Raw genomic sequence first — 72,089 nt, forward strand, 5'->3', positions numbered from 1 at the left:
GGACAAAAGTACAAAGTTTCACAAAATGTTTAGGGATATGCATACCCATGCGTACCCCCAGGGGGGAAAAACACATTCCCCCAGCCTTGTCCATCTTCTCTGCCTGTATTTTCCTAACTTTTGTGCCCCAGGTAGCTTTATTTTCTTTCTTTCTACTTCTTCCCATCAGTTGTCCTCTTTGAACTGGACCTGACATCTTCATCAACAGCTCCAACCTGTCTACTCTTTCCTTGGGCTTTTTGCTGGTTCAGTTCCCATATCCACACCCTAGACTATACAACCATACTTGGGAGGGGAGCACATGGCTAGAATTCTGCAACACCAACAAGTCAAGAAGTCAACAGGGTTTCTCTCATGGACTGAAGCTCCAATAATGCAGAAAGCAAGAAGCTTAAAGAGCCGAGATTCTCAGGATTCAGGCAGAAGTCATTCAGGTAAAACTGCCCAAGGCAACCACTAGACTGGATCGTTCGCACATTTGGCTTGGGTCCCACCAACCTCATCTTCAAGGTTCTCACCTTAATGTTCAGTTCATGATGAAACAGAAACAGAAATTAAGGGTCAGAGTCAGTTCAGTATATTTTATGATGCTGGCAACGCACAAAGACATTTGGCACACAGAACACCTGCTAGCTGGTCTAGAGACACTTATAAAAAGCACATTTTGATATCCTGCCAAAATTCGACTCCACTGACCTTCTAGCGATGTAATAATAACAATAACACTAAAATGTCTGGGTAAATGGAAGTGAAGCGAAGCAACCGTGAGTTCAGCTACAGCTGAAGGCTGGACTGGTGGATATCCTCAAGATCTGGATTCTCTGACTGCTAGCTCACATGACTGATGGCAACGGAGAGAATTGTCTATGTCTGGCTCCCACTGACAAAGCACTACACTCCCAGAAAGCTACAAGAATACAAACCTGGCACACTGCTGAAGGTGCCTCTGGAGTCCTTCCTGTGGCTGCTTCCATGAAAGCCGCTTTTCAGTTCAGCTTCAGCTTGTCTGTTGAACCATGCAAGGAGCGCAAGACTCAGCCAAATGCATTACTGAAAAATGAATCACTTTGCTGAATATTCAGTGTTTCATTGCTGTTCAGTATCCGCTCTCTCCCTCTCATTCCCACCCCACAGGCTGCTGCCTTCTTACAGCCCCTTTGGTCTCAATGACATCACAGTGGTATACCTGTGATGGCGCCATGGACACTCATAAACATCATCACATGGGTCACCACAGCTAATCAGACTGTCCTTGGTGCCGTCACAAGTTTGCCACTGTGAAGTCATTGAGAGACATCATACGCGTCACCTAGTTGCCCCCTGAGGCCCTCAAGCCCTTCCCCTGAAAATAACTTCACACTGACACGTAATTTTAGTTTAAGTTATTGGGCAAAATTTAGGCCACAACTTTATTGATTACAGCAAAGTGGGTGGTGTTGGCTTAGGCATTGGCAACAGACTATAACTGACTCCTGCCTCTCTGTCTGGAAGTCTGAAAGGGTGAACACCAAATGAGGGCACAACATTTATGAAGACCAATGAAGCTCACCCCGGGGTTCTTGTGGTCCTGGCATGGCCTTAGCTCCTCAAGCGGACTTTGGACGAGAACGAGGACCCCCAGATTCCTTTACTGGAATACCCTTATTCATGGAGGGGTAGGTGATGGCCGCACCTCCCCTCCCACACACTTCAATAAGCCAATGCCTAACCGCCAAACCTTACAAAGTTGTGACGATTGCTAAAGGGGTAGGCGAAAACCAAGTGGCTACATCCAATTTGCCAAATGGAAAAATTCCTACCCAGCCCCTGCTCCAAAGCAGGCGACCCAATCCAAAGCCAGACCAAAGCAGCAGCACCTAAAATTAGGGAGGGAGGGCGGGTGTTCGGCAGTGCGATGCAAGTTCCCCCAGTTATGCCGCACAGCCGCTTTTATAGGCCCCAGGAATCGCGCCAACTGGCCCGATTGGCCCAAACAGCCTGGCGCGATCCCAGGGCCCAACGGTTAAGGCTTGGGCCATGCCTGGCAACAACCCTCCCAGTGGGGGTGGCTTAGGGGCCCGCGCGCAACCAGGACTCTCATTAAGGAGAATCCCATCTCACAGGATCAAATGACAAGGAAGTCAAATGTGGTGAAGAACAGTGGGGACACTGGAGAAAGAAAATGCCACAAGGAGCAGCACTGAAACAACAGGGCTGCACTTGTAATGAAAGCACTGAGAATTTTTGAAAAGGAAACATACTTTTTCTCACTAAAAGCAGCAGCGCACATATTAACCCTCGTGATTCCCAGTGAGACTTCATCTTGTGCTGTAGCAGAAGAGTGGATGATAGAAACTTCCTTGATGTTTTATTTGTATTTGCACTTACTCCTGAAAAAAGAACATTGTCTTTGTGCTGGGGATGATGGGAATTGCAGTCCAAAACATTTGGAGGCCACCAGGTTAGCAAAGGTTGTTTTAGCTTCTCATCCATACGCGAAAGCGTAAGCATGGGTCTGCCACATATTCCACCTGCCGATGGTCTTAGGAACTACAAGGGCCTAGAATTCAGCCATTGGATCCTCTCCACAGAAGTGGGATGTAAACCCCATTCTCTCAGAACACTTCCATGTGTATTATTCAGAAGTGCCTATCAGCAGTTGCTAAGAACATCCCTTTGAGGAATAAAACTTTCTTCAAACTTAAAAACCCCGGTGTAGAAAGGTGCCAGTATTAAACAACTTGTCAGTTGAAAATGAGAGACTGTGTGTGTAAAACGAGCACTTGCATGTTGGCATGACAAGGTCAAAGTGAGCTGCTAATTAATTAATTAATTAATTAATTAATTAATGTATGCATTTAGAGCCCACCTTACCAACAAGCACGTGAGCAGGAGTGCCAACTCCTGGGGGACCGAGCCTTTCTGCTCCCCACCAATATTTTTTGAGAGGGGGCCAGGCCCTCCAATGTCCAAGAAAATTAGGGAGCGGAGGAGACTGGACTATGTCCTCTGAGTATAATCTACGAAATGCAATGAGTAGCAGGAGTTTGTGCTACTCCTGAACAGCGGAGGTAGGCTTACTCTCCTGCCTGCTCTCTCACCACTGCATTCTTGTCTGTTCCCTTGGCTTAGTAAGGAGAGTTTGAACAAAAATCTGTGTTTTCGGCAGGGTCCCTGCACTAGAATGGCAGCATCGCTTGGTCTGGATTTGACCTGAGGCACACACAGCTTTAATCTAAGCCCCTGCAGTATGGAACATCTCCAGCTGCAAGCACAGACACTCAAGCACACATTGTGGTGTACAGGAGAAGAGAAGGAAAATGTATTTCATGGGCGTTCAGAAAATCACATCCTACGCAAGAAACACATAAAGCTTCTGAGGTTAGACGTGAAACCACTCTGTTGCCTCATTCATTTAGATTTATTTCACTGTTGCCTCTTTCTTGTGTGTTCCAGTTTAATACTATAAAACTCGGAACATTATCTCACTGGAAGAATAGCTGTCCTCCAACAAAATATCAGGAAAGAAGTCGTTTTTCAAATGTTTCCCCTTCTGTGAGCAAAAATAGAAAATGGATATGCTTTTTTTTAAAGGAAGAAGGGAAGAGAAGAACTTACATTTTCCAGGCAGTTCCACTTGTTGTTTTTATAACATCCTGTGTGAGTAGTAAATTTTATAACAACAGATGTCTGTTATTCCACATTAAATCTGTTTAAGGGAGGAAAACAAGATTGCACATTCTGAGGGCTCAGAGGATAACAAATACTTCAACAAAGTAAGTATTCTCCCTCTTTAAGATCATATAATGGGGAAAACACCAGCAGAAATTCCATGAAGAGCTGTGTTCCTTGTGAAGTCTGAGTCATCTAAAGTATGCTTTTAAACAGTCTGGCTCTGGGGTTCTTTGTTGTATGGATAGAGTTGTAAGCATTGGCCATGCCCTTCACAATGCACTGCTGCCTGCAAATCCCAGAACTGCAGCCTTGGAGCCAAATTGGTATTTCTAGAATGATGGAGAGGAAGCAACTAGGCCTAGTCTACACAAGGAACAGGTGAGGTGGTACAGTCCCTGTGACAGTACTCACCGGTATGGACTACTATTGCTTCTTGTTTTGCTGACCATGGCAGCCATTTTGTGCTGGCATCCATGGCATTTTTATCAATACAGTGGTGCCTCGCAAGACGAAAAGAATCCGTTCCGCGAGTCTTTTCGTCTTGCGGTTTTTTCGTCTTGCGAAGCAAGGCCATTAGCGGATTAGCGCTATTAGCGCTATTGGCAGTTTAAGGGCTATTAACGGCTATTAAAGGCTTAAGGGATTAGCGGTTTAGCTGCTAAAAGGCTATTAGCAGCTTAGCGCTTTAGAAAAAGGGGTTGGGGAGCGGAAAAAAAACCTCAAAAATTTTCGTCATTTTCGTCTTGCGAAGCAAGCCCATAGGGAAATTCGTCTTGCGAAGCGCCTCTGAAAACGGAAAACCCTTTCGTCTTGCGGTTTTTTCGTCTTGCGAAGCAAGGCCATTAGCGGATTAGCGCTATTAGCGCTATTGGCAGTTTAAGGGCTATTAACGGCTATTAAAGGCTTAAGGGATTAGCGGTTTAGCTGCTAAAAGGCTATTAGCAGCTTAGCGCTTTAGAAAAAGGGGTTGGGGAGCGGAAAAAAAACCTCAAAAATTTTCGTCATTTTCGTCTTGCGAAGCAAGCCCATAGGGAAATTCGTCTTGCGAAGCGCCTCTGAAAACGGAAAACCCTTTCGTCTTGCGGGTTTTCCGTCTTGCGAGGCATTCGTCTTGCGGGGCACCACTGTATGTGAGTATGGGAACCTCATGGTTTTTTGTTTTTTTTTACAAAACAAAACAAATTAAAAGGACCAGGTACAGCTATTCTTGGAGTGCACCATTTCACAGTGCAGATGAGAGTTGTGAGAGTTGCAGGTTCCAACAATCCTCCATGACAAAAACATAAACAAATCTTGATATGTAGAAAGCCAGAAAGTCAGGGAGAGGACTGTACCAGAACTGTATTCTCTGTCAGTAACCAATCTCCTACATACACAGACATTTTGATAAAGGAAAGCATAAGAGCAGTTTTCAAGTAGCCCTTAATATAATTTTCAGATGAGAAGAATGGGTTTAGGTTTCAGCAATACCATTTTAGGCTGAATACCGGCAAATGTTTCTCAAGGGGTCATTTCAACGCAGGTTTGGAGCTGGATGTGCATACAATGTACATCAGATAACCACTGTCCATTCAGGTCATGTGTTTTAGACCTGTTTGCTCCATATCTACCTGCATATATGGAGACTTGGAGAACATAAGTGGCTTCATGACATCACTGTGAGGACAACACACGAGAAAGGCTACACCGGGGATTCTTTGTAGACTTGGGGTTTAAATTCAAAAACATTCAGCTATGAAGCAAATCTTGGAAGAGGGGATAAACTGAGGAGTGGCTTGATGTCCTAAGTGGATTAGACGACTTCATGCAGGTCAGTGGATGCTGGCTCTGATTGAAAAATTCAGCCTCCACATTCAAAGGCGCTCTATCTCTGATTGCTGGTTACTGGGTAGGTAAACATGGCTATCTCGTGCTTTGCTTGTGAGCTTCCTAGGAGTACCTAGTTGGTCTGTTCTAGCAGAGGCAGTGCCTAAGTTGTTATGTTCTTAAGAGGGAGAAAATTCAAGGGGAAAGATTTTGAATATTCATATAGTACATCCACTTTACTTCCTAAATGAAGAATCCAAGAAAAGTCTGTGAAATGATAGGGGGATTATATAAAATGGAATGAGCATACTGTTTTTCTGTGATACATTATCATGGAACCTACTGAGAAAAATGTTTCCACCTCGCAAGCAGAACTGCAAACTATAATTGCAAACAGATTCTTCTGAAAGAACAAGGGAACATGGAGGGAACATATGAAAGTACCTGCTCATCACAGCAGGATCACACTTCACCATCTTCCAACCACCATATTCTGGGAATGTCAAATCAATTCATGTCTCCTCTAATACAAACAATGCACATCATCAAGCTGTACTTATCTCGTTCTACCACTCTAATTAATTATCTTAAAACTATGCTTCCTGTGCCAGGCATCTGCTCCTCAAATAAAATAGGGTGATCAAAGCCTGAGTCATGTTTTTGCAGCGCTACAGGCTTTGTAAGCTGGTGCCCACGTGGTGACTTTGAATTGGGCGGTGGGCAGGCATGCTTTAGGGAACATCAGTTCACTCTCTTGAGGCAGGGTCTGCCAACAACGCCATCCATTGCCAGTCCCTTACATCCATCCCTATCCATCTGCACAATGTGGGGCGGGGGGGGGGGGAGCAGTGTGGACAGCATCAGAAGTGTTCCCCCATGCCAAAAACCGCAGTGTCGTCAGAGAAAAAGAAAACCCTGCTTTTGGAAGGCATCTGATTTGATTATTTCTGGTACTGCTGACTCCAGAAGGGAGGATGCATTTGAAATGATCTTCAACCCTCTTACACATAGGAGGCCATTACTGATGGATGGGATGTGGGTGGCGCTGTGGTCTAAACCACTGAGCCTCTTGGGCTTGCCAGTCAGAAGGTTGGCAGTTCGAATCTCCGAGACAGGGTGAGCTCCCGTTGCTCTGTCCCAGCTCCTGCCAACCTAGCAATTTGAAAGCACACCATTGCAAGTAGATACAGTCATACCTCGGGATAAATATGCCTCAGATTGTGCGCTTTCGGGTTGCGCTCCATGGCGACCCATAAGTAACTGAGCGCGTTACTTCCGGGTTTCGCTGCTCGCGCATGCGCAGTCAAAATGATCCCGTTCGCATCCCGAGGTACCACTGTAAACAGGTACTGCTGCAGCGGGAAGGTAAGCAGCATTTCCGTGTGCTCTGGTCTCCATCACAGTGTGCTGTTGCACCAGAAGCAGTTTAGTCATGCTGACCACATTACTGTCTGTGGACAAACGCCGACTCCCTTGGCCTGTAAAGCAAGATGAGCGTCGCATGCCTTTGACTGGACCATTTACCATTGACTGGACCTTTACCATTACTGATGCTGAAAGTATTTTAAAATGTAAACTTTCCCATTTCCTTAAATGAATCATTTCCTGAGGTGTTTCGAACCTAGAGCTCCTCTGTGCATGTGTCCATATTTTAGAATTTGAGGTTGCCCCCCCCCCAATTCTTTGAGGTTGGTTAGGCCTCACTGAAGGTGGCGGCATGAACTGTTGCATGCCCATGGCATTGGTGCTCTGAATGATTCCAGCATAGCAAAAACATATTTAAGAATAGAGAAGGCAACAGCTAATTTGAAGAAGTACCCTCTGTTGAGGAGGTACTAACGGGTCAGCATTTTTCTACACATCTTCAGGAAAGGAAAAAGGGTATAAATCTGAGTGGTCTGTGAAAACCAATAGGAAAGAGCACTGAGGGTCACTGCATTTCCTAGATACCTTCCACATGCTGTTGTACATCTCTGCTATAAGCTATTACCCCAATACAATTTCAAATAGCCTCCAACGTTTCTCCGATGAAAATAGGGATGCCCTGTTCCATCACCATCACCATCATTCCCCATTCGACTGGGCTGCCCCACTCTGGGTGGCTTCCAACATATATAAAAACATAATCAAACATTAACCGTTAAAAAACTTCCCTATACATGGCTCCCCTCAGATGTCTTCTCAAGGTTATATAATTACTTATCTCCTTGGCTTGGGAGTTGCATAACTCCACACCCTCCAAAATTTCTCTGTTGAAAATAGGGACGTCCTAAGGAAATGTTTTTAATAATTTTTATATAATATTTTAATATTTAATGCTGTATTATTTTTAACACTTGATTGGAAGCCGCCGAGAGTGGCTGGGGAAACTCAGCCAGATGGGCGGGGTATAAATAATAAATTATTATTAAATTATTATTATTATAAGAGGGACATTCCAGGATCAAATCAGAAACACACCTAATTGTGAAACACACCTAATCTGTAGACTATTATTTAACTGGGATCAATCTGACACTGTTGTCAGATAAGTAACTTGTTTATTGTTTTTGCTGTTTACAGATGTATGAGAATTGAAAATATATATGCTGAGCGGCTGCTCTTATTACACCCCCCCCCACCAGCTTATTCTGCGTTTCCTCTCACTCATCCAGAGGGATCACCAGAGTGGGCCATGATATGAAGGTAGGTGGTATATTTAGCTAACTGTTTCCAGCTAAACCTTTTATTAACACATGGATGTTTTGGCCTTCCCAGGCCTTTTAGCACATCTCAGCTGGATCGATGATCCATGCTGCAATTTTTGCTTGTGGTGAAGATGTACAGCGAGTGCCTCGCCATGACATCAGCTAATAGGCAAATTCCCGTTGAGCTGAGTGCCAAAACCCACTGAAGTCCATGTTGGCACATGAAAAGGACTGTGCGAATTAAGGATCCGTCTTGCTCTGGGTTTGCATCCAGCATGATGCAATGTTCTTCCAGTGCCTGTGAGGTCATGTGCATAGCTTACTAATTTGAAGAGAAGGCAGGATACCCCACAAGCAAACCAGCAATCAAGGAAGGGAAGCCATGAAACTAGATCTAACCACTCCGTTCAAGATAATTATTGGATTTTAACTCTGCTCAGAGAACTCGCAGAGGAATCATATGCCCACTTGACTGGTAAGAGCTCTGCCCCACCTGGGCCTCTAGCATTAACTACAGCCTTGTGGATTGGTTTACAGAGAGAATATAAAGGAATTCGGCTTCACTTTATCCTAGTTGAGGAGCTTCGCTTAAGCTGCACAGCTCTCTTGTTCCCAAGACCTGGGTGCTTTCCTGAGCTATGCCGTGTGCCAGTAATAAAAGAACTCCACCATTCTCCAAAGCCTTAAAATTCACCTTTTGGAAGGGTTTACACAGCTCTGCCTAAACTGCAATCAGTGATCAGAACTTGGATTAACAAGTAAATGAAATTCAGAGTGGCTATTGAAAACTAACTGATCATGCATGCACAGGAACTTGTTCTATATTCTGAGCCAGAAAACAAACTGTTGGTGACATGATGCCTGATTAGTGATACATCCAGACATGACACGTTGAACAAGGTCATAGTTTGAACCGAGCAATTATGCATTTAAGTGATTTCACAGCTTAGAAGTCCTGCATTTGCAGTGGTGATAAGATGCTCTGAAGCATGGACATACTATTTTTATTAATTAAGTGAGAGCAGTAAATAAATGAACATTCTCCATGTTGGGACGAAACAAAGAAGCATCTTCCAGCTTTAAAGTGTTGGGTCTGCTCTGGCTAGAAATCTGAATGCTGTAATGTTATTACTGAGAAGTAAAGAACTTCTCTCAGTCAGGTATGAGAAAAACAACAATATTGCCTATCCGGAAACTTTAATGCACCTCTTTCAAGCATTGCTTGGCCCCAGGCTCTCATCCAAGGATGGAAGAGAATTTGGTCCACATCTTAAGTAAAGGAAACCCATCCTAATTTGCAGTGCCCAGACTACTATGATGATTGGAGCACAGTTAACAGGTTGTGCCCTTCTCCAAATTTTGCATGTAAACACATATAAAAAATGCATATGTTGTGGGGAAAATGCATCTCTCTTTTTTTGGAGGGGGTGTTTTTTAGAGGGAAATGTATGCAACTCTATTTTCTGGAAAATGCGTACAAAAATGCATAAAATTTAAATGAAATCTTAAAGAAAAACACCCCAATCTTCAGAAAACAGGGCAGAATGGACTCACAACTGAATGCATGCAAAATTAACAGCGAATGAAAGCAGGGGGTCCATCTCTAACCTCAGCAATCAGAAAAGCCTGCACTTCATTTATCCGTATCTCTTAAATATGACTCCTAAATCAGTAACTTTGGTGTGAAGGTTCAGAATTTCTTAAAAGAAATCCCACCCTTTCTTCACTTCCTACAAACCACAGTAGAGACGGGCTACCTGTACGTGAACCCGATCTGTCCCAAGGGTACTCATTTATTTGTGTATTAGGCTCATAGAGCTCTGGGTCTCATAGGCTCAGAGCTGATTACAGGAACTTTCTGGATGTGCACATTTCTGTCCCACAAGGGCTCACGGTGTAAGCAATGTAATAATTAGAGGGCTTGGGGGATAAAGAGGCCAGCAGAATTAAAATTACGCTTTATTCACATATCATTTTTTAAAAGTGATTAAGGAGGTTAGGCCCAATCCCCTGATCAGGTGTGCTCTGTGCATTGGGTCTTCGTGTGTTTGTTTTGTAAAGGAATAATATCACCTGTGAGGAATAGGGTGCATTGAGGCTCTTCTGAGTGGGCTGCCACATTGTGAGATACACTGTCTAGCTATGCAGCGAAGGGCCTTATCTGTGTGGCCCCCTGTCTCTGGAACTCACTCTCTTCAGAGCTCCACACGGCGTCAACACTCCGTTCTTTTCTGGCGCCAACTGAAAACCCGTTCGTTTGTTCATGTGGCTTTTGCTGGTTTGGTTTAGTAACTCTAGTCAGCTTTATGTAGATCATTTTAGATTTTGGTGTAAAAAGTTATGTTGTCATTATTTTATTGCTTTTGTGGGATCATTCATGCATTTCTATGCTGTTTTGTTTTGGGGGCTGCAGCCAACCCTGAGATCATTTGATGGAGGACGTGCTGAAAGCGTTTTCAGTAAAACAAATTAATACAAACATAAAACAAACTATTTATGTTTGTTTTTGCAATTGATATTTTTTTTAAAAAAATAATCCAATGGTTTTTGGGTTTTTTGGTTTTATTGTTGAATTGTTGGGTTATAACTATTCTGTTTTTATGTTAACCCCTTTGAGCCTGACAAAGGCAGGATAAAAATGTTTGAAATGAGTAAAAAACAATAACAAAGACGGATAAGAAAATTAAACCCACACCCATATTCTTGCAGACAATCCTCCAGAACATCCCCACACTCTTGCTTAGTCTTATAAATGCTGACACACAACCTCACTTGACTTTGTCTCCTCCACTCCCTGCTGCATACCTCATACAACCTTTCAAAATATAGAAACATCCCATCCCTCACCTTTCACAGCCTTCCAAATAAGCTACCCAATGGACTTTGCTTTCTACAGCTAGACGGGGCCCAATGACTGCCTGTTAAAAATATATTACAGAGAAGGCTGGCCAGGAACCAGTCTTGAATGTGGCAAGGGCAATGCAACTGGAGCTCTGTCCAGATGGACTATGATATTCTCCATCAAATCCTGGTGGGATGCTCCTCTTTTCCATGAGCAGCAGCACTCAGTGGCATCTCTTGAAAAGCTCCCAGATGGTTTTCCTTTTCTTGGACAATTAATAAAATTGTAGGTGTTCAGGAATCATTTTTAATCAGCCTTATCCTAGAGATGGTGCCACACCATGAACCCAGTCTTTAACCACAGAGAGACCCAAACGTACACACACCTCGTTTTCCTTTGAAATGTGTGATCTTCCTCTTCAGAACTGGGGTGTATATACCCTATAGGCTTCTTTAATATATATGTGTGTGTGAATGTGGTTTCCCATGCAGCAGTGTCCTGACATTGAATGTCATTTGTACAGTTCTAGGAAAACACAAGCACCATAGGGCAGGTTTGAGGAACCTACGGCTCATCAGATGTTGTTGTATCCAGTTTCCTATCATCCCCAGCTAGCATGGCTGGTGGTTGGGAATGATGAGAGTTCAGCGACATTTGGAAGGCCGCAGTTTGCATATCCCAGCTCTAGGAGACAATGTTCTCCAGCAAAAGGATTCTCTGACTACAGTAGATTAACAGGGATGTACCCTATGCAAAAAGAAATACCTACCTAGAACCATCACACTGCAGTCATCTTTTTTTAAAAAAAGAAGAAGCAGAAGAAGCAGAAAGCCTCTTTATACTATGGCAATAAATCCCAGCCTTTGGAAGATTTAGTCTCCTTCCTGCATTGGCACAATTTTAGATGAAAACATCTAAAAGCTCTCAGACATTTCAGCTGTCCATATCCCCACCTAAGAAATAAATCTCCATGTAGCGATTCCGGGCCAAATTTCCAAGGAATGTGGATTTTAAAAAGAACCAGCCATTTCAGAAGATGTGGTTAAAGTGAAGTGCATATCTACAAGGAAATGTCTGGGCGTTTTTATTTGGAAACACAGTGGTTTATAATCTTCCTTTGCACCATCCACAACAGAACTTGTGTGTCTTACAGAAGATTCTGGTGAGCACCCTAAGGTGCCCTCACCGTTCACAACGAGGACCCCAAATAACTGTAAAAAAAACAAGTCTACTGAATTTGCTGCAGCTATGAAGGTTTTTATTTTTCAAGGTTCTTGCCGCATCTAAGGAATAAATGATAAATATTTGGAGAAGAGAGGGTAATATTTCTCCTCCCCCCGAAAAAATATTATTTATTGAAATGCCTTCAGAATAAAAGAGCAATCCATTTAGTTGTTTGGAGGGTTCTAAACTGTACGATGAGGCTTCATGAATGAAGCAGGCTGTCTCCTGCAGACCTTCTCCTCCAAAGAGCGGAAGGCAATGGGACTTGGTGGTGGGGATGTGATGGAGGCGCAGGAGCCAGGAAGGATGTTCCCACTCTTTCCATCACGTGACAGTAATCACGAGAAGGCAAACCACCTGCGTCTGAAATAAGCCATAGATCTTGAGGTTCAATGCAAGATCGTCTGCATGATCATCAGCGTTGTCATCATTGGCTATAGATCAGCCATCTCTTAGGAGCAGAGTCCTCTTTTTTCCTTCTAGATAACGAGCTTCTGCAGACCCCTAGGGTTCAATAGAAGCCAGTCTGAAAGCCATCACCCTAGCAAAGTAGCAATACTGTTTTATTTTGTAGTATTAGCGTTTGCATGACTGACGTACACCTGAGCTAGCTGCACTCCCCCACCAAATCACACATTATTACAAGAGTAGCGTCATATTTTCTAGCGAATGTACACCTGAAGGTAAGCTTGACTCGTTCGTACTGTGAGCAGGGAGATTTATTTGCTCAAATTGTATGGATATTACAAGTGAGTGAATTAAATGTTTTATTGTATCCCCCACATCTCCAAAGATTCAAAATTAGCACATGAGGGAGCAGGTTCTAATATATGAGCTTTCTAAATGTAGTGAGGTGTTTTGGGGGAGGAGGCGGGGGAGGGTAACATAAAGGTGCATTCAAATATAGTCTCCCACTTGGAGCCCACATTGGAGTCCAGTATATCTGAAGGAGCGTCTCCACCTCCATTGTTCTGCCCGGACACTGAGGTCCAGCTCCGAGGGCCTTCTGGCAGTTCCCTCACTGCGAGAGGCCAAGTTACAGGGAACCAGGCAGAGGGCCTTCTCGGTAGTGGCGCCCGCCCTGTGGAACGCCCTCCCATCAGATGTCAAAGCGATAAACAAGTACCTGACATTCAGAAGACATCTGAAGGCAGCCCTGTTCAGGGAAGTTTTTAATATGTGACATTTTAGTGTATTTTTCATCTTTGTTGGAAGCCGCCCAGAGTGGCTGGGGAAACCCAGCCAGATGGGCGGGGTACAAATAATAAATTATTATTGTTATTATTATTATTATTATTATTATTGGTTTAATACAGCAGGAGAGGGGGGGTGGGAATGAAAATGAGATGGCTAAATGTCCACCTTTAAAAAGTGAGATGGTTATAAGTCTGTCTGGTTGCATCCCATCTCATGCCGTCCTAGTCTGAGCAGTCTGCAATGTGAGTGATGTGCAGATTTTAATTCCAGGGTTAAATTTGTGAGGATCCATTCTTACACGCAAGTCACCAAACGATGAGCATGCATGTGTGAATCAGCTCAACCTCAAGGCTAATACTTACAATTGCAACCCCTCTGGAGCTCACTTCTAACCCCTGTAATTCTCTGTAATGTGAAAGTCTCAAAAAAGGCATATAGTTTAAGGGAGTTCAAGTAAAAGATCTCAGAGAATAGCCCTCCTTTTTGGGGGAAGAGTTAAGTAAATTTATACTAATATTATCTGGCACAAAAGACAGGAAAAAATATTTGGTGTTGGAATTTACCTCCCAGCATTCCCTTTTCCTTCCCATTTTGTACAGATAAAGGTATTTTTGAGGCAGATTAAGTATGCTGTGCAAGTATCTGGGTTTTCCCCAAGGCTCTTTTATTATCAGACATTCTATAACTACGTAAGTAATCGTGTGATGAATATTGTGCATAATTTTGCCTAACCAAAATACAGGTTTTCATGTACCGGTGAAAGAGGATGTGTTCTGTAGTAAACAAGCTGTTGGGAAGAACACGTTTGGTGCACAATAATTACATTCTGATGGCTGACCTCAGGAAAATCATATTATCTTTAAAGAGAAATGTAATAATGGGAGAGGGGGAATTGGGCTAGCTCTGTAGTCCTGTCTCCTTCGAGACTGTACACATGCCAGTTTAAACATTCTTCCTGGTGTAATTAATGGATCTATATAATTTCTCTCCTAAGAAAGGCAATTTTGTCCTCCTGTTATACATACATACCTACATATAAAATTATTTGAACTCTTTCTTTGTAGATAGTTACAGAAGATGGGAAGGGGGGGGATTCAGGAGTATCTTGGAAACCTATGAAATGTATTTTTGCATTTTGGACTCACAGCTGTCCATGAAAGTCCTCGGAGCCAGTGTCCGGGCTGAATGCTGGGGGTGGAGAAGCTCCTTCAGGTATACATGGCTGAGTCCATTTAGGGCCTTAAAAATCAGCACCAACACTTTAAATTGTGATCAGAAACATACTGGGAGTCAATGTAGGTCTTTCAGGACTGGTGTTATATGGTCTCGGTCTCCAGAACTACAGGCATAGATTTTTACAATCCGGTTTGTGTCAACTGCAGACAGTTCTATATTTCACAGAGTTCAAACCAATACTGAGGTGAGGTTCATAAAACTTTGACATTTAACTAATTCAAGTGACCCAAATCTGTAGTTTTATCTGATTGTGGCAAGAGTCATACCTGTGATTTCAAAAATCTGGAAGCTGCACGTAAGAAGTAACCCTTCTTCTGCCCATCATTTCTGGCACTATTGCACTTGTGATATGAGACACATCTCCTTAGACAAAGCATATCAAGGAGAATTTCTCAAAGGAGCAAATTACAGCTTGTTTTAATACAGGAAAACAATATGCATAATTTGTGAGAACTGAAAAGACACATACGCCTTTATGCTCCGATTGAAGTTGATTCACAACCTTTTTGTACAATCAAATGATGTTCTTATGTTCATCTTTGGGGGGAAAGAAAGATCAGCAGTCATTCATGTCTCCTCTTGAAGGGGCCATCAAAGAAACTGGAAACCCTTATTCTAAATTGCTAATATAAAACATCACAAAAGTAGACCTGTGGGAAGTGCGGTCATATGAGGAAGATACATTTGGGCATGTAAGTTTGGTGAGCGTTGTCATAAATATTAATTCCTTTGTTAGCAAAAAGTTAAACACCGTCATGAGTTTTATGCTGCATGAGGACAGCTTTGTCAATGTAGGCTTGAAAAAAATGAGTGAGTAAAGGGATTCAAGATCCATTGTGGATATATCGAGGCAGAATTGCTAAATATAATTCTACAGGTACTAATGAGCATGCCTTTCAATAAATCACCTCATACACGAGGGAGAAGGAATATGCATTTCAATCTGCACCTGCAAAGTTCAAATGCTAGGCTGGAATTAGTTCTAAAGTTTGAGATGACGCTATGCTGAAAAGAGGAGGCCTAGCTTTCAATAAGAACTCACATCTATGCAGCCCACAGAGAGAGAAGCGGTAGAAATAGCTCAAGATTTTTATGCAATATGGAGAAGTAAGTCACAGTCCTTGCAAATGAACCATCAGAATCAACACACCAGTTGTTCAAGACTGTTTGCTCTCATGTAGACCCTCCACTGAGACCACAGAAGGTCAACTCAAGGCCTTTCATTGATGCTCCAATGTAAGACTCAAAACAAAAATGTGATGCATTCAAATACCTGCATTAGCAAGTAACTGCTTGGATAAGATTTTCCCACGATTGGAACAACGTCTGTGTTACTTGTGGAGCTGTCCAAAGTACTGCAGATCCTACTGCTTAAAGCCACAGTGAGCTTTGTCTCAGTTTGACCAAGTCAGCAGCTTCACACACAATTGGTTGCTTCCAATCTCTGGAGAAAGTGAGGCATTGTCAAGAACTGGCAGGACTCTGAAGAGTGTGGGGTGGAGTCAGAGGCCAGGAGAGTGACCCAGGAGGGGAGGGCCAGCGACCTATGGGTTTTGAGCCACCAACAAGGCAGGAACCAGGGCAGTCCAAGACAGAGGGAGACATGCAGGCTGTGGTGGAGGAAGAAGAGACTGTTCAGGCAAGGGAAGGAAACAGTAGACACCTCAACATCCTCTGCACTGCTGTCTCCTAGAACAAGGAGGGGCTTGAAGAGGAACAAACAGTGATGACTTTCATGTAGGTGGAGCTTAAACTGGTGGGGGAATGTGGTCCCCCATTGCTGCAACTGACCTGCAGGGCACAAATCTGGGGACAGCTGCTTAGAGGCTAGACGTGTGTTTGGGGTGTGTGTGTGCGTGTGCGTGTAGAGCACTATGGGAGCTACTGTAAGTGCTTCGTTGTCAGTAACTATCAGAGATGTGTCTTCCTTGGCTGGGGGTGGGATGGAGAGAACAGGTGCTCTTATTTCTCCTTGGGGCACACCTCTTTTTGGTGTGGGAACCGAGATTTGTGCAACCATTTCCCTGATCCCAGAGACCAGAAAGGCCAAGCAGAGGTTGAATTGCCCTGCAAGATCAGAAATGGTGGGAGCCAACAGTGCTGAGCATTGCAAATAGGGCAGGAGGGAGGGAAGTACCCTTTTGTCCCAAAGGCTGAATCTGAGGAATCTGACAGACAGGGAATGACTTAAAATTTCAATCGTTGTTGCTGTTTAGTCGTTTAGTCGGGTCTGACTCTTCGTGACCCCATGGACCAGAGCACGCCAGGCACTTCTGTCTTCCACTGCCTCCCGCAGTTTGTTCAAACTCATGCTGGTAGCTTTGAGAACACTGTCCAACCATCTCGTCCTCTGTCGTCCCCTTCTCCTTGTGCCCTCCATCTTTCCCAAGATCAGGGTCTTTTCCAGGGAGTCTTCTCTTCTCATGAGGTGGCCAAAGTATTGGAGCCTCAGCTTCACAATCTGTCATGGCCTGGGAATCTGATTCAGAGGCTGAATCGGAGGAATCCCAGCCTACACAGGAGTCCCTGCCTCCAGGGCCGGCTGAGCCGGGGCAGGGGCTTGAATCTGAAGGGCCCCCACCTGTGCTGGATCCTCAGGAGCAGACACCAAATGAATCCACTTTGGCTCCAGAGGTGATCGAGGACCCATTGCCTGCAGGTGCTCCTCTCCCAGCCCTGTCAGGGGAAGGTGAGGTTGCCTCTGGGTCCAGTAACCCTCCAGCCTCTCCTGAGCTGCAGAGGCTCAGGGCAGAGAGACGGAGGGAACTAAGTTTTCTCAGGAGGAGTGCTTGCCTTAAGGACAGGGGAGGCAAGTCACCTGTGGGCCGGGACCGCCCCAGAAAGGCCAGTCAGCCCAGTCCCAGGTTGCGGGAGCAACATCGTTGGAAACCTGTTCCTGCTCCTTGCCTTGGACCCCACTTCACCCTTGACAGATAGCCTCCAGACCCTTGACCCAGGACCAGACTCAGACCATGCTGCACGGTAACCCCCCCCCCCCGCCCCGGGACCAGCACACAATCTGTCCTTCCAGTGATCACTCAGGGCTGATTTCCTTAAGAATGGATAGGTTCCTGGAGCAGGAACCAGCAAACCACTCCAGTATCCCTGCCAAGAAAACTCCACGGACAAAGATTCACTCAGGTATGCCTACAAATGGGTGCTGTGTAGGCAGACGATTTGGTCAAAATGCTTTGAATGAAATAAACGAACAAATATGGTGCTCAAACGCCCCTTAGGAGATTAGCAGCTCTGTTTGGGACAACCTCTGTAGCAAGCACTTGATATGCAGAGTACTAACCTGCCTGTAATTAGCTTTCCCTGCACAGCTGAAGGAAATGTGGCAGGTTTTATTTTTTATTTTATTTTTTGGTCAGAGCTTCCTGCAGATGCTTTCATTGTGATTTGACAGTCACTTTACAATGCACTCTTTTTTAATAAAAGAGAAAAAGCAGCTGACTTTAATTGGATCCACGCTGAAACACTCCGGTCAGGGTGTTTCTCTGCAGTGCTTGTATTCATAGGCCGGCTTTCAATTTGCAAGTACAGGGGTTTCCTGTTCTGAGATGCCAGGTGCAGTTGTTTTGTGTGCAGCTGGTTACCTGGTAACCTTCCCCAACTGTGCCGAAGTGCTGACAGAGCACTGGAGGTTTAGCACACAGAGATCAACATTAAAAGGGCCCTGTTTGTAGAAAATAGCACCCACAGGAACAATCTGGCATGCACATCGGATGGGTGCTGGGGCATCAGGGTTTGGCATTGCCAGGCACCTCCTGAGGCCCACAACACAGAATTGTTAGCATTGCCAATCCTGAAAGCAACCTGACACTGGTGGTTCTTCCTCTGAGCTGTTTGTACCCCATTTTCAGACTTGTTGACTAACGAGTGCGCATTGTGATGTCAGTGTATGTTTGTGTGACATGACGGCTACATAACTTGAAACGTCAATATGGGGCACACTTGACAGAACTTGTTTTGAGGGGCAGAGGTACAAATGCTCCCCTTTAGACTTTTCTAATAATTGAGGCATATTCTGCACCAAAATGTAGCTATTTAACCTATACTAAGTGGCATAACGCATTTCCGTGTGCTGCTCTGGTTTGCCAGAAGCAGCTTAGTCATGCTGTCCACATGACCTGGAAGCTGTATGCCGGCTCCCTCAGCCAATAAAGAGACTGGACCTAATGGTCACCCTTTATCTTTACCTAAGTGGCATAACTGTTTATGGGTATGTGCAGGGCTTTTTTCCAGCTGGAACTCACCGGAACTCAGTTCTGACGCCTCTCAGGTGGGTGCCATTGCCATTATAAGAGAACAAGGGAGGTGTTCATGGTGAGTTCTGGCACCTCTTTTTCTAGAAAAACAGCACTGGGTACAGTGGTACCTTGGGTTAAGAACTTAATTCGTTCTGGAGGTCCGTTCTTAACCTGAAACTGTTCTTAACCTGATGTACCACTTTAGCTAATGGGGCCTCCCGCTGCTGCCGCCGTGCGGTTTCTGTTCTCATCCTGAAGCAAAGTTCTTAACCCAAGGTACTATTTCTGGGTTAGCGGAGTCTGTAACCTGAAGCGTCCGTAACCTGAAGCATCTATAACCCGAGGTACCACTGTATTGCCATATCTTTCGAAGCGGCAATCTAAAATCCCATTTCAGACATTTCAAGCGATCATTGTTTTTTGGTGAGAGCCAGCTCTCAGAGCTCTGCAATGTCAAAGGACACAGGTTCAATCCTTGGCATCTCCATCTTGGGTTGGGAAAGATGCCTGCCTGAAATCCCAGAGTCCCGATGCCAGCAAACAATACTGAGCTAGATGAACTGTATAAGGGCATTTCCTGTGTTAAATTACGTGTGTGTCAAGCAAATTATGTGTGTTTCAAGCAAATTATTCCAATGCCCATGGCAAATCAGGACAACCTCAGTATTTGAAGTAATATTTCATGCAACTTAAGAAGTTTCTCAATCCTTATGCCACAATGAAATGCTTAGTGTTGGATCCAGACTGTTAGTTCAGCTTTATTCCCACTGAAATCCATGCTACTTAAGTCAAGATTAACCCATTCTTCTAATTTCAACGAGACCTACGTTCAACTGTCTATGTTTAGATCCAACTCTTCGTCTTTATGGCAGAGGTAGTCAGCATTGTGCCCCCATCCCAGATGTTGTTGCACTACAGTTCCCATCATCCTCAGCCAGCAAGGGCAGGGACCATGGATGATGGGGACTGTAGTCCAGCAATATTTGGAGGGCTACACCAGCTTTAAGATGCTACAAGCAACCTGTAGCTTGTGTATGGTTCTTGGGTGGCTTGCAGGACCAGATCTACTTGGCCTTTGTTGGAGAGCTACTTCTCTGAGCCCATATACTCGCCTCCCATTGTTTTCTCGGCAATGGCTCTGTTTTTAGATTTGGTGGCAGCTGCTGCTATAAATACAGAGGCAGCCAAAGAGCCAGTCTCTGTTTCTTTGGTGCCAGACAAAGCTCCCACTGCCATCAGAAGGATTGCAAACGGGACCCAAGTTAGCAAGTGTAGGATAAGAGCAGCTTCCCTTGGGCTGTGAAACACACATTTCTGTGCTAACAAAAGTCCCATTATAGTCACTAGGGCTTCATAACGTGGAGGTGCAGCTGCACCTGCTCCACCAACCATTTTTGTAGAGCTCTAAATATGTTTTTGAGCCTTTGGGAATGATCCCTGTTGAATGTGCTGCCGCTTGCAGCTTCCTAGGAAAGAAATAGTCCAAGTAGTGTGTGTGTGTTTGACTCATATTCCTCTTTTCCTGTTGCTTATCCCAGTCATTTGAGCAAAATTGTATACCAGCGAACTGCACAGATTATTCTCCACCATAATTAAATTGTGTGATCATTCCCCCTTTTCCAGTCCTACTTTGTACCATCAGCAGTCTGGCCTACTGCTGATCCTGGCACCCTTTTTTCTTTTGGCTGTTGCTTCTTGTCCATCAAAGGATTGGCCACATGGATGGATTGCACCCTATCAGCGATCACTGAATGAAAATGATGACATCACAATGCCACATTGTTGCTCATATTGGACTGTGTATTTCCGTCACCGCAGACAACTATGGACCATGTAGATTATTATGTGAACATTCTTTACAAGGAAGGCTGAAGAAATGCGGAAAAGGGGAGTTGCTTTTTGGCTGAGAGCATTTGTGAAAGGCTGTCGTTTTGTTTTAGTTCAGTCTTTGTTCCCCTGCGTTTTCAACTGGTCAGCATTTTACTGGTGCAACCAGTAATCCTCTCAGGGAGCTGGGTTGGGACAGAGGCCCCTGAAAGGCCAGTAAATGCCAGAATCTGCATGGATTGACTCAGAATCAACCAGCGTCTTTTCTGCCTCCACCCACACATATCAAAATATCTTGGACTTAGGTCCTTACCTGCCACATTTAAACCTGATTCACCCTTTGCCTCCAACATTCCTCTAGGTCCCACCATTCTCCTTAGTCCTATCCTGATTCATTCTATTTTGGCTCACCAACAAAGGACCACCCTTTCAGTGCAAAAATAAAAATAAAAGAGAATTATCCTCATTTCTTATCTTTTCCTCCATCAATTTTTATTGATTTTCATACAATTTAACAAATTCAAACAATTCAAGAAATATGATTCCGTTTCAGTTCAATATTCCCTTATTTTGACTTCCCATCCTTATTTCCATGATGTTCAAATCCTTTATCTACTGCCTTTGCTTATACTCCCATCCTGACCATGATTTCATGGAAAAGAGCTTATCTTGATGCCCGTTCTTCAAGTGAATTCCATTATTCCCTATATTTCGTCTCAGTGACGCCCCCCACCCGGTCTATTTTCAGACTAAAAGCTGGTGGGTTGATAGCAAGATCCTGGGCACAGTCCCACTTAGACACTATTTGGTCCATTTCAATTTCCTTGATGCAGCCCAGGCTCCCCTTAGAAGTGCAAAAAAACCAAAACATCAATTTCATTCAGTGGGGAAAATAATACCTAGCATGGTCTCGGCGAGAGAGTTGAGAGATGAGATGATCCTGAACACTCAGAAGCAAGCATAACCCTGACAAAAGGTGTGGGAGCAACAAAGTGGAGACTGGCGAGGCTGAGTTTTTAGAAACATCTGGCCATTAATCTGAGCATTGGGGACTTCTGCAACATTGGCAAGTCTGCTCCAGCTGGCCCTGGGACCGCTGCTTCTGCATTAACAGGTAAATCGGCCAGATGGCCTCCAGTTTTACTACTGTTTCTGATATGGATGATGAGTTCCGATCCCCAATGAGCAATACGCCTTCCAAAAACCGAACATTTGTATTCACCTTTTGACCACACCAAAACAATGTAATCATTGAAGAAGCCCCCTATCGTGATTAGAGTGGAGGACAAAATAGAAGCTTGTTTGCTACTCGAAGAGGAAGCAGCCAGAAGCCTGTGTATGTGTGTGGGGAGACATTGGAATTAATTTTAGACAGCTGCGGCTACATGCATTTTTGCCATCAGGCAAAAGCAGCATTTTCAGTACGAAGCAGGGTTTGGTTTGTTTCCCGTCTGTATGTTTTAAGAAAAGGCAGAGCCCTGCACAATATGAATATAAGGCTGGACGTATCAAATACGACTGCCTGAAATGCAATGCCTGAAATTTCTGACCCCGGTAATATGCAACAAATAATTTCATCATCTTGAGGGAGATGTTGGATGCTTTTATGTTCGTTTGTTTCTGGGACACTCAGAAAGCCACATGATGAGAAAGTATCTTGCTCTGGGTTGTGTCGGCTCCTTTGCACGCTGGGGAGCTTAATCACATTGCTCTATCAATTTATGGATTTATGCAATTTTATGAATTGCTTTTCCTGCTCTGATATCAAAGTGCTCAAAGCTAAGCACAACTGGGAGAAAGACAACAACAATCCACAAACTTGAACAGATTTGTTGGCAGCAAAGGTTGTAATTGCTAAGTTCTGAAAAGGAGCAACTATCCCAACATACAATTTGTGGAGGGACGAAGTATGGACAAAATCTCATAGTAAATAAAAGCAGCAACGATATAGGGAAAGCCAGGAGATTTTCTTTAATATAGCATAGTTTATAAACTTTCCTGAAATTAATTCATGAAATGAAAGTAAGTCAAATAAAAATACAGCTATTTATCTATAGTAATATTACAGTGATATTACATGCATCAGCTGGAGATACTGGAAACCAGAATTGTTAATTTGTAATGATAAGTTAAGGGGCTAAGAGGAAGGCTTGCTGGCTTTCTTTTTAATTTTTCTTCAGATGATTCTTTTCATGCAGAGTCTTTCACATACGTTCATATAGAATATTTAAATAGTTGGCTTGAATTGATATTTCCTTTGCGGGAAGAAAACAAAACGTAATTACAGTAATGATCACATAATGAAAAGAAAACAAAATAATGGTTGCACCGACTCATTATGTGTGTTGGTCCAATACTGAATAAATATTATCTGGTTTTCAATGAATGTATCATCTTGTAGCCCATCACTTATTCTTATATAATTAGCGAGCTTTACCATTTCTGCTAACACCCATATTTATTTTTTTAAAGAAAGAACAATGACCGCAAATAGATTCTTTGTTGTCCTGCTTTACAGCTATACTGGTTCTTCAAGCGGTGTTGCCAGCCCAGAATCCAAAATAGTTGAGTGATCCCTGGTCCAGACTGTTTCCCTTTTGCATCAGGTTGTAAGAGGCAGACATTTCATTTCTTTTGTCTGGGACTGAATCTGGGGCTTTGTGCATGTAATGTGTTAAGTTGTGGGTGAACATATCAGACGACACAGCGATTCTTCAAACAGCTCTTGTTTATTCACAGGCCAGAGCAGAACTGAACTGAAGGGTTCAGCCAGCCTGCTTATACAGAGCTCCACTAGAACGCAACAGTAACCATTTTCTGTAACTATCCAATCACTGAACGTCACTTTCGATCCCTTTTTTGCATATGTGGACCTGAGTGAAAACTATCTACAGTATCCCCCTGCTGGCCCAGGGTGAGAACTTCAGTACATAACATAATGCATGTGTGCCCCATTGAGCTATGGGCTCTTCGATGCTCTGGGTTCTCTGCCAAGCTATTTGTAAGCATTACTGAGTGGTGCCCTCCTTATGTGCTGAGGAACTTGCATCTCCAGTCAACATGTGAATCATCCAGGTTGCAGAGGGATTTAAAACACTATAAAGAGCCATTGGATTGTCAAAATCCTTGCAGTCAATTCTTAATTGGTAGTGCATTTAATTTAGCAACCTCATATGCATCAAGCCATCTTTTGCACATCAGACCAGGAAAGCCATCTCTGCAATTTGAACATTTCAAGAAGCACCACTTTCCATGTGGCTGACAATGCTCCTTCAATAGTGTTTAAAGCTGCTCTGAGGATGCATATCAGGTTGCTAAATTAATACGTGACCAACTGAGAATTGAATGAAAGCTCTTGGGCAATTCAGCACCACTTCATACCTGTGCTTTTAAGTTCCTATGTGAACACAATGGCATTTAGCAAGCATGTTCATAAATTCATTAATAACTATTAATGCACGCTCTCGCCAGCACTGGAAAAAAGATCTCTGAACCTTTGATGGAACAAATGTATTATTAAAGATGGCACTGGCTGCAAAACACTGGGTGATATTTTGAATGTCTAAAGATAGAAGCAAATTATCATTTTTCTTAATTTTGTTATTGTTTATTGCGTGGACAGGCAGAGTCCCCAGGTCCTGAGCAGCCCCCCCCCCCATCATGTGGAATGACGACTCAAGACAACGTGCTATGGGATTAAATTGCCCACAACTTTATTAATTTTCAAATGTGGGTAGACCTTGGCTCAGGCATTGGGCGTTCTCCCTCCCCAGTCCCCAGCCGGGTTATCCAGTGTGTGAGTGTGGGGGGGATGGGCTGGCTATGGAGAATATATGTTCAAGCAGAGATAGCCGCCCCCGTTACGCTGCCGCCGCAGGGGAGAGCAATGACGACCTTTCGGCGTACGGTCAAAGCCTCCCTTCAGAAACCCCTTTAACGGGGAACCCTGGTATCGCCGCTGCAAAGAGGAAGATGGACAAAAGGATTCCGCCCAAGGCCTGATACCGCCAAAGTTGTGACGTTTGCTACGGGAAAGGCGAAACCTGCCAATGCAGGGAAATTCCTTTCCGGCCCTTTGACAGAGACCTTAACGTAGCAGCGCCCGCATACCTGTAAGAAGAAAGTTAACCTGCAAAACCTGTGAAGAAAAGTTAACCTGCAAAATAATGCATTAACTGAGGGTGGGTAGGGTGGGAGAAGCTCTGGAGCCAAGAGAGGATTCCCAGGTAAGATCCTCCCTCTATTGTGTGGGCAGGTAATCCCTCCCCCACCTGGCCTGATCTCCTTGGCAACGCTTCCCCCAGGTGGGATTGGACAACTGACTGGGGTAGGCGGAGACCTCCAGGTATCCCACCTGAGGGAAGGCAAAGCCAAGCCTATGTTGATGGAGCCGCTCCAGATCCAGGGGCTGCACGTGTCCACGCAAAGGTCGCCCCCCGTTTTATGCAGGGAGCGGTCATTACCTCACGGAATTCTTTGAGAACAGACAAACAGAAATCAAAACAGAAAAACTCGACTATACAGATAAGATTTCGGAATCAAAATAATTTGTAATATTCCTTCACGCTGCAGGTTGGACTCCTGGAATTCCTGATAGGGCTGAACAAAATTCAGACACCACAATGAGTTATCCTAGAACTGTAGCAGGAGATAAGAGCATTGGCTCCAGAAGGAAGTGGAAAAGTTAGGGGCATCTTATCCAAACTGGCAAACTCTCAGAAATTGTGGTATTTCTTTTCCTCAATCCTTTATCTCTCTGCCAGGAAAATATTCACCCTCTTAATTTATTTGTTTCTGGCTGCTGTTAAAGGCACAGGAACAAACAAATGCAGCTGGCAACTTGACTGTCCCACAACTCACTAAACACAAAGTAGAATGATGGTAAGAGCCATTTGACAGCGATGGACTCTCCTTTTTTGGGATTTTTTAAAGCAGAGATTGGATGGTCATCTGTCATGGATGCTTTTGGTTGGACTAGATGACCCTCTGCAATGTAGGAATCTCAGTTCTCAATTCTACGATTCCCTATCTGTAGTGTTATCACTTATTTGCCATCGTAGCGAAATGGAGCCTTTGTGAACTAAGGTAACATGTTTGGTTGGCATCCGTCTGTCTTGGGAGACAATGGAGGAGTGCATTTTGTGGGGTAAAGTCAAACTGTTGGAAGGTTACAGCGCTTGCAGTGGCTGTAGAGACCGATACAGGAGAGACATGTTTTGTTGCAGCTGGGGCAGAGGACGGCGTCTGGTTGTGCTAGCTGCCAGAATTATGGGGCAGAAATAATAAACAAGAGGTGATTATCATTATGATGTTCTCTTTGTAGGCTGTGAAAGACCTTCGTCTGGCTACTGTTGGAAACGTAATACTGCACCGGAAGGACCACTCTGGAAATATTTATACTAAAGAGCAGTGCATAAATCTACAACGTAAATAAATAAAACATATATTTTCTGGTCTGGCAAGTCAGTTCTGTTCAATAGTGTACCCATGAAGTAAGGGACTAAATTGCCGTGTAGTTTGACACGGCGAGCTGATATGAATGAACGTTTGCATTAAAGCAGGGAGAGAAAGGCCAGAGTACATTATGGCTTCTGAAGCTGACAATGTGCCATCATTAAGACTGATAGTCAAATCTTTATGCCTGTCTGCTTTATTCAATAGTCTCCCATTACAGATTGACCTCACATTATTGGCTAAAAGATATTCTATTAAAATTAAAAAAGGCTTTTATATTCGTGTCTCTCTCCCACATTTCTTGTTAGTGAAAGCGTACCCTCTTAGAGCAGTTTTAAATTGCCTCTTGGTGGGTTATACCATAACAGGCTGCAAATATAGGAGTCTGTGTTTGAATATTCCCTATATAGAGAAAAATATTCTATATTAAAAAAAAACAGTATATCAGGGAAAGCCTTCTAGTCAGCCTTATCCCTGTCAAACTATTTATGAATGGGAGGTCTGTGTGTTTTTAAATAAAAGGATGCATTCACTGTTGCATGTGCATAGCTCAGCTTCGTTACGGCACTCTGGCTGTTATCCTATGGCCATTCTGGGTCCATGAATTAGTCAGCCTGTCCTGGATGGGATGGGATGGCATTCCCCCGGAAGAATGAGGTTTGCAGGCTGGGCACGCTTCTTGCTTCTACTCTGTCCCTAGAAGCCCAAGTGCCACCAATTGCACAGAGCAACTATTTCCAACTCCAGCTGCATCACCAGCTATGGCTATTCTTGGACAGCGATAACTGGCCACAGTAATCCATCATTTAGTCATCTCCCAATTATCCTGCTGCAATGCATTTTGCATAGGGCTGCCCTTGACTACAGCTGAGATATGGCAGCTAGAACAAAATATCGCTGCCAGGTTATATAGACTGTCTTGTTTGTAGGAGACCACATGATTTCTGCTGGCTGCCAGTTTGCTACTAAGCCCAATTCAAGGTTTCGATTCTGGCATATAAAGCCCTAGATGGCTTGGAACTCAGGTATCAGAAGGGACCTTTTTTGGGGGGGGTTAAGTAACAGCAAAATTAAGAGAATGGGCTTTTTAAGAGAATGCATGTTTTATGGAAGAATGGATGCCTTTTTTGAACTATTTCAAGAAATAGTAATGATGAACTTGTGAGCAGGATTAGAGCTATAAGCAACAAAAGTAATCAGATTATAATATTGTTACGATTTGGTAGGGTGCATCAGAAGAAGAGAAACAACAATTCCATGGGGAAATGGGTGGGACGTCGACAAAAATAAGAGAAAAGACGAAGTTGTGTTTTTTGACTGTACAGTGGTGCCTCGCAAGATTAATTAATTCGTTCTGCGAGTTTTTTCGTAGGGCGAGTTTTTTTGTCTTGCGAAGCACCACGGCGGGGAGGGGTGGGGAGAAGCAGGGCAGCTGCCGCAGCTGGTCCTTGGACTCACCCGCGCCTTGTGGACACCGCGCGACACGGCTGCTGGAGGGCGGCGGGGCTCAGGAGCGCGACTCCGGCTGCAACACTGGCTGCTGGCGGCAACGGCTCCTGAGGGGAGCGCGCGAGGGCGGTGAGCAGCGGCGCGAGGCAGCCGGAAGGTCGGAAGGTCGGCCGGAAGGTGGGAGGGAGCCGGAGGAGCCGTCAGCAGGAAGGTGGGAGGGAGCCGGAGGAGCGGGGAAGTGAGCGTGCGACCGTCGCCATGACAGGAGAGGCAGGGCTGTTTCGTCTAGCGAAGCAAGCCCTTAGAAAAATCCGTCTTGCGAAGCACCTCAGAAAACGAAAAACCCTTTCGTCTAGCGGGTTTTTCGTCTTCCGAGGCATTCGTCTTGCGGGGTACCAATGTATATGGTATTAATGTTGAAACTGAATAAAATATCATTGGGGAAAAAGAAGGGACCTATTTCTGTAATGTCCTACCCATGCTCTTCTTAAGGGTCTTTTCGTCATCTCTAATCCTGCTACTTGCTTCTGTTGTACGGTACAGACAGAGACAAAGAGCTGTTTTCTGGAGAGCAAAGAGATTAAATACTCAGCCAATGTGATGGCAAACATAGACAGGATTGAAGCGTGGAAATTGGAAAGAGATCTGTGGCTGACAACACGGTTCTGTGCAGGGGAATGATCTCCAATCATCCCATAGGTGCAAAACTGCCTCTTCCTAACTCCTCCACCACCACACACTCCCAAAAAGAGAAAAGAGAAATCCCAGATCAGATGATGGCTCATAGGTTCTTATACATTGCCAAGAACACTTAGTAAGTTTAAACCCCCTTGGATTAGCATTACACAAATCATTCCAGATCTCAAATAATGTGACCCATTTCCAATATAGCAACCACTGTTTGTGAAGGAACACATCCCGGTCTCAAAAGTTCCATGGTAATAAAAAGCGGAATACATCACTGAAAAACATTAGCATGTACCCACTTTCCCTCTGCTTCAGATTGTTCCAGATGTTCATAGCCCTTAGGTGGTCGTTGGGAGAGTGGGCAAGTATGTTTTCAGCTGTTCCTGCCACTTGCCCTGGTTTAGTACCCCCCTTTTTTTACTAAAGTAAAAGTAAAAGCAGTGAGTTACAGCTAGTCATTAAAAGGATACATCGGGGTCTCTCCAAGCACATTTATGTTTGTGCTTGGAAACATCCTTTGCTGATGGCTTTCCACTTTCCTTACACAGGCTCGTGTTTTGCTCCATTCTCTTCAGAAAAGCAGAAGTTGCTGCAGGAATTTGAGTCAGCAAGCAGATGGAACACTGATTGTATTATGACCAATATGATGTCAGCCTGCTTACCTATAGCTGCTTTACACAGAGTACTATAAATTGGCCTGTCTCTTTAAGAGGCATGTGTCATGTGCAACAGGTGGCTTACAAAGTCATTTTTTTTTATCAACGTCATTTGTTTTTTATCTTATATTTTGGAAATGCACATCCAGTTTTTTTCCCTTTACATTTTTGGGGGGCCCCAAGAGAGTGGGGCCCTAAGCTATAGCTTGTTTAGCTTATATGTAAATCTGGCACTGAACACAGCCAAGTGATTCAACCTGCTTCCGGCAGCATCATTAGTGGGGATGGTGGAGAGGGATAGATGAAAGCAAGAATTGGTATCGGAATGGGGTAGCAAGACTTTTGAAAGTGTTGACCATAGCAGCATGGAGGTGTCATTTGGACTCTGCTTAAGGCAGCAAATTCTAGAATACTAGAATTGTAGAGTTGGAAGGGTTACCAAGGATCATCTAGTCCAACCGCCTGCAATGCAGGAATCTCAGCTAAAGTATCCATGACAGATGTCCATCCAACCTCTGCTTAAAAACCTCCCGGGAAGAAGAGTCCACAACCTCCCAAGGGAGACTGTTCCACTTCAAATAGCTCTTATTGTTTTTTGTATGTTTAGTCCAGGCATAGGCAAACTCGGCCCTCCAGATGTTTTGGGACTATGGCTCCCAACATCCCTAGCTAACAGGACCAGTGGTCAGCGATGATGGGAACTGTAGTCTCAAAACAACTGGAGGGCTGAGTTTGCCTATGCCTGGTTTAGTCACACTCTCCTTTCTTGTAACTTGAAGCCACTGGTTCAAGTCCTACGCTCCCTGTCAACTCTTGGTTAATTCATGAATTCATTTCTACCTCAGTTTTAACTGGCTACCTAGAAAAGAGAAAAGAAAAACCCAGGGCAGGGACTTTGGAGTGTTACTCTTTGTTTTTGCCCCTATTGTAAAGTCTACCCTGCAATGAATTTGCCTTGGGGGTTTTATAGAAGGGAATAGCAGTCTTAAGTTGAGGCCATTGTACAAATTAAACATGCCTGTCTAGAAGTCAAGGTATCAGCAACTGCAAGTGTCTGTGTCAGCAGGTTTTTAGGCCTTAGCCTGCATCTGGAGATGAATTACTGCCTCGAATGGCGCTAGAGACAGCTGCAAACATTCTCCTGAAGATGAGGTAAGGACAACGGGAAGAAATGGCTGGTGTTTTTCTTCATCCCTGTCAAATCCCAATACACCAGAAAAATAATAATAATTTTGAGCAGGGCAGAAAGCTACCTGTCTAAACAAACAAACCTGGCTTTACATTTTAAAAATAAATAAAGAGCAGGATGGAAATGGCAGGAAGGGTTGCATAGGCAGGGTGAGGCGTGCATTTGAAATGACAGGGGAAGATAAATCTGGTGGCATTGCACCCACTTCCACCGGCTAGTAGCATATTAAGTTTAAGAGCAATGTTTTCCTTCAGCTTTTGGTTTCAAGCAACCCACGATTTGGAGGGAAAACAAGCTCACTCATGAATAACACTCTTGTATATATATTTTTTAACTCAGATGAGCTCAGTTTAAAGTCCTCTCCCATGAATGAGTTAATTGTTTTAAACGTTTGAATATGAAAATAAACTCCTAAGCCGTAAGGTTTTCTGAGGCAAGAGACTTAACTTTAGAGTTCAAGCAATTTACATCGGCTCCCCACATGCTAATCAACACAAAAACACAACAGACTAAAGTGTTTTAAGAACAACTAGTTAGTGCCTTGTCAAATGGGCTTACCCTGCTATTAATTTTAAGGATCTCCATTAAACAAGCAACGTAGCTGTAACTGGGCTTTTTTACAGATGGGCGGCACACCCACTGACTTTTTCCATGGCTTGAATAACACTCTCTCTTCAGTCACCAGTGAATGGGGATTTCCCACCTCAAGGCAGACCCATAATAAACAAAGGCATTGGACTGGATTATCTTCCCCAAGCGAACATGAATAATCTCTAGGCTGAAATTTTATTGGTGTAAGCCAGTTGACAGAAGAACCTCTAGTTTATCACCACGTTCAATACACAGCTGGTTTTCTTTATCTGTTTGTTTTCAACTCTCAGACAGCATCTATATTGGTTCAAGAGTTGGGACAAACTGATGAAACTTCTTTTGAATATTATTGTGCCAAGCTGCCTAAATAATTCTGAATGTTCTGGTTTCAATGTCAGGCATTTGATGTCTGCCTACTCCCAGACCATGGAACCAATTGTAGGCATGAATGCTTTGTTTCCATGGGGAATTGCATTCTTGCATCAGAATGATGTCACACCCACAGGTCTTGGAGCCAGGAAATGGCAACTATATTGCCTGTAGCAGTGGCTCTCAGTGGCCTGGTGCAAAGTTCCAGAAAGGTATAGGATCCAGAAGCAAGATGGTTCTCACAAGACAAGACACGGATGGGTTGAATGACTCCAGTCACATTGCCTGGTTTTTTACGTCTCCCAGTACGTTTCCGAGCATGATTCAAACTGTTGCTGCTGACCTTTAAAGCCCTAAATGGCTTCGGTCCTGTATACCTGAAGGAGCGTCTCCACCACCATCGTTCAGCCCGGACACTGAGATCCAGTGCCGAGGGCCTTCTGGCAGATCCCTCATTGCGAGAAGTGAGGCTACAGGGAACCAGACAGAGGGCCTTCTCGGTAGTGGCGCCTGCCCTGTGGAACGCCCTCCCATCAGATGTCAAAGAGATAAACAACTATCTGACATTCAGAAGACATCTTAAGGCAGCCCTGTTCAGGGAAGTTTTTAATATGTAATGCTGTACTGTTTTTAATACTTGATTGGAAGCCGCCCAGAGTGGCTGGGGAAACTCAGCCAGATGGGCAGGGTATAAATAAATTATTATTATTATTATTATTATTATTATTATTATTATTATTATTTGACATTGTTTTTGCACTGGAACCCTTAAAGGTATCTGGCAAGTCATTCTCTTTTACATTTCTGAATCTTGATCTTTGCTATCAATGGTAGGGTTGTCATAATTCAAGAAGTAAAAATCCAGACACAAAAGTTGTTGAGCTTTTTAGAATTCACCCACAAGAGGCAAAGAGTGATACTTAAACACAAAACACAAAATTTTGCCAACTGTTTAAAATCCCCCCCCCCCCCCCGGGTGTTAATTTCACCATTTGAATACCAAACATGTCTGGGAAATTCTGGATGTAGGGCAACCCTAATCAATGGCCAATGTATAATTTGTTTATCTAATCTTAGGAGCTTTCTGATGACTTTGTTTCTGATGATTGTATCTTTTCCTTAACACCTACTTCAGATTGTGGAGTTGGGTAGGTTTTATAACTTGATCCAGATTTTGAAAAAATGAAGGTCATTCTGACGGGTACAGAGAGGTACAAGAGAAGCTAGTGGGTGAGGCATTGAAGAAAGCAGGAAAAGCCCACAGCTCTTGTATAAATCATTACACCATTGGTGCAATTTATTGGGTCTGGTTATAACTAAAACCTTTGTTGTGAGAACTCATGACAAGCCGTTGGCAAAGTAAACAAAGCCTGATAGACAACAGCCACTATTCCTAGAAAAATCAAGGGAACATTCCAAATGTTCAGTCCCTTTACTCACATCTGTATGTGTTCTTGTTGGAGTGCATATTTATGTACTCCAGTAGGAATACATACTGATGTGAATGTCACATTGGATTGCAAGCAGCCTTCAGTCAAACAACCTCCGTCAAAATTTCTGCACATTAGAAAACTTCCTTGCCAGATGCACGAAGAATTCCATCCCCTATAATTGCATATCATCACCAGTGTATACTGTCTGGCTTCTTCCATGTGCCAAATGCAATTATCTATGGTTGACACAAATGTTCTTACTGAATCTTGCACCTATTTTATAAACAAAAGCTGGTGCCTGATGCAGGGATTCCAAACAGGCTTAAACGACAGCTAGTCCCTTTTCTGTTGAGCAGGACGTCTTCTAAGGAAAATACGCAGAGGAACACAGAAGTTAGATTGAGGATTTCCAAAGTGTGTGCTAAGATGCGATAGCCCACCATGAGAATAGCTGAAGTATGCCTTGAAAAATTAAACCACCGTATTCAATGCAAATGCTGTTTTGTGCTATAAAAATGGGGGCAGGGAAGACTTTGGTAATCTTTGGTCATATGGTACACTCAGTAAGGTCAAAATTTGGTGCCCCCAAACGGATCTTCTCAACTATGGATCTTCTCAATTTTGAAGCCCCTTGGCTCAGTGCCCTGCGCAAGGCAACTGCCTTCATTGCCGTAAATTGGGCGCTGTGGGAAGGACCCATGTGGCATGCTCACCTCTCATTGGCCCCCTCACTAGACACAATGCTAACTACATCACTTGAAGTTGTGTTCTGGGTTTGGTCTTTTTAACGTATCATTGTTTGCGTGGATAGGCAGGGTCCCCCAAACCCTGGGTGGCCCCCCCGCATGTGCAATAACGACTCAAGACAATGTGCTATGGGATTAAATTGGCCACAACTTTATTATATTTCAGACGTGGGTAGACCTTGGCTCAGGCATTGGGCGTTTATCCCTCCCAGTCCCCAGCCGGGGATCTGGGGAACATCAGGATTATCCAATGTGTTTGGGCCAGCACTGGAGAACATATGTTCAAGCAGAGATAGCCGCCCCCATTACGCCGCCGTTGCAGGGGAGGGCAATGACGACCTCTCGGTGTATGGTCAAAGCCTCCCCTCACAAACCCCTTTAACGGGGAACCCTGGTATTGCCGCCGCAAAGAGGAAGGGGGCGTGGGTCACTGCTGCACGCCCCCCCATACAGGAAGATAGGCTAAAGGATTTCGCCCAAGGTTTGATACTGCCAAAGTTGTGACGTTTTGCTACAGGAAAGGCAAAACCTGCCAATGCAGGGGAATTCCTTTCCAGCCCTTCAACAGTGACCTTGACGTAGCAGTGCTCGCATACCTGTGAAGCAAAGGTTAACCTCAAAATAAATCTTAACTGAGGGTGGGTAGGGTGGGAGAACCTCTGGAGCCAACTGAAGATTCCCAGGTAAGATCCTCCCTCTATTGTGTGGGCAGGTAGTCCCTCCCCTACCTAGCCTGGTCACCTTGGCAATGCTTCCCCAGGCGGGATTGGGCAACTGACTGAGGTAGGCGGAGACTTCCAGGTATCCCACCTGGGGGAAGGCAAAGCCAAGCCTGTGCTAATGGGAGCCACACATGGTCCAGGCGCTGCCCGCGTCCACGCAAAGGGCGCCCCCCATTTAATGTGGGGAGCAGTCATTACTCCTGTATCAGGACTGTGTTGTATGAGTTTTTAGCCCTTTTCCTTCCTTGTCGCCAATAAAAGTGGCCTCCTCATTGAAGGGGGAGGTTCTTTTAGCCCTTGAAGGGAAGCTTCCGTTGGATGCACAGAGACCTGGGACATGTTAAGCCTGCAGGTGCTGATTATACAGGATATACAATCCTGCTCTCCCTCTATACGCCCACCCCTCACAGTTTCTGATTTTGTGGAAAGGGCACCTGTAATGTTACTTCTTGCCACGATAACTGCATTTCCTAACTGTTGCTGCTTTGTCCCAGAGTGCTTTGCTGCACCTCGAGATCTTCTGCATGAAGGGAAATCACTTTTCAGACTCTGAGTTAAAGGAATACACATGGTGGTGGGGAGGTTTGGGTGGGGCATTAAACTGGCAGCGTGGAGCAAACAGATGTTCCCATGAGTGTGTGTGGATTTGAGGAAGAGCCTGCCACCACAAATTTGCAAACTCCCAGACTTGTGCACACTTAGCCCTTATAGAACATTCGAAAGAAGCTGGCCTTGCCATTGTGTTCATGGGGGCAAGGCCTGCAGGGAGCACCAGAGAAACGGACACGGAGCAATGGATCCAAACTACAAGAAAGAAGATTCCACCTAAACATTAGGAAGAACTTCCTGACAGTAAGAGCTGTTCAACAGTGGAATTTGCTGCCAAGGAGTGTGGTGGAGTCTCCTTCTTTGGAGGTCTTTAAGCAGAGGCTTGACAACCATATGTCAGGAGTGCTCTGATGGTGTTTCCTGCTTGGCAGGGGGTTGGACTCGATGGCCCTTGTGGTCTCTTCCAACTCTATGATTCTATGATTCTATGAGCAGAACAGCACTCCTTACACACTGGCGGGCAATGAGCCAGACAGCATCCTGCAATCTGCATGGCACTGGCAACTGGTTGCCTTGCTGTTCCAGGTTGGGAGGGTGTTTGGCAGTTGCTAGGTAACCGTCAAGTGTTTTTCCTCTCTTCCTTACAGCGGGCAAAGTAACCGGTTGAGGATGCCACTTCGTGCTGGCACTTCAAAGTGCTTAAAAGCTCAGGCCAGTAGGTCTCTTTCTACCAGGTGGGCTGCGTAGATCATAGACATAAATGGGTACATAAGAGGGCTGGGGCCAGGGAGTCGTGATTTTGTGGGGCAAATACCATGCCTCCCTTCCCCTTTGTGGCTTGGTTATTTCAGTGTTATTTAAAGTAAGGATACACATTAAGCGAGTGGAAAGCAGTCTGGCTTTTTCCCCTCCTTCTTAGAAACTCGAAGAAGACCATGTCAGGGAGAACAAACAGATGTTGTTGGGCTCCTCCTTTGATTTGCCCCAGCCAATATTGCCAATGGCGAGGGAAGATGGGCGATGTAGTCCATCAATATTTGGAGGACCACATATTGCAGAAGTGCCTTCCTTGCCCTGCACAGCTGAGAGGAAGAGTGTCAAACTCATGCTTGAAACAAGGATCACCCCATACCAATTTTTCCTTTCTTCTGTTGAGATCTCTTCCTTGCACATCTCACACCAAGCTGCTACCGTGACCTACCCTGTTTCCCTCAGAAACTGGCCCTGGGACCAGAACCTGAAGGGAACCGAGTGATTGTGTGGTTGCCAGAGCATTTTCCCCTGCCGGAACTCAGTTCCGGCACCTCTCAGGTGGGCACCATTGCCATTCTAAGACAACAAGGGAGGTGTTCACAGTGAGTTCCAGCACCTCTTTCCCCAGAAAAAATAGCACTGGTGGTTGCTATGATTGCCGCAATCAGCATATTCTGGCCCCAATGTCCGTACTCCCAATGGCATCCTGCAATGAAGAAATAACACAAATTATATTTTCTCTTGTATGGAATGTATGGAAGTGAGAGCTGGACCATAAAGAAGGCTGATCGCCGAAGAATTGATGCTTTTGAATTATGGTGCTGGAGGAGACTCTTCAGAGTCCCATGGACTGCAAGAAGATCAAACACATCCATTCTTAAGGAAATCAGCCCTGAGTGCTCACTGGAAGGACAGATCCTGAAGCTGAGGCTCCAATACTTTGGCCACCTCATGAGAAGAGAAGACTCCCTGGAAAAGACCCTGATGTTGGGAAAGATGGAGGGCACAAGGAGAAGGGGACGACAGAGGACGAGATGGTTGGACAGTGTTCTCGAAGCCACAAACATGAGTCTGACCAAACTGTGGGAGGCAGTGGAAGACAGGAGTGCCTAGTCATGGGGTCATGAAGAGTCGGACACGACTAAACGACTAAACAACAACAACATCAAATATTTTCTCTTCAGCTTTATTTCCATGCCAGTGAAGTCTTTGCTCAGCTAAATGCTGACCCGTCAGGTTGCTGCTAACGACAGAGGAGCAAGGTCAGTTAACAGAAAGGGAAGCAGCAAAAGTGGCTATTGTAGCCAAGCGGTTAAGAGAAGCCCCGATATGCCCACGTACCCAGACGTGTTGGTAAGATCATGTCCCAAGTCACAACCATCAAGATCTGATCCTGCTTTAGTGTTTGAAATCTGACACAAATCATTGCCTGAGGCTTCAAAGGCCTCTCTGGCAGGTACGAGGGTGAATTACCTGTTTCAGATCTGAGTGACTGTTGAAAGCATACACGTTGCCTCTGAAGAAAAGCAAGTAAGATCTGAAAATGGTATCTGTCAGTCTTGCAAAGTTGTCATGGAAAAGAAAAGAAAATCTCCTGTCTCATGAAGATGCAGACAGACTGAGGGGGAGGTGGGGAGGAACAGTATCACACTTGCCTGTCAAATATGCACCTTGTTTTCTATGCAGGCAATATATTAAGATTTAAAAAAAATGTTTTTGGGTTTTCTTTTGCAGGAGATCAAAGCAAGTGGTCAATAGAGAGCCAGTGTGGTATAGTGGTTAAGAGCGGCAGACTTGTAATCTGGTGAACCGGGTTCATGTCTCCGCTCCTCCACATGCAGCTGCTGGGTGACCTTGGGCTAATCACACTTCTCTGAAGTCTCTCAGCCCCACTCACCTCACAGAGTGTTTGTTGTGGGGGAGGAAGGGAAAGGAGAATGTTAACCATTTTGAGACTCCTTAGGGTAGTGATAAAGTGGGATATCAAATCCCAACTCTTCTTCTTCTTCTTCTTCAATAAATGTTGGCTTCAATGTCAATAAAGAATATCCCCCCCCGCTGTATTTTGACATCAACTGAATATTAAAATATGCACAACTTTCTCCCCAACCTATGCCACTTCACACATGTATTTTTCTACAAAAAGAGGCAGGTTGTTCAATGGTATTTGAAAGTCACATGTCCCCTGCTTTTTAAATGAAGGTATTACTAAGAGGGCAGCAGGATGAGTGAGACATGAATGGAGGGAGTGAAACACTGCATACCTACAGTACTGAGGGTCTAAATGTCTTCGATACGATAAAAATTCTCATTTATTGACACAATAAGCACTTTATGCAGAAATTAAGATAAGGTGTTAACCATTCAGTGTTAGTTTCCCCAGCCAGCTGGAAGGAAAAAAAAATACGTGAGTTAAAGACTAGATAAAAAGGAAAAGACTCCTGAACGGTTAAGTCCAGTCAAATTCAACTATGGGGTGTGGCGCTCATTTCCACTTTCAGGCTGAGGGAGCCAGAGTTTGTCCACAGACAGCTTTCTGGGTCATGTGGCCAGCAGGACTAAACTGCTTCTGGTGCAACAGGACACCGTGACAGAAGCTAGAGTGCACAGAAACACTGTTTACTATCCTGCGACAGCAGTACCCCCAGGTATAGGGCGGTATATAAATTCAATAAATAATAATAATATTTATCTACTCGCGCTGGTATGCTTTCAAACTGCTAGGTTGGCAGAAGCTGGGACAGAGTAATGGGAACTCACTCCATTGCGCAGATTCAAACTGCTGACCTTATGATCGGGAAGTCCAAGAGGCTCGGTGCTTTAGACCACAGCACCACTGCATCCCTGTTAGTTAAAGACTAGGAGATTGAGAGACCCCATAGAATTATCATCAAGGATCTTCACAGATCCCAGCTGACACCTCACAAAATTGAACTCCTGTTCTACAGACAACAATCCTTTCATATATATTTTTTACATTGAACTGGAGTCAATGTCAGGTACATCTGATTTTACACAGAGATGTTGTAAGTGGGGGCATTCGATCTCAATATCCATTTAATAAAGTAATTTTTACAACCAGAAGTAGATTAACGTAAGAGCATTTGTGCACACCCATGTGCTTGTGTCTGGGAGCATGTCTGTTGTTTTCAAGCGGTTATGAATATTGAAGCCTGGTGAAAAGCCAGCTGTGTCCCTTCACTGGAAAATCCTCAGAAATAGATTTCCCACAAGTTCCACTTCTGCTCCATTTGCAAGTTTCCTGAATGAAATATAGGATTTTAAAGACATTTTCTCTTTCCTTTTTGGGGTTGGGAGTCATTAACAGAGATTAGCTGGATAAATAGGGGGAAGCGATTTTTAAACTGTTTGCAAACTTAATGTGAAGAGCCCAGCCTTGCAAATTATCACATCTAATCAGGGATGCACGCTTCACTGCTTCAGTAATTGTACTAGTATTAGTCAAATTCTTGTTGTCTCCTCATTAGCCATGAAAAGGAAACTCAAGATGTACTTCATTAGAGGTTCCTGGAAATAAATGGTATGGGGAAGGGGAGGAAGGGAGAGATGCACTTGAAATGCAAGGAACAATTGTGCAAGAGAAGACAAGAACAGGCATGATTCAACTATTATTCTGGATCTTTTGCAAGTAACACTAAACCACATTTTTCCTCATCTGATTTTGCTTTTCTGACAGGAAAGAAAAACAGAATCCTTGCAGCCTAATATATCTGAATGGCCTGGTGGGAATTAATGAATAGCGCTCTGAATATTTCACGCTTTCGGTTGGGGGTTGAAACGCTTTAATTTGGATGGGAATTTCTCCTGAATAAAGTGTTTGATTGCAAACCTATGCAGAAGGGAGCAAATCCCACGGCGAGCACTGAAGCTTGCTTCAGTCTTGTAAACATGGGTAGAAATACTGGTATTAGGCTGTATCAATATTACTGTGATCTGGGTTCCTCCGCAAAGAGGGCCTTTCCTTCTCTCAATAAATTGTGGGTCTGACATACACAGGATGCAGAAGAAGACTTCCATAATATGGAGCAGGCATTCTAGTCCTTCAAATATCCTGGATCCAAGCAAAATAGGATTTTAAAGGTAGCCACCAATGTTTCAAATAGGCATAGCTGGATAGCTCAGTCAGTACAGCGTGAAAGTCTTAATCTCAGGGTTGTGGGTTTGAGCCCCACCTTGGGCAAAAGATTCCTGCATTTCCGGGAATTAGACTAGATGGCCCTTGGGGGCCCTTCCAACTCTACAACTCTATGTATGATTCTATGAATTGTGCCTGAAAACAAATTGGCAACCATTACAGCCGTTGTTGAACAAGTGAATTTAGAGAGGCTCAGGGAGACATTTATGTCAATCGCCCATTCTCTGGCCAATAAGGTCTCTGGAGCACTCAGCCAATCTCAGTCCAAATGTATTTCTGTGGCCAGGAGCTTCCACCCATCTGTGTCCAGGTTGGAAAAACAATTTATTTCTTTTTCTTTTTTTACTCCTACCATTTTTAAAATGGATGAGGATGATTGAGATGATTTTTTGAAAAAAGGTTTTGCACGCTGTGCGTGCTCAAACTGTTTGTTTCTGAGGCTCGTAATTCTAAACCCTGTCTGACCCTGTTCAAGTTGGGTGGTGTTCTGCTTTGATGATTTTTCTTTTATTAAAACCAATTATTATTAAATTTTCCACAGTGATAAGACAAACCACAAAGCAAAATGATACACAGAAAAAGAAAAAGAAAAAAGAAGACAGAAAAAAGGGGGAACAATAAACAGAAAAAAATAACAACAAACTTAATTCTTCACAAATCCAACCTTTTAAACATCTTGGTTGACTTCCTCAAATCCCTCCCTTCTGAGTTTCCTTTTGATGCATTTTTTCTACATAACTGCTTAGCAATGTAGAGATTTGTGCACACTTCCCATTAATACACACATTTTTGTGTACTTTTTTTTGGATGGAGAACTACATCACAAAATTCAGAGAAGTGAGAATTTTGAAGATCAGCTGGACTTTGATTCATGTTTTGGATCAAGAAGGATTAGGCAGGTTCAAATTAAAATGCCAATCAAATGAATTTATCTCCCATCCTAAGCTCAGGTTGTCCTCTGGTGAATACTTAAAAAATAATAATGAAAAAATGAGAGACTTAAAAAATATATTTGCACAGATGTAAATACGTTCCTGGATTTGATTTTCCCACTCCCTATTTGTCTCTCCCACAGACATTTAGTTTCTGAGCCCAATTCAAAGTGCTGGTTTTAACCTATAAAGCCTTAAGTGGCTCAGGACCGCAATACCTCAAGGACTGCCTCTTTCGATATGAACCTACCCGGATCCTCAGATCAACTTCTGAGGCCCTTCTTCATGTGCCTCCTCCTCGAGAGGTCCAGAGGATGGCAACAAGAGAATGGGCCTTCTCTGCAGTGGCTCCCCATCGGTGGAATGGTCTCCCCATGGAAGTTCGCCTGGCACCTTCATTATACACTTTTAGGCGCCAGGTAAAAGCATTCCTTTTTCACCAGGTTTTTGGTTGATTTGATTAACATCCTATGCCCTTTTAAAATGTGGGGTTTTTTTGGGGGGAGGGGGGATAGTGGGTTGTTGTTTTTATTTTGATTATATATTTTGTGGTTTTATATTTTGATTTTGTTCTGTGAACCGCCCTGAGACTTCCGGGTATAGAGTGGTATATAAAGTCAATAAATCATCATCATCATCATAAAATAATTTATATGTAACATTATTATTATTATTAGTTGTAGTAGTATAATATAATATAATATAATATAATATAATATAATATAATAATATTGTATGTATACAAAAATGTTTGCAAACTGGCAGTGAAGGCACCTCAGATGTAGGCATTTTAATAAAACCATAATATTGGTCTCCTGAGACAGGCTTGGAAAGATTACCCCTGGATTTAGCAGATAATCTAATCATGAATTTGGAGACTCCATGCATCTGAGTCTTTGATGCCTCACAATTTCTCCAAATCATCTCCAAAGATATCATCTTTCCTAATCATAACAGTTGGTAACGGTTGCCATGGCAGCCACTAAACAAGCTCCTAAAAACCATGGCGCTAGAAAGTCCTCTAAAAACGACAGAGCTAAGCTTATTTTTAAAAAATATGCAGCCAAAAAGTAAAACGTTACAAGTGCTGGAGAAAAAAATGCCACTCTAAACTGCATAACATTATGGATTTTCTTTTTTCTAAGCAAATGTTTACGTACTGGAAATGTACAGGATGCGTGCGTGCAATTTGACAATTATATACATAACGTGAAACTGCTTCATATTTATGTGACATTTACTGTGTTCCACTGGGATATTATCCTTATGAGAAATAATTCACGGCAATAAAGAATATGGACAGGCTTTACATTTACTGTGCATTATGGGCAGAACTCCCAAAATACGAACGTTCCATAACATCCCAACCACAGAAGTCTTATTCTGCCCTCTTCCCCATGAGAGGAACTCTTTTGCAGTTGCAAAACTGTTGCGGTTGCCTAATAATTTAAAAGCAGGGCATCCAATCTGGCTAGCCCCATGTCGTACAAACATCTTGATTAGACTCTTTTACTGAATGATCTGCACGTGTATGTTTTGTATAGTTTGTTCATATTACTGGAAGTCTGTCCACAACAAATAGAAAAATCCAGTGATGGACAAAATATGACCATATCATTTGCAAAGGCAGAACTGCCTGCTCAAACAAATTGCCATGAGCAAAATAAAGATAATTCTACTTAAATAATAATAATAATAATAATAATAATAATAATAATAATAATAATAATTATAAGCCATATGGTTATAAGTCTGCTTTAAAAATACAGTCCAGTCGTGTCTTATGCAAGGGTTCTGTTCCAAGGGTTATGTGTACAGTGGTACCTCGGGTTAAGTACTTAATTCGTTCCGGAGGTCCGTACTTAACCTGAAACTGTTCTTAACCTGAAGCACCACTTTAGCTAATGGGGCCTCCTTCTGCTGCTGTGCTGCCGGAGCATGATTTCTGTTCTTATCCTGAAGCAAAGTTCTTAACCTGAAGCACTATTTCTGGGTTAGCGGAGTCTGTAACCTGAAGTGTATGTAACCTGAAGCATATGTAACCCGAGGTACCACTGTATATGCAAAAATACTTGGAAAGCAACCACCATGTGAGCACATCTAGGCTTTGGGAACTGGTGTGCCAGCTCTGAAAATCTCAGGATGCTCTCGCGAGATCTCGCAGGGTCATTCAAATTCCCGTGAGGTCTCATGGAAGCCCCCCAGGCCTTGCTTGGGAAGCAAGGCAGAGAGCTTAGAAGTTCTTTTTGTGCCAGGACAATCTGGTACAGAAAGAGCTTTTAATTTCTCAGTCCTGCTTCCCAAGAAAGGTTCTCTCCATGCTGCGGCTCTGCTTTTAACTTGTGGGAATTGAATCTTCTCCTTCTTCTTTGGCGAAAACTTGTAGCCGAGTAAAATTGTCTTCCATAAACACGGTCTTAACAGTGAGTCCGTAAGTGACTGTGGAGGCCAATTCTGGATCCACACATCCTTCCAAAGTGGGGACATAGGTTTCCGGGTGGGAGCTGATCACGGTGAGGGTTTGCCAAGGGTGCCTTCCTCTCAGTGTGTTTCTCCCTTTCATCCAGAGTTTCAGCATCTTCAAAACCCATGACACCTTTGGTAAAGGCTGTTCTCCAACTGGAGCGCTCGCAGGCCAGTGTTTCCCAGTTGTCTGTGTTTATACTACAGTTTTAAAGATTTGCCTTGAGAGAGTTTTTAAACCTCTTTTGTTGACCACCGGCATTACGCTTTCCATTTTTAAGTTCGGAATAGAGTAGTTGCTTTGGAAGACGATGATCAGGCATCCGAACACCATGACCAGTCCAATGAAGTGGATGTTGAAGAATCATTGCTTTGACACTAGTGATCTTTGCTTCTTCCAGTACACTGGCATTAGTTCACCTGCCTTCCCAAGTGATGTGTAAAAATTTTCGGAGGCACTGTTGATGGAATAGCAGGCCTTAAACCACATATAGCTGAAATTGCACAAGCTAAGTGTGCAGACAACAATATCATACCATAATGGGAAATGCAATTGTAGAAATAATAATGTCTTATTTCTTGTCACTCTGAAAACCAAAGCTAGTTGAGTCCAATAATGTTTTTTAAAATCATGGAACTATGTTTTTGCAGGTAATTCCTCCTTCATGCTCCTCTGTTCAAACAACCACTCACACTACTTGAACACACCATTCACAGACTATACCTACACATTTAGAGTTTGTAAACACAAATAAATGATCACAGTAGTGCTTCCTGATCTCATCAGCATCTACCCTTATCTCTGAATATTGTGTGAGAAAAGTGTTTTGTTTAAATATTAGAAAGAATTTTCATACAGCTGTGCCAAATATTCTCTTTTTATTTTTGGCATTAAAAAAGAGCTTTCACGAGGTAAATTTCTCTCTCTAGAAACACTTAGACTATACAAATAATCCTGTTTTGCTGGCAACTGCAGGTTCAGCATATTAAGTTTCCCGGTTACAGCTTTTAACTCCTTCCTGAATTAGTCCCATGCATGATTCTGTCAAATCAGAGTGTTCCAACAATACTGAATGGGATGACATCACATTAAGTAGTCAAATCATGTGGCCATATGATGATGTCACTTAAAGGCACGTAAGGGTGACTGAAAATGAGAACATTCTCTCCTAAGGTTTTTGGGATAACCCTCTTACATCTTGCTTAACATGTTTAATGATTCTCCATCTGGTTTTATAGTCTCTGGTTATTTCTGCATTATGTAGATTTTTGAACTTTTTTATTGACAGATTACATTTGGTTCTATTATGTAAATTTCCTGACTGCGATTGTAAGCTGCTCCGAGGACCACTTCTGTGTTGGAAAAGTGAGACCAACATGTAAATAAATGAATAACCTCCTGTATTCATCTCTCACACACCCCTTTGTTGAGTCCTATCCATTTCCAGGGATAAATTGCTGCTTTGCATTTTTTTAAAAAAACAACAACACCAATGCTACTGAATAATTCATAAAAGAAAAAATAGAACAAAATTTCAAACTTTGCATTTGATACAGCATTTATCTTTCTGCAACCATAGAGAGCAGCAAAACTCACCCATATCCATTCTGAATTGGCTGGGCTTAGAAAAACCCAGCCCAGGAAGCTCGCCTGCCATCATCCCACTTGGCTGCCAGTTTCTCTCCTCTCCTCCCTTTCCCATACTTTTCCAAGTTTGCAAGTTGTGATGGAGGGCAACCAAAAGAGTTTTGCAAAAACTGATCTCTTCATCTAAATCTGCACCTCTCTGCAGCAAAGCTGGGGTGTTGATGCTGTGTACCCCTCCATTGTAGGCTCAGGTTGTCTATAAAGGTAAAGGTAAAGGGACCCCTGACCATTAGGTCCAGTCATGACCGACTCTGGGGTTGCGGCGCTCATCTCGCTTTATTGGCAGAGGGAGCCGGCATACAGCTTCTGGGTCATGTGGCCTGCATGACTAAGCCACTTCTGGCGAACCAGAGCAGCGCACGGAAATGCTGTTTACCTTCCCACCAGAGTGGTACCTATTTATCTACTTGCACTTTGACATGCTTTCAAACTGCTAGGTGGGCAGGAGCAGGGACCGAGCAACGGGAGCTCACCCCGTCATGGGGATTCGAACCGCCAACCTTCTAATCAGCAAGTCATAGGCTCTGTGGTTTAACCCACAGCGCCACCCGTGTCCCTTCAGGTTGTCTATATCTGTATATAAATGATATATATCCTAAAGACACCACAGTCCCTGCTGTGCCTCATTTTTCCAAAAGGAATCACAGACCTGGAACTCCCTGGAACCTCACACTGCTGTGGACATTGGGGTGGCATGTAACAACAGAATTTGAGACAGCTTAGAAGCAGCCTTTGGTAGTTCAGCTTTCCCCATAGCTGCTTCCCCCCTTTCCCCCCTTAACTTGGTATGTTTTGGAAAGTATGAGAAAGCTGGAAAGGAGGGAAGCTGCCAGATGAGAGGGCTGGGGCCAAGCATTACAAGCCAAGGTGAAATGTCAAGAGGGGTTGTGCCTGGCTTGTAATGGTTAGGGGATTTCCAAACTGGGTGAATTCCTTGCTGTTCTCGCCCCACACCCCAATTCCGAAAGCTTTCTCCATCCTTGGATCTGTGTCCTAGAAGATTATCTACAGCTGGCTTTGAATTTACAAATAGCTGCATCAGTCTGAAGGTGGAATTTCAGCGGTGAATCGGGGTCTTGCTTAAGACTTGGATCCAAAGTCTGTCTCCCTCTCCCTCTCTGCCCCTGCAAGCTGCTTATGAAGGAAAATGAATATTTAAGTAGCTAACAATCCTGCACTTCATCCTTTTGTTACTTGGAATTTGCTTTGAAGTTAAAAGGAATGTTGGCATCTTCTTACTGAGTGTTGCTTCTTGCCGTCTGGACTCGCCTTGGAAGTTAACACTTAGTGTGTTGGACAGCAATCTGTTGACTCGCTGGTAAGTTTAGATGGAAAACGGACGCTGATGAAAAACCCATCCTCTCCTATGCACAAAAACGGTACAAAAATCACAAGGCACTACGTAAGGCTTCAACGTGACCCTTCTCACATTAAGAAAGGTAAAGAATAGAAAGAACAAATAGGCAAAGTTATGAGAGGAGAAGAGGAAATCTCAGACCTACAAATCTGCCTATTCTTCATTATTATTTCTCAGTTAAAATTTAACTAGAATAAAAAGAACAAAAACCCTGGGCCTTATCTGCACTATACATTTAAAGTCAGAACACTTTAAACAGCCACGACTTTCCCAAAGCATCCTGGGAATTGTTGCTTGGTAAGGGACGTGGGTGGCGCTGTGGGTTAAACCACAGAACCTAGGGCTTGCCGATCAGAAGGTCGGTGGTTCGAATCCCCGTGACGGGGTGAGCTCCTGTTGCTCGGTCCCTGCTCCTGCCAACCTAGCAGTTCGAAAGCACATCACAGTGCAAGTAGATAAATAGGTAGCGCTCTGGCAGGAAGGTAAACAGCATTTCCGTGCACTGCCCTGGTTCGCCAGAAGCGGCTTAGTTATGCTGGCCACATGACCCGGAAGCTGTCCGCTGGCTCCCTCCGCCAATAAAGCAAGAAGAGCGCCGCAACCCCAGAGTTGGTCACGACTGGACCTAATGGTTAGGGGTCCCTTTACCTTTACCTAAGGGTGCTGAGAGTTGACAGGGGAGCCCTATTCTCCTACAGATGAACCAGTAGTGGAAAGGACTTTCAGGGTACCTCTGGTGAGATACCAAAGAACTTGAGACTTTCTCATAACCGAGCCCCGGAGATAGTGAACTGTTCCACTTGACCTTAAAAAGCAAACAGTTTTGATAGCGCTTAGTACATTTAAAACTACCAGTTAATAAACGCATTAATAAAATTCTGATCCCAAGCAGAAGTTTATTTCCTAACAATTTAAATGCTAATACTTGCATGCCGATATTCAAATATAAAACCTGAAACCATTTAGATGTTAATTAATGCACAACACCCATCCTATTTGTTGGCAATTCTCAGAAAACCTATTCCAATACTCAGGTTGTAATTTTTTTGTGAGAGGATTCACTACATTAATACATAATCAAATGGTTGAATCCTTGCCTCTAAGGCAAAACTCTCCTGAATATTCATTGTGGGCCTGGGAATAGTGCCTCTATAACAGACAGCATTTTTGTACAGATGAGTGTTCCCTATCAGCTTGCATATGTCTGTGGGAGGACACCCCAATAATTATCTCCCCCATAATGAAATTATTCCAGTACATGTAGCTTGTAAGTTACATAGGTATGTGATTTTGCAACAACCATAAGGCAAAATCTCAGGTGTAAAACTAGCTTTGAAAAGCAAGGACAAGAGCCCAAGTTTTGAAATATTGCACTGAAGTTATTACAATATAAAGCATTCTTGGCCACAGTTGCCTAATCCTTCTGTACACCTACTTACACTGCAGATGTGGGCTAAAACTGGATCATGTGGTTTGCAAAAAATTAACTACCAATTTGGGGTGTGGGTGGGTATGATTTTAGGCTTCTAAAACCCGTCCCTAGTCACTGTGTGACAGCAGCATTTGAGAAAGCATTGTGTGATAAATGTATTATACGTTACATATTTCCTTAGAATTGTTATGAATCAGTAGCTTATGGTGTGTGTGTGTGTGTGTGTGTGTGTGTGTGTGTGTGTTGAAGCTCACATAATTGTTATCAAGCATCATTATTGAGACTGCAACATGTCATGTCATACATATACAATATTTTTATAAATTAATTTAACATCAGCATTAACAGGCACTAGAACAAAATATTACAAACGCATTACTATCCAAAGAGTTTGTCATGATTAACATTATTACTGCCAATGCTGAAGGAATTAATAATGATTGCATTTATTATAAAGTGATACTGATGTAAGGGGGGAAATGTTTGTCCTAATTAAATTTTGGAAATCACTTTAGGGCTCTTCTAAAATGTGGTTGCTCAGTTTTATAGTAATTAATTCTGTGTGAAAAGTAGCTGGAGGGTTTTTTATGATGTTGATAAGACTATGGTTCACTATAAAGGTGTATTTCTCTCATGGTGATCACTGGGAACTGTTTGAAATCTGTTAACCTGTAATGTGTGAGTGTGTAACAGGTGTCCAAATTGTATGAACTATGGGTGTGATTTTTACTCATATTTCTACTTGAAATTTGAGAGAGAGAGAGAGAGAGAGAGAGAGAGAGAGAGAGAGAGATGGTATCTGTCTGTCTTGGGAGACAATGGAATGTCCCTCTGGGATGAAGTCAAACTGCTGTGTTAGCAAATTTGGTCAGTGTGTATGTTACCCTGGGCTGCTCCGATGACAAGACCCTCACTGATGTGGGCCAAAGGAAAGCAGAGCAATACATTTGGCACCAGCTTGGCTGCAGCAGTTGCTGGAAGGAGATGTACAAAGCAACATCCAATAATTTTAGGGACTCTGCTCCAGAATTGGTTAGAGTCAACCCCTTAGTTTTTACCAAACTGAGGGAGGCAGTAGAAGACAGGAGTGCCTGGCATGCTCTGGTCCATGGGGTCACGAAGAGTTGGACACGACTAAACGACTAAACAACAACAACAACCCCTCAGTCTTTTCTTCTCCCAAAGATATCCCACAAGGCACCAATTAGGATCAGAGCACTGGTGGAGAAAGGGGGGCAGTGGAGGCGGTCTGCTCTGGGTGTCATCTCTGAGGGGGAATGACATCACCATGGGTGGCACCCCCCTGGGATGCTCAGTGACGGGGCACCCCCGCGGGCGGCTAGTCCTGCCCCCCAGTGCACAGCATGTGTGCCGCTCTGGGTGCCAGAGCAGCTAGCTCCGCCTCTGGATCAGTTTTCCTTCTTCTCGGTGGGCTACCTTCCTAGGTTGACAAGCCCCATCTGCCCTTCACTTCCCTCTACAGCACATAGGTGGACAATCTACCTGCAAATGGTTTGCCTCAAGAACCAACCTGGACCCAGTGATCATGATCTGAAGCCCTTCTTCATGTGCCTCCTCCACAAGAGGTTTGGAGGTTGGCAACATGAGAATGGGCCTGTTCCACAGCAGCTCCCCAGGGAGGCCCACCTGGCACCTTCACTATGCACCTTTAGGCACCAGCTGAAATTGTTCCTCTTCAACCAGGCCTTTGACTGATTAACACTCTATGTCCTTTTAATTTTTTTGGGGGGGGGTATTGTGTTGTTTTTGTTTTTATTATGCATTTTGTGCTTCGTTTTGTATTTTCATGCTGTGAACCTCCCTGAGCTCTTCGGATGAAGGGTGATATAAAAATGAAACAAACAAACAAATAAACACAGTGGTACCTCTGGTTAAGAACTTAATTCATTCCAGAGGTCCGTTCTTAACCTGAAACTGTTCTTAGCCTGAGGTACCACTTTAGCTAATTGGACCTCCCGCTGCCGCCGTGCTGCCACTGCACGATTTCTATTCTCATCCTGAAGCAAAGTTCTTAACCCGAGGTACTATTTCTGGGTTAGCGGAGTCTGTAACCTGAAGCGTCTGTTACCTGAAGCATCTGTAACCCAAGGTACCACTGTAAATTCCTTGTTTGGCCCTTAGCTGCTCTAGCTGGACAAGGAAGGAGCTGAAAGTGCTGAAAGCAAAGGCACTACAGTAGGGTTGCCATATTTCAAAAAGTGAAAATCCAGAGCATTTTTGGCAAAATCTCAAAACTAAACCCCAAAATTCCACCCGGACACTATTTTTGGCAAACCAACCCCAGAAATTCTGGATTTATAGTAGACCTACACTACAGTGTTGACAAGGCCAGAGGCTTCCAATTGGCTGCCAAGTCCTGTCTGATCTCCTGAATCTGAAAAGAGCCCTGAAGTTTGAGTCCCCAGTTTGGCTGCGATATTTCTGGATGAGACCCTGGAGCCTCTGACATTTAAGGTCAATTAAAGGGAAAATAAATAAATAAAGTGATACGGGTGTGTCTGGAAAAAGTTTGTATTTGTCCATTGTGAACGCAGCAACATGCTATCTCAAGGGAAATACCTCATTTTGCAGCGGAGAGAAATACATTAATTGCTTGGTTGTGGTATTTATTCTGCCTTAGTCATAAGTCTTAACTCTCCATTAAACCGTATTTCCCCACACACCCCAAATTGAATAATATATTTAATAAAGACCCTTCAAGAGCCTCCAAGTTAAGGGAAAGTGCTGTCTCCCAGGAAAGGGAGAGAGATGGTAAACAGCTGAATTTCTGGGATACTTTATTACATGCTCGTTTGTCTGTGTGGTGGGCACGTGATGAACCGAAATGACTGGTTTCCCTGCAGAATGTACCACTGGGGATAGCATAATGCATGGAATGGCTCACGGTTTGTGTGTCTGATGGTAAAAATCAATGGTCTTCCTCATTGAAAGGTGCCCTCGGGGGGCAAGAGGCAGTGAATAGCTGATTAGTTTGTGTGCGCATGCTGGCAGATGATAAAGCAGCGCTGAAATCGGTCGTATGCCATAATAAAGTACCCGGCCCCATCTTTAAAGCTAGCGTGGACTTATGTCTCAGGGGAATATGCCTCCATTAACCAAAACCATGCAGTAACTCATCTTTAACCACAGTAAGAAAATGCCAGATAGCAGCGACTAATAATGATCTACTGGAGCAAAAAGCGAGAGACACACAGAGAGGGAGACCAATCTGGATTGTGAGGCTTATTTCAGATCTGTGTTTGCATTTATTTATTTAATAGGTTTTCTTTCTTTTTCTTTTTCTAAAAAAAAAACCCCTCCCTCCTACCTTGAAAGCCCCTAAGGGGCTCTCGAGGCAACTTTCAAACAATTAAAACAAGCACTGCAAAAACAACAACAGTAATTTAACTGCATCCTAAGGATGTCTACTCAGACAGAAATCCCTCTGTGCTCTGCGTGATTTATAGTGCAATCCTATAACTGTATACTTAGAGAAACAAGCCCTGCTGAGTGCAGTGGACATACTCGCAGGGAACATTGTATAGGATTACTACCTTGCTATCTAGTACGTGTGTTTGGGTTTGGAGCCCAAACCAGTTAAGGCACAGATTAAATCCAATCCATAGTTTTACTAAGGTAGTATGACTAAAGAACAGACAATGGGCACTTAATCAATATTAGGGGTCTGTAGAGACCACAGTATTCACTTGGTACATGTAGTGATTGGATGGGTCTCAGTCTGTTTCAGATCCACTCTGTATTGTTCTGATTCAATTCCTTATTTGGGTACAAATCTGATCTTAATGGCTATAATGTTTGTTCTTTTCACGTTAGTGGATGAGATTTGCAGGCAAAGGAGGCCCTCCTGAGAAGATTAAACCTATTAAATTCCAGGCAGATCCAGTAAGGGATTTTTGGGCAGGGAACCTTTCGATTTTTTTTTTAAAAAAACCAAAAAGTCTTTAACTTTTTTTTTTTTTTTTGCCAGAATTGAATGCATATTGCAGGCACCACTACTCCTTTAAGACGATAGAGCCTGCCAAATGTCAGAAGTCTAGCCACAGCAGTTCTGCAAGGGTGGGGAAATAAAAATCATATTTCCTCCCCTAGGTATTTCCCCTCCCCATTCCTCTTCCCTGTTGTGACATGACCCCCAAAGTGCATAAACCCCATTAAACACATTTAGGGTCAAGATGAAAATGTTCCTCTTCAACCAGGCCTTTGGCTGATTAACATGCTATATACTTTTATAGTATATAGTATACTGTGTGTGTGTGTGTATATATATATATATATGCCGTCAAAAAAGAAGAAAAAACTTCCTCTCTTTTCCAACACATGAAAGAAACAGGACACGAAATTAATTTTGCAGATTCCAAATTGCTCTTTAACATGGAACATCACCACAAGAGAATAATCATGGAAGCCATCGAGATAGAGAAACACCCTCACAACATGAACAAGCGTGACGACACATCCCGCTTGCCAGACATCTGGAAATTAGCCCTCCCCACAAAATCTGACACCAGATCCAGAGGCACACAGAACGCCATCACCAATCAACCACACCAGACCCAAACCCAGACCCTCTCCACAGATAAATTACAGACACCATCCAGTAGCCAAACCAGGGTGGCACCTCCGGATGCTGCACCCCCCCTGCAATCCCTACACAGATCTGGCTGGCACAGGCCACAAAACCACAGCTCGCCCCTATACACGAAGCCAAGCCAGAGCACAACCAAGTGCAGTACAGCCATCTTCTCAGAAAAACTCTTCACAAAGTTCAAGAGTTCAAGACACGAAGGCTTTAGCAACTAATCCACACCTAATGACCCACCTAAGTGTGATTCAGGAAATCACTCAAGAAATCACTCAAGATATCCCTCAAGTAATTAAGGAACAAAAGAAGAAAAGGCACACTAGCCTGGGAACCTCCTCTCTGCCCAGAACATTGGAGGCTATACACCACACCTCCTCAACAGTATTTATAGGAACTCAAACACTGAGATCCTGCTCTGTTCCAGTAACAAGAAGCCGAAAGCACCAGCCTGAAGATGACGAGTGAGACCTCGTCGAAACGTCGCCTAGACACCCCAACTTTTACACGGGAAGACACCCGAGGACACCAAAACCTGCATATATATATATATATATATATATGGGTTTGTGGGAGTGGCAGGGGGCTATTGGTTTATTTTTCTTCTTTTTATTGTGCAATTTTTGTTTTTTTATCTTGTGTTTTTATGTTGTGAACCGCCCTGAAGTCTATGGATGGAGGGCGGTATACAAATTTAATAAATAATAAAAGTAATATGCATTGCCGGGCCGCGGGTGGCGCTGTGGGTAAAACTTCAGCGCCTAGGACTTGCCGATCGTATGGTCGGCGGTTCGAATCCCCATGGCGGGGTGAGCTCCCATCGTTCGGTCCCAGCTCCTGCCCACCTAGCAGTTCGAAAGCACCCCTAAGTGCAAGTAGATAAATAGGTACCGCTTTATAGCAGGAAGGTAAATGGCGTTTCCATGTGCTGCGCTGGTGCAGGCTCACCAGAGCAGCTTTGTCACGCTGGCCACGTGACCCGGAAGTGTCTTCGGACAGCGCTGGCCCCCGGCCTCTTAAGTGAGAATGGCGCGCAACCCTAGAGTTGGTCACGACTGGCCCATACGGGCAGGGGTACCTTTACCTTTACCTTTAATATGCATTGGGTTTTGTTTTTTACCTTTAAAATATGCAAGTAAGCTCGTGTCCAAGCAAGTCCTTGGATACTTGGTAGATGGAGATAGGTCCAGTGAGTGCAATCTCATCCCTACTCCACCACATGTTCATTTGTACCCTTGATGACCAACCAACAGGGGCACAGACAGGAGCAGGCACCAATATTTTTGGGATTTCTTTTGACCATTTTGCATATTTGGATGGTATCAAATTGTGACTCTTAGAATCATAGAATTGTAGAGTTGGAAGGGTCATCTAGTCCAACCCCCTGCAATGCAGGAATCTCAGCTAGATCAGCCATGGCAGATGGCCACCCAACCTCTGCTTTAAAACCTCCAAGGAAGGAGAGTCCACCACCTTCTGAGGGAGTCCATCCCACTGTCAAATAGCTCTTACCACTAGAAAGTTCTTCCTGATGTTTAGTTGGAATTGACTTTCTTGTAATTTGAAGCCATTGGTTCAGGTCCTGACCTCTGGAGCAGGAGAAAAACAAGCTCGGTCCATCCTCCATGTGACAGCCCTTTAGATATTTGAAGGTGGCTGTCATGTCTTCTCTCAGTCTCCTCTTTTCCAGGCTAAATGTACCCAGCTCCCTCAACCGTTCCTCATAAGGCTTGGTTTCCAGACCCTTGGTCATCTTGGTCACCCTCCTCTGTACAGGTTCCATCCAGCTTGTCCACATCCTTCACAAATTGTGGTGCCCAGAACTGGACACAGTACTCCAGGTGTGATGCACTGATGGAGGGGTCTTTAATTCATTGGGACCTTCTGTCAGTAGGACAATGACAGAGCTCCCCACCCCTGCACTACATCTTGTGATGTTCCAAAGCATTCCCTCTGGAGCAGAGTTTGGGGTGCATGGGGGACGGGGCTTCCAATGGGAAGAGGAATTGGCGAAGAATTGCCTCTCTCCTTGTTCCGCCCACAGAAGGATTACAAAGCCTTCCCCTAGTCTCTAAATACCTAATACATCTTTTGATATCTAATGACATTTGATCTCAATATTAGTACATGGCTCTAATTCCACGTTTAATATTTGGCTGTCAAAGTTTCATAGCAATTTGATACTTGACACACTTTTAACCACCAGCACTCAAGTGTCAAATACAGAAGTCAGTTATCAGACGTCAATCAAAGATTTGGTGTCTATTTAGGATTTGTTATTTGATAATATTTGATGGTTGACACGCTATGGTATTTATTATTTGTCTGCAACTGACTGCTGGCACGAAGCAATGTTCCTTATCTGATAGCTGAGAGGAAATTACGATACTGTTTAACTGGTGGAACAATCGTACCATTGGCTCAGTAGAGGAAAATGAAGGATCTGAATGTTCTCAAGCCCTGTAAGGCGCATGTTGGCAGGGCAGGAAGGAAGAAGGAGCAGCATTTTCTCATGCCCACCCCCAATCTGGGTCTTCTTCCAGTTACCATTTTATATTTTTTATTTTCAACGGGAGGCAAAATACATATGCCAGCTCCAGGAATTTAATATGTCCCTGCTCCCTATTGCGTGCCCAGGCAGAGACCCCCCGACCCCAGGCGACACCTGGGTGGAATAATGACTCGTGACAATGTGTTATGGGATTAAAATTGGCCACAAAGCCACTTCCGACTATCAGGAGGAGGTGGGGTTGTGGGCTTCACGGCCCCAACCCAAGCGCGGGGGCTGGCTTCCAGCCCTGCGTGATCGGGGGAATCCTCGGGCCGCATCATCCCCCGAGCCAGCCAATCGGCTGGCTTGGGGTGTGTGGCTTGCGCCATTTAAGGCGAGCGCGGGATCTCCCTCTTTGACTGGCACAGCTGTTCGTGTTTCCCACCCTCCCACTCCTTTTTTCTTCCATTTCAGGCTTCCTTCTGACCTTGCTATGGACCTCGGTTGGTCTCCGTTAAGGGGCCTGGTAGGAATTTTTTCCATTTGGCAAATTGGCACCAGCCATTTGGTTTTTTGCCTACCTCGTAGCAAATCGTCACAACTTCTTTGGTCTTGGCGGTTAGGCATTGGTAGGGGGTATTGTTATTTAGATGTGTTGGGGGGGAGAAGCGCCATCACCTCCCCCAAAATATTGAAGGGTGGTTTGTTAAAGGATTCTGGGGGGGCGTGGCCTCGTCTGAAGCCTATGGAGGCCAAGACCTAAAGCGCGCCCCCGAACGGTGACCCCTGGGGAGTTCCTAGTTGACGTGCATCAGCAAGGCTCCTCCTGCTGGAGTTAACCCTTCCCGGTCTTCAAGCAATCAAGCTGAAGCCGGATAGTGGATAGGACCAATGCCTAAGCCAATACCGCTCTTACCTGTAACCAATAAGGTTGTGGCCAATTTAAGCCCTTTAATCTTATTCATTTATTGGGACGCGGGTGGCACTGTGGGTAAAACCTCAGCGCCTAGGACTTGTTGATCGTATGGTTGGCGGTTCGAATCCCCGCGGCGGGGTGAGCGCCCGTCGTTCGGTCCCAGCTCCTGCCCACCTAGCAGTTCGAAAGCACTCTTAAGTACAAGTAGATAAATAGGTACCGCTTTATAGCGGGAAGGTAAACGGCGTTTCTGTGTGCTGCTCTGGTGCTGGCTCGCCAGAGCAGCTTCGTCATGCTGGCCATGTTACCCGGAAGAGTCTCCAGACAGCGCTGGCCCCTGGCCTCTTAAGTGAGATGGGCGCACAACCCTAGAGTCAGACACGACTTTTACCTTTACCTTTACCTAACCTTATTCATTGGTGTCCTGTGTCTTTATTTCTACCGGGGGGAGGCGGGAACTCGCCACGCAACTTTATTAAACTTTCAGATGTAGGAAGACCTTGGCTTAGGCATTGGGCATTTATCCCCCCAGTCCCCAGCCGGGGAAATGGGGCACATCAGGGTTAACCAATCTGTCTCCACCCCCTTTTATGCTTAAAGAGTGGACCTTACCCTTAGCTGGTCCATTCCCCTGGCTCCGCCTCCCCAGTCATGATTGGTTATTTGAACTGAGGTTTGGCGGGAACCTCAAGGTTCGTGACTTGGGGAGGTGGTCCAGGAGAGCTCTGCCGGGAATCACGTAGGATTGGGGGTGCTGCGCAGGGGCACACAAAGGGCACACACGGGCACACACATCTCCATTTGCTGTGGAGAGCAGTAATTTCAGGGTTGTGTTGGGAGAATTAGTCATGGTTTGGATGTAAACTTTCCCCCAAACTTTGCCTGGCATGCCTCCTATCTGCCCTTGGCACAACACCTTTCATGTCTACTGGCATCAGAGCTCTGCCATTGGTAAGGTAAAAGATATGGAGGCATTCATAGCAGCTGCAAAAGATCTTGCAAGGTCAATTCTTCGTGCCCAAGGGTGGACCACCATCTCCATCTTTGGAGAGAGAGTTTTGGAAACTCCTTTGACCTGTTCGACAACTTAGGATTTCTGCGTTGGTGGACCAATTAGTTTTCTGACCCTTGATCATCTTGGTTGCCCTCCTCTGCCCATGTTCCAGCTCATCAACACCCTTCTTAAATTGTGATGCCCAGAATTGGACACAGTATTTGACCAAGGCAGAATAGAGTGGTACTATTACTTCCCTTGATCTGGACACTATACTTTTTCAAGTTGCCTTAAGTCGTTTAATTATTAAGATGCTATTCTACTGGGTTTTTCCAGATTAATATTTCAATTGTTTTGGTTTCAAATTTGTATATATATTTAAAACTGCAAACCACTTGGATATCTATTAAAAGGTGAGGCATAACTGTTAAATGGAAAATAATAATATTAGTACCTGGTAGTGTTTGTATATTGCATGCAATGGCACTGAATATTGACAGCTTATATCTTACACTGGACTTTCTGCGAATCTACATAAAGTTCAGAGAGGCAATAAGTCAAAATTATTCAAATTTGAGGGGAGGGCTGTCGTGCTTCAGACTAAAATGCCTTATTTGGATGACAAAACTGGAAATTAATTTTGAATACTGGTGAATGTTGTTTGAAGATGGTGATCCTCCTGGAATCAGCCGGTCAAGTAATTGTTTCACCTTGATTCCAAGGAAAGGCAGCCGTACCAGGAGAAGGTAACCAGCTTTTCATAGATGGTGCTGGGAACCAATTATCACCCAGATTTTCTCAATCCAAACCGTAAATAGATTCTTAAGTTCTAAGTAAAAAGCACTGGATTTTAAAATAAGTATTAGCCTTTGTTATTTGCCAGTCTGACAGCGCACAAAGCTTGGCTACAAGATTTGGGTCTTAGCCTTAAAAAAAGAAAAAAAGGGGGAATTGGAACACTCAAATGCCAATGTTGAGGCCATCTATTAAAGGCAGAACTGAGCCAGGATTGTGTGTGTGTGTGTGTGTGTGTGTGTGTGTGATTTGCTTCACATTTAGAGATCAAAGTAGGAATGCTTGAGGAATTTGTTCATTGCCGAGTCTGAGCTAAACTGACCTGATCTACACCTCCTGAATTAATGTATGGATCATAGTGCTGCGGTCCATGGGATTTTGCATCTCTCTGAATTTTGCACTTCTCTGAATTATCACAATGTGTATAAAATACATGTTTAAGACAATATACATTTAGGAACAGGGCCAATGAGTGGAGGGAAGCTGGAAGAAACTGCTGGGGCCTGATGCTCTGAAAGCAAGCCCGAGGCTTGACTATCTTTCATTTATGTCATTCGTAGCAATATATATATATTCCATATTCAACACATACACACAATTCTGAATTGTGAAGCCAATTCTGGCTTGCGAACTTGTGCTGCAAACCAGAACTTTTCCGAATATTTTTGGCGCTATACAAACATTCGCTTCTGTGCCTTGACAGTATGGCAGCACAGTCTCCTCTTATTATGTGCAGTCATGTTTGCATGTTTTTGTAAGTGAACGCTGTGCCAACACAACACAGTGTTATATGCATGAAAATATTTTTAGCTAGTCTGCCCTTGCTGAGGGGTCCCGAACAACTTTTTTCGTCATGTCTTGAACCTGCTCTTGGCGTCCCTGTTTAGAAATGTATACTGTGAGGGAAAATACATCTCAAAATGCACATTTTCTGAGAAATGTGTCCAAAACTATGTATTTTTCAAATAATATTTTGTATTAGTTTTCAATTACAATCCAATAATAGCCTAATCATAATAATACCAATTTATAATACAATTATTAATACCAATTGTTCAAATACGAAATATATAATTTAGATAAAGTGGCATGTTAGATTTGATCGTTTGATTATTTTCTTTAAATCTGTGTTACAAGATCTTATTAATTTCCATTGCATTCTTGTCATAATAATAATAATCAGCAACTGCGATATTAATAACTTCTATTCGTGACAGCACATTAAATGATTTATAAAGCTACAAGTGAGGAACTCAAACTATATCCTTGTTCTTCCTGTGTGTGGCAATTACCGTATTTTTTGCTCTATAAGACTCACTTTTTCCCTCCTAAAAAGTAAGGGGAAATGTGTGTGCATCTTATGGAGCAAATGCAGGCTGCACAGCTATCCCAGAAGCCAGAACAGCAAGGCTTTCACTGCGCAGCAATCCCTCTTGCTGTTCTGGCTTCTGAGATTCAGAATATATTTTTTCTTGTTTTCCTCCTCCAAAAACTAGCTGCGTCTTGTGGCCTGTTGCGTCTTATAGAGTGAAAAATACGGTATTCTGTCCGTGGTGTCTCTTTCTAACAGGATGCAATGGACTTAACAATGAATCCATGCAGAACTGACTTGGACTGCAGTGAAACCAATCCACCTTTTCCTAGACCAAAGTAGATGAGAAACCCTTCTCGTGTCCATTTCTCTCCTCCATTGGGGCTGCTATCACTCATGTGAAACATGATCACATGACCCGGTCTACCCTTGCAGACTTTCCATGCACTACAAATATGATGTAGCCCCTTCCCACTAGGAACAGGATACCAGGATATCTCCACTATCCCTTGATTTAGGGAGTCAATACATCAGATGGGGGACGTGGGTGGCGCTGCGGTCTAAACCACTGAGGCTCTTGGGCTTGCCAATCAGAAGGTTGGCGGTTAGAATCCCCATGATGGAGTGAGCTCCCATTGCTCTGTCCCAGCTCCTGCCAACCTAGCTGTTCGAAAGCATATCAGTGCAAGTAGATAAATAGGTACCACTGCGGTGGGAAGGTAAACAGCTTTTCTGTGTGCTCTGGTTTCCGTCACGGTGTTTTGTTGTGCCAGAAGCGGTTTAGTCCTGCTGCCCACATGACCCAGAAAGCTGTCTGTGGACAAACACTGGTTCCCTCAGCCTGAAAGCGAGATGAGTGCTGCAACCCCACAGGCGCCTTTGACTGGACTTAACCGTCCAGGGGTCCTTTACCTTACATCAGCAGCCACTACAAGAACCCCTTCCCTAATCTCAGACCTCCTTGCATGTCCAGCAATGAACACCCCTTATGAGGAGGAAAGGGATGAAGACAATTGACATGCTGGATAGGTTTGGGAGCACGGGGACAAAGAAATGAATGTTGCAGACCCAAAGGGCAGTCACACCTACTACAACTGCTGCACATACCTTCCTGCACACCTGGGCTTTTTGCTAGTAATAGCAGCCGTAACCATGGGCCCTCATCTAAGCCATCCTGATGCCCAGAGGGAGCAAATGAATGAATGAATGAGATCTCCTCTGGCACAACTCCAGACTCCTTGTGGAAATTAACTGGCTTCACAAAGGCATTATGAATAATTGAACGTCAAGGCAGCCTCTTCCCTCTGAAAACAATAAGGTAAGGCTGAGGCATTTGTAGGGCAGCGTGGAAAACATACTGCAGTCTCTCCCATGCTGTTTCCAGGATGAGCATAAATAAGGAATATTGGCTGCCAAGGCTCACAGTCTCCTACACTTGTGCAGCAGAAACATTCAGGGTGGGTGGGGGAATGAAATCCCCTCCCTATGTTAAATTCATGCATAATTACTAGGAAAGCTTCTCTTTCTCTTTCTCTTTCTTTTTAAAACTGCATTTCAGAGGAGCATTTTGACCAAATATAATATTGGAGCCCATCTTTATCAAACATTCATGTGTTGTGTGAGAGATAAAAACAGGAATCCATAATTCATATGGCAGAGTGTATTACCAAGTGCGAATGAGAGGCTGAATTTAAATGAGGGAGGCCTGAACAATATATTTCTGGGAGGCATCATCTTCAATCATCTGCATTATCCACCAGATTTTTTTTCCAGAATAGTAAATCTCATATATATATATATATATATATATATATATATATATATATATGGGTTAGTGAGAGTGTGTATGTAAATACGCATACACAGGCATAAACATGCACCCAGAAACAAGACACACCCAAAGGTAGACCACCCTGCAATTCAATCACAAAGACATATATTAAAGACATGGACACACAAACACACACAGAGAGAGAGAGAGAGAGAGGGGGAGGGATGCCAACATGATTTTCTTGGCCCAGGGCATTGTATTTACAGTGGGCCCTCTACCCCACTTGCAAAAGATACTTGTTTGCATAAAAATTGCATATGCTCTCTGTCATATGCAAATGTCTGTCCCCTTTTGCAGGTGGAGTAGAGGCCCCCAAAATAAATCAGTGGTCACACACACACACGTGTGTAATAAGACACATAAAATGTGAGCCGCTGAAGCTTTTCTCATAATTGATTTACATGCTAGAAATGGCTTAACCTGTTGAATTTTTGCCAGGTGGCTATGAAAGGCACCAGAGCCTTGCTGTTCCCCAGTGCCAACCCCAAACCATGCAAAGGACACGCTTCCCATGAGTTATCAATCCGTTTTGTCTCTGTAGGTCTTTTCATCGATTGATCTCAAGCTGTGGCAATACTGCCTTCCGAACCAAGAGCAGGCGTTGAAGGGCTCAAAAGAGATTTTAAGATTTACATCAGCCTTGCTCAGATGCTTGTGCATGGATAAAGTCGAGATTTAGATTGTTGAAAGCAAGCGGTGCATCCACTTGCTGCGGTTATTTATTAATATTGAATAATAATTACAGCAACGTTACTGTCATAGGCCAAACAAATCCCCTTTTGCATGGAAGCTTTGACATGAATATGCCCATTTAAGTCTTTATACCAGCAGCAACAAGCCACTCCTATACTCATATTTTGCACTGGCATGCTGGCTTGGGCCAATGGGAATTGTAGTCTAAGACATCCGAAGTTGACAAAGGCTGATCTAGTCCAGTACCCTGTGTCCAAAAGTGACCTAAAAGGTGCTTCCTGAAAGTCTCCATGAAGGCAACCATCTCCACCCTCCAGCACCTGGTATTTAGAGGGAGGTTTTGTCCCGCTATCCTTCTTTCTAATAGTGAATGCAAAAGGTCAAGTGCCTGAGCTCCCCTCCCTTAAATATCTGGTTTCTCTTTCTCCTTCCCCTGCCTTTTGTATCCCTTTCCTAGCCATCTTATCTTTGTTTAGAATGCGTGTGTGCCAAGATTGTTGTCCGCAACAGAATAATGGTACAGAATCTACTCCTTGACGTGCTTTGCTATACTATATTCTTATTCTTATTCCTACAACTCCAGCTGCTACTACATTACGTGCTGTCCAAAGTGCCATGTGGCTCTCAGTGCAGAAATGCTGCACAGCCACAACAGACTTGGATTTCTAGGCCGAGCATAAAGCTACGAAAACTTTTGGGTTTGGAGTGTCCGTTCTTCTGCTGTGGCCTTAATGAGAGCAGCACTCAGAGCTGGCGCTCCATTATATATTCCATCTGCATCTATGCTGGCTTATTGAAGCCTAATAAACCTTCCCCTCCTACATAATTACTTTTGAAATTCAATGTTGTGTTGCCCCAGTCCACACCCTTCTCCCCGTTACACTCTTGCACACACATTTCCCCCCTTTTGTAATTAAAATGGAAAAATCTGTGCATTAGTTTTCTTTACACATTATACAATAACAGAGAAATTAATTAAGAGGTCTATATTTCTATTTCAAGGTTCAAATGTTTTCAATGAGTAGAACGTGCTCTGGAAAATCTGCAGCATCAGCTGAGCCGCTTGCTTTCCAAATGCCATCAGCAAGCCCTCTTTTTCCCTTGATTACTGTAAGTGGATGTGATTTGCCAACAGATCCTGAAGTTCAGCAGAGCTCCAAACCAAAGTCATCTTTGGACGTCAGCTACCGGCCATCTCTGGCTTCCTGGGAATCTAGTCAGGGTGATTTACATTAGTGTTGCCATGCACTTATACTTCCATGTTTATTTGCGACTATGAGTTTCGGTGCATGATTAATACTCACCATAATATGTTAAGTACCACGATTCCCTGCAAAAGCAGCCATGCAATGCCTTCAAAGGAATAGTTGAGAGTATGTGTGTGTGTGTGCTCCCTGATCTTTCATTTTGAAGATGAGCCACCTAACATCACAGTAGCATCAGGTGATTGGCAGGGGTGGTGAGTGATGATGCTCAGGATCAGCCTTCTTGCCGGATTCTATTCCCCACCCCCTGAAAGAACTAGGAATAGGAGTGGGTTAGGTCAAAATTGGATTGCCTGAGATATAAATCCTGATCCAGGTGATGCTCTGAATGTATGGGGGCTAAAAATGGGGAAAGACAAGCCCCCAATTCCCATGACCCCTTGCATGCCAGCTCTGGGAGGGAATCTCTGGAGAGACATGCCTTTTCAGGGCTCCTGATGGCAGGGAGGTTTCTAAAGGTGTTTAGCTGAATGTGCTAAGGATTCCCTTTCAGACCTTCGCCCAGGACACAAGATATGAAACAGGGGCTTGTGTGCACCACCCTCCCCCCTCTGTTCACTTTGAACACTGGAGGAGGGCTATTATAGATGCTCACTAGGGATCACCTTGCCAGCAAAGGCCCATATAGTTAAAGCTATGGTTTTCCCAGTAGTGATGTATGGAAGTGAGAGCTGGACCATAAAGAAGGCTGATCACCGAAGAATTGATGCTTTTGAATTATGGTGCTGGAGGAGACTCTTGAGAGTTCCGTGGACTGCAAAAAGACCAAACCTCTCCATTCTTAAGGAAATCAGCCCTGAGTGCTCACTGGAAGGACAGATCCTGAAGCTGAGGCTCCAATACTTTGGCCACCTCATGAGAGGAGAAGACTCCCTGGAAAAGACCCTGATGTTGGGAAAGATGGAGGGCACAAGGAGAAGGGGATGACAAAGGACGAGATGGCTGGACAGTGTTCTCGAAGCTACCAGCATGAGTTTGACCAAATTGAGGGAAGCAGTGGAAGACAGAAGTGCCTGGCGTGCTCTGGTCCATGGGGTCACGAAGAGTCAGACATGACTAAACGACTAAACAACAAAGGGATCAAAGGTAATGCAGTACATTGATATTTATTAAAAATCTCAAGAGAGGTCGTTCCACATTGAGGCACCAGACACAGTTTGGCTGTTCCCACAAACAGGTCAGACGTGGATTTAGGAGAGCATGACCGGTTCAGTTGCACTGGGTGTGGAGCCTCAGGAACCCCACAACTATGATGTAGAGTAGAAAGCAAGAGGCGATGAGATGAGCGCCAAATTTTGGCATCACACATGGCTATAATCTGCCCCATTCCCCAGCACTTTAAGGCTTTATACCTTTCCCACTGGGTAAAAGCCCTGGAGAGGAGGGGACTCAGGCAGCTGCAGGGAGCAGGGGACTTTGGGCAACTGATTTTCATGGAGGAAGACCTCCGGGGATGAGTTCCTATGCTCACGAGGCCTGGCACATAAGGAGATTGTGTTTTTGCTAACTCCATCTTTGAACTGCGTGATTACGGAACAGCAATGCTTCTGTGGCACCACCGTTCCCAATGGAAGAGAAATTGACTGCATTAAGTGTGGGACTGGAATCGTTTTCTTTCTGGATTCTTTTGGTAGGGTTGTTGTTGGGGAACTGGGAAGGCAATGGCGTTTTCAGACCTGTGTATTTCTCAAGTCTGCCCATGGCACACCTCCAGTCTGCCCCCTGCTGCACAAAGTCCAGGGTCAGTAGCACAAAGGCCATGGATGTTCCCATGGGGGGCAGGAAGGAGGCATCTCTCTTCACTGTCGGAGAGGGAGACCCGATGTTTCCTAGGGGTTAGTGGCAGACCAGCCCCTCTCTCTTAGCCTTACTCTCCTCATCTACAAGTGGAGACAGTAATGTGTCCTACCCCACTGTGCCCTTGTTCCATGTGAATTGCTTTGAACTCTCTCTGTTATCATTATGTACAGAAAATGCTAAAGCTGCTCTAGGAATAAATAATTTTGGGGGGAGGGGGAAACAGTGTTAACAACGCCAGTCGCTAGAAAAAGACAGGTGTGCCGAACTCCTGATTGCCCATTTGCATTTCCTCTAATAATGACAATAAATTTATTTTTCATCTGCTGTTGGGGGGTGGAAACGGGCTCTTTAAAAGACTAATCACTTTCAGACACTCTATGGCAAACAGCAAGATTCGCACAGAATCCTTTTACAGCATTACTCCTGACAGCTTACAACCCAGACTATTAAACATTCATCAATAAAAATTTAACATCCCATCTTCTCTTTGATATCCTCAACTGCTCGCTACGGAAGACAACAAGGCTTTCCACGGCTCAGTGTGATGGCAGGACATCAAAGCAGCCTCCGCAGCTAGCCCACTTCGAACTCTTTCGTGTGTTTAGAAAGTGGAGTTGTCACTTGGGATCACAGAGAGGAACGCAAAAGCTTTTGCGCCGGCTCGTCTGTATCTATAATCCATCATCCCAAGGCATCTGGCGTGCCCATATTGTGCCTGTGCTGTGACTTGCAAAACTTGTTTCTCGTGATAACAATCCTGCAGTCAATCTTGCAGCAGCAGCAGGGGGGAAATAAATGAGCAGGGCTCCTCTCCCACCTGCCCGCCTTCTTAAGGGTTAAGAGCAGGACCAGAAGCGATGCTGAAACACAGGAGCGCTGGTGAAAATGGCAACGCACAAAGTGATGTCATTACACTGGGTGGCTTCTGATTGCTGTTCCACATCATTGATTGCTGCCGGGAGAGAGGAGCAAAGTGTTCGATTTGTTTGTGTGCTTCAAAGATTACTATACTTGCTGGATAGCTCAGTTAGGTAGAGTGTGGTGCTGATAATGCCAAGGTTGCAGGTTTTATCCCTGTATGAGACAGCTGCATATCCTCACCTTGCAGAGGGGTGGCCTAGATGATATTCCGGATTCCTTCCAACTCAACAATTCTACGATTCTATTATCCTTCTTTCATCTGTGCACGTGCACAAGATTTTTTTTCCAAATGAGATCCCCCCCCCCCAGTGAGACCTGTAGGTGTAGGGTGGTATATAAATTTAAAAAGGTAAAGGTAAAGGTACCCCTGCCTGTACGAGCCAGTAGTGACCGACTCTAGGGTTGAGCGCTCATCTTGCTCAAGAGGCCAGGAGCCGGCACCGTCTGAAGACACTTCCGGTTCACGTCGCCAGCATGACGAAGCTGCAACTGGCGAGCCAGCACCAGTGCCGCACACGGAAACGCCGTTTACCTTCCCGCTATAAAACGGTTCCTATTTATCTACTTGCACTTAGGGGTGCTTTCGAACTGCTAGGTGGGCAGGAGCTGGGACCGAACGACGGGAGCTCACCCCGCCGCGGGGATTCGAACCGCCGACCTTACGATCAGCAAGTCCTAGGCACTGAGGTTTTACCCACAGCGGCACCCGCGTCCCTACAAATTTAGCCAACAGCAATTAATACTCCAAATGAACAACTGTGCCTGCATATTTTTATATCTAGCATCTGAGAATAGGTCTATCATTTCAGGTAGGCTGGGTGATGGTGAGGCTTAGGTTGACCTGGCCTCTGAGAAACTTGTAATCCAGATCTCCCCCTCTGTTTGTTTGCTGAACGGAAGGTTGGCGGTTTGAATCCCCGCAATGGGGTGAGCTCCCGTTGCTCTGTCCCAGCTCCTGCCAACCTAGCAGTTCAAAAGCACACCACTGCAAGTAGATAAATAGATACCACTGCGGCAGGAAGGTAAACAGCATTTACTTGCACTCTGGTTTCCGTCACGGTGTTCCGTTGTGCCAGAAGCGGTTTAGTCATGCTGGCCACATGACCCAGAAACTGGTCTGCGGACAAACGTCAACTCCCTCAGCCTGAAAGTGCGATGAGCACTGCAATTCCATAGTTCCCTTTGACTGGACTTAACTGTCCAGGGGTCCTTTACCTTATTTCAGTGAGAAGATGTACAGCCCATCTACAGGTAGACCTGGTATCCAGATGATACATGGCCACCGACCATTGAAATCTTCAGTTCTTTCCCCAACACCTTACATCTTCTGCAGCCCTTAATTAATCCCGCTGCTGTTGCAATCATTTCTCTTGGCATTGGTAGGGCAATTGTGAAAATCTTTTCCTATTGGCTCTTTCCTTTCCTTTTGTCTTCCTACTGGCTCATCACTCCAGCAGTTTTTCTGGTCAGGAAACTGGCCTGGTTTATATATTAACATTTGCCTGGATTAAATTCCAACCCCTACTGGGCCCAGGAATTTAGGGGAGTGTGGTACCCACAAACTCATTTTTTGTTGTTTAGTCGGTTAGTCGTGTCTGACTCTTCGTGACCCCATGGACCAGAGCACGCCAGGCACTCCTGTCTTCCACTGCCTCCCACATATGTTATATGTTAAAATGTTACCGGGAGAGGATTGGAAATTGGAAGTGTTTTTAGGGCTATATTGCTTCCTGCCTTGAAATAACTATGTTTGTCTAAAAATCTCAAGTGGAGAATATTAGGTAGAACCCAGTTATTCCATAACTCTTTTGCTTTAACCTATTAGTTGACCATTTCATCCATCAATGACTAAAGGGCTGCAGAATATCCATACAGCTTTATACATGATTAATTGGATGTTTTGCAGGATGCCATTTGATTTTGTAAAGGTTGTATTTTGACATGCATTTAACCGGTTAACTGGCCAAGTAATTAATGTTCATCCTCTAAATTTGTTTAGCTAGCCAGAGACCAAAGGCAGCTCCTTTTGGTTCAACAGAGTTCCACACTTTCTTTCTCTCTTGTACAATACAGACCTCCCCAGGTTGTCTCAGGTTTCTGTAAGAGAACAGGTGTTCTGACTTGGAAAGTCAAGGGATGAAAACAGCAGCGGCTGGTGTGGAGTGGTAAAAAGACACAGCACCACCCTTTTGATACCAGGCTTGCTCCAGTTTTCTTGGACAGGGCTTGGGTGGGACATGGTGGAAGTGACGTTGGGGCTGCATGGACTACTGGACTGACTCTGCTGGGACACCTGTGCAGCCACTTCCCTGCCCCAACCCTTTCCAGGTTGGCTGCAGTGATGCAGGTACTGGGAAGATATTTCCAGGCCCTCAAAGTGTGCCTATTTTCCAGGGACAGTTGTGGATTTAAAGAAACCATCTCTGTTTCTGATTTGATCCTGGAAAGTCCTGCTTTTCCTTAGGATGTCCCTATTTTCATTAGAGAAATCTTGGAGGATATGGAGTTATGAAACCTTCCAAGACAAGGAGATAAGTAGCTATACAACCTTTAGAAGACATCCAAAGGCAGCCCTGTATAGGGAAGTTTTTAATCCTTGATGTTTTTATATATGTTGGAAGCTGTCCAGAGTGGTGGGGCAACCCAGTCAGATAGGTGGGGTATAAATAATAAATAATAAAATTATTATTATTATGGAATAGGATGTCCTTATTTTAATCAGAGAAATGTTAGAGCATCTGGATTTCTACATCTCCACCCTTCACCCCACCACCAGAACTTAAATGTCAACAAAGAGCTTTTGCACTGTGGGAATCCATCTTGAACTCCAAAGTTATTTAGAGACGATCGCACAAGTTGAATGTAGGGAGCTATTTAATGTGAACATCGTCAGCATGTTTTCCTGGCTTTGAAAATGTGTTATCATTACCACATACTTCTCAGCATCAACTCTTTTCCTTGATTCATGTAAACTGTGCTGGCAATTATTAAAGAGTTCAGCCTAATTAATGAACGGCTTTGCTTATTTCAAGAATTAGGCAAAGCTGTTGCTGCTTTCCTTCAGACGGCAGCTATGGGGGCATATGAGGCCTACAAAAATAATCCATGGCGTAATTTGAGGTACATTTATTTTTTCATGAAATGAAATTGACAATGTGATTATGCACATCCCGACAGTGTTCAGACACAGAGCTGGGTGTATTCCAGGTGTGTTTACAATGAATTAAGTCAAAATCTGTATTTTCTTTTCCTCTTTCCCTAGAACTTTCTCTGATTGCGAAGGCTGACCAAGAACAGTGCGGACACCTGTCTTTCAAAAAACCACAAGTCAATCAAAGGCAGCGCCAAACGGCAGAGCCCCAGATTTTCACAATTTTCACAGAGCCCCAGAAAATGACTCTTCAGTGCCCTAACTTGCAATGTCAAGATTTTGCCAAAAACCTGACATCATCCCATTCAATCCAAAAAGGCACAAATGTGGGCACTAGGCTCCCTGCACTGTTTGGCAGTGAAAACCTCACATTTCAAGGTGCCCTACAAACTGAGACCTTGGCACCGAAACCAGCGGGGGCAAGATTTCACCAAAAACCTTGTTGGATCCTATTCACTCCAAAGTGGCAGCAAATGCCTGCAGAAGCCCGCCTGCAATGTTTTGTGATGAAAACCCCACATTTAACGGTGCCCCAGAAAATGAGCCATTGATGCCTTAACCTGCGGGGTTAAGATGTCGCTGAAAATCTGACGTTGTCTAGAAGCTATGAGTCTTAAGAAAGTCAATATGAGGGGGAACTGGATTACATATAAAGAATTGTTAGTAAAAGAAGGAGGAAAATGGAAAATGAAACCTTATGAAGAAGTGAAGGAGCATGTATATGATTGGTTGCATTATTATCAGGTTAATGAAATGTTTAAAAAGGATTTTAAAGTAAGAGGTTTCGATGAAAAAGAATCAAAATTTCAAATGGAAATAATAAATAATGAGTACAAAACTTTATCTAAAATGTATAAAATGTTGCTGGAATGGTACACAAAAGACGAGGAAGTTAAATCGGTTATGATACACTGGGCCAGAGATTTGGGTCACAATATACAGTTCAATGATTGGATAAAATTATGGAATGAAAATATAAAATTTACGGCATGCACTGCGTTAAAGGAAAATGTTATGAAAATGGTTTATAGATGGTATATTACACCCGTAAAATTGGCAAAAATGTATAAAACATGTAATAAGTGTTGGAAATGTAAAGAAAAAGAGGGAACATTTTACCATTTGTGGTGGGATTGCAAGAAGGTGAAGGGTTTCTGGGAATTGATATATAACGAATTGAAAACGATGTTGAAATATACTGTGATGGGATGAAGAGCTGCTTGTGTGTAAACTGCAAATCCCTCAGAGTTTGAACAGTTTCTCAAACCTCTGCCTGTGACGGAGCCCCTCCAGCATGGCTGCGTCAGTCGCTAGCAGAATCCGAAAGTGGTTGCTTTCGGAAACGTTTCCAACATAAAAGCTCCTTAACGGAAACACGTCTTCTGGACTCTCTGCGTGACAGTTTCCGGCGAGGAACGGGTGTCCCTATAGGAGGACCTGAGACATCCCCACTGTTTTCGCTGGAAACGTCTCTGAGCCATTCCTCCGACTCTCCTTCCCTTGACATTCCTGTTCGCCCCCTACTGGTTCCCTCTTCAGGTGTTACGTCTCTCTCTACTTCAGAGAGCCTTGGCACCTCTTGTGCTGCCGATGGCAGTTTCCTGACATCCACCTCCCCTCCAGGGCCCCCTTCACCCCCTCCCGTCTCCTCCCCTTCGGGTTGGGAGGAGGCAAAACCCCGGAAAGAACCTTCCTCATCGTCTGAAGTTTCGAACACCTTTCTCCACTTGTTGCGGTTCCTAGTCTCTCGGTACTCCTCGTCGTCTGAGTCCGTTCCTTCTTCCAACTCCGACTCCGCGAATCCTTCCAGTTCCTCTTCCTCATCTGTGGTGCCGAAATACTCCCTCCTAAACCTTGCTGCCGGCTGTGGTTTCCTCGGGAATCTTTGGTGGAACGTTTCTGTTAAAACCTCGTCATTGACCTCCTCTGCTGTCACCCAAGTGTTTTCTGACTCCGGTTCCCCTTCCCACGCCACTAAATACTCCACCTGATTGCCCTTCCACCTGGAATCGAGGATTTCCGCTACATGGTTACTGCTCTCCCTCTCTTCCAAGACTGGTCCCCTGTTGTACTCCCCTTCACCTCCCCCCTTGTACGGTGACAGTAACGACCTGTGGAACACTGGGTGCAATTTCATGTGGTTGGGTAACCGGAGTTTGAAAGCCACTGGGTTGACCTGCTGAATGACCTCAAAGGGTCCCAATCTCTTGGGTCTTAATTTCTTACAACCCCCTTTGAACGGCAACCCTTGGGTGGACAACCACACCTGATCCCCCACCCTTACTGTTTCACCTTCCCTCCTGTTCTTGTCTGCCTGCTTCTTATATTGTGCCTTGGCCCTTTCTAAGTTGAGCTGAAGCTGACGATGGATCGCTTCCATCTCTTCTACAAAATGTTCAGCCGCTGGGACGCTCCATCTCTCGCCTCCCTCCCCCGGGAATGCCCTGGGGTGACACCCGTAATTGGCCAAAAAGGGGCTCATCCCTGTGGACACATGCTCCGCATTGTTGTAGGCAAATTCTGCCAGCGCCAGCTTTTCGACCCAATCATTCTCTCTGTCATTGACATAACACCTCAGATATTGTTGGAGGATGCTATTTGCTCTTTCCGCCTGCCCGTTGGTTTCAGGGTGCCGGGCCGTCGAGAAATTGACTTCCACGTGCAGCAAGCTCATGAGCTTCCTCCAGAACCTGGAAGTAAATTGTTTCCCGCGGTCTGAGATAACCCTCAAGGGGGCGCCATGCAGCCGGAAGATGTGTTCTACAAACAACTTCGCTGTTTCTTCCGCTGTGACTGCATGTGAACATGCTACAAAGTGGCACATCTTAGTCAACAGGTCCACTACTACCATGATGGCCGTTTTCCCTTTGGATTTGGGCAGATCCGTCATGAAATCTATTGATACCGCCTCCCAAGGCCGTTCTGGCGTGGGTAGTGGTTCTAATAACCCTGCCGGCGCCCTTCTTTCCCCCTTGGCCCTCTGGCATTGGTCACACCTTCTTACATACTCCTTTACATCTTCCCTCACCTTGGGCCACCAAAATTCCCTGGTGACCATCCACATGGTCTTGTGTTGTCCAAAATGTCCCGCCGTGGGACTATCATGCAACTGCTTGAGTACCCTCCCTCTCAATTCACCTTCTGGTATATACAGTGCCCCTTTGTAATACAATGCCCCATTTCTTTCTTCAAAACCCTCCGGGCTCTCACCCTCTCCCCTGAGACCTCTGAGCTTATTTTGGGCATATTCGTCATTTTCCGTTTCTTCTACCAGTTCTCGTCTCCCCACCAGCGCCGCCCCACACACCCAGCGGTCCTCAGGAATGACATGTCTTTCTTCGATTGCCCCCTCCCCCTCCAAGTACTCTGGTTTGCGTGAGAGAGCGTCCGCCCTGACGTTCTCTGGGCCTGGTACATAACAAATCTCGAAGTGGAATTTGGAAAATTCCTGTGCCCATCTCACTTGTCGTTGGTTGAGTACTCGAGCTGTTCTCCAATACTCCAAATTCTTGTGGTCGGTGCACACTTGCACCTTGTGTTGTGCCCCAATCAATAAATGTCTCCACCTCCGGAACGCTTCGTGAATGGCGAGTAGTTCCCTGTCATACACCGTGTAGTTCCGCTCGGACTTATTCAGCTTCCTCGAGAAAAAGGCACACGGTCTCCACTCCGACGTATTTCTTCCCGGCTGAAGAAGCACCGCCCCCACCGCTCTGTCTGACGCGTCTGTCTCCACTCTCATGGGCTTCTGTAGGTCCACATGCAGAAGTTGTTCTTCCGAAGCGAAAGCTCTTTTCAGTTCTTCAAAAGCTCTCTCCGCCTCCGCCGTCCAAACAAATTTCTTCTTGCTACTGAGGCAGTCGGTGATGGGCGCTGTCAAGTGTGCAAAATTCTTGATGAACTTCCGATAAAAGTTCCCAAACCCCAGGAACCTTTGCACATCCTTCTTGGTCTTCGGTGTCTTCCATTCCAGCACCGCCTGGACCTTGCCTGGATCCATGGCCAATC

At 44.3% G+C, this 72,089-nt stretch overlaps 2 long non-coding RNA genes across 4 annotated transcripts; both read left to right on the forward strand.

The window, feature by feature from the left end:
• The first annotated feature begins 1,151 nt into the window (after nt 1–1,151).
• On the forward strand, nt 1,152–26,177 carry LOC310677548. Of its 2 annotated transcripts, XR_014511263.1 has the most exons (5): nt 1,152–1,366; nt 3,698–3,755; nt 8,023–8,145; nt 23,245–23,332; nt 26,050–26,177. It is a non-coding gene; the product is annotated as an uncharacterized lncRNA (long non-coding RNA). The 2 variants fall into 2 exon arrangements; XR_014511264.1 differs by lacking the exon at nt 26,050–26,177 and having other exon boundaries at nt 1,153–1,366; nt 23,245–24,332.
• Nucleotides 26,178–31,859: 5,682 nt separating this feature from the next.
• Nucleotides 31,860–44,279, forward strand: LOC310677534. 2 transcript variants are annotated; one of them, XR_014511243.1, is made up of 5 exons: nt 31,860–31,895; nt 32,199–32,269; nt 35,219–35,286; nt 36,509–36,586; nt 44,165–44,279. It is a non-coding gene; the product is annotated as an uncharacterized lncRNA (long non-coding RNA). The 2 variants fall into 2 exon arrangements; XR_014511244.1 differs by lacking the exons at nt 32,199–32,269; nt 44,165–44,279 and having other exon boundaries at nt 36,509–37,072.
• Nucleotides 44,280–72,089: the final 27,810 nt, after the last annotated feature.

This window comes from Podarcis tiliguerta (assembly GCF_965153285.1).
Source record: "Podarcis tiliguerta genome assembly, chromosome: 5".
Classification (NCBI taxonomy): Eukaryota; Metazoa; Chordata; class Lepidosauria; order Squamata; family Lacertidae; genus Podarcis; species Podarcis tiliguerta.